Source organism: Cherax quadricarinatus, unplaced genomic scaffold, assembly GCF_038502225.1.
Source record: "Cherax quadricarinatus isolate ZL_2023a unplaced genomic scaffold, ASM3850222v1 Contig2059, whole genome shotgun sequence".
Taxonomy (NCBI): Eukaryota; Metazoa; Arthropoda; class Malacostraca; order Decapoda; family Parastacidae; genus Cherax; species Cherax quadricarinatus.
The window spans coordinates 1-69,416 of NW_027197085.1; the positions used below are offsets into that span (position 1 = coordinate 1).

The 69,416-nt window shown below is 41.2% G+C and overlaps 1 protein-coding gene across 3 annotated transcripts; it reads left to right on the forward strand.

Moving 5' to 3' along the window:
• Positions 1–207: 207 nt before the first annotated feature.
• On the forward strand, positions 208–52,278 carry LOC128698552 (juvenile hormone epoxide hydrolase 1). Of its 3 annotated transcripts, none has more exons than XM_070081248.1 (10): positions 208–354; positions 1,565–1,744; positions 13,765–13,943; positions 15,439–15,674; positions 15,981–16,113; positions 17,582–17,790; positions 18,669–18,831; positions 20,362–20,439; positions 21,128–21,232; positions 21,574–21,926. In XM_070081248.1, the coding sequence occupies exons 2-10, from the start codon at positions 1,565–1,567 to the stop codon at positions 21,671–21,673; spliced, it is 1,383 nt and encodes a 460-aa protein (XP_069937349.1). In that variant the 5' UTR covers positions 208–354; the 3' UTR covers positions 21,674–21,926. The 3 variants fall into 3 exon arrangements, with proteins under 3 accessions (XP_069937349.1, XP_069937348.1, XP_069937350.1); XM_070081247.1 differs by lacking the exons at positions 20,362–20,439; positions 21,128–21,232; positions 21,574–21,926 and adding exons at positions 48,205–48,282; positions 48,430–48,534; positions 50,050–52,278 and having other exon boundaries at positions 209–354; XM_070081249.1 differs by lacking the exons at positions 13,765–13,943; positions 15,439–15,674; positions 15,981–16,113; ... (3 more) ...; positions 21,128–21,232; positions 21,574–21,926 and adding exons at positions 36,585–36,763; positions 39,332–39,567; positions 41,352–41,484; positions 43,929–44,364 and having other exon boundaries at positions 211–354.
• Positions 52,279–69,416: the final 17,138 nt, after the last annotated feature.

Below are 69,416 nucleotides of genomic sequence, written 5' to 3' on the forward strand. Positions count from 1 at the left end.
TTGAACAGTCTCGGGCCCCTGACACTTATTGTATTGTCTCTTAACGTGCTAGTGACAACCCTGCTTTTCATTGGGGGGATGTTGCATCGTCTGCCGAGTCTTTTGCTTTCATTATGAGTGATTTTCGTGTGCAAGTTCGGTACTAGTTCATACACCTTTAAAAGGTAAAGTTATATTGCACTATATAGCTCAATCACCCTTATGGCTCTAGGAGTGCCAGATGTTACTGGACACATCCAATGAGGCGGATAATATTTTATTTGGTGCTGGGACGCGGTGGACGCAGGTTCATTACACCGTTCTCTCCACTACCTGTCTGGCTTGCTTATCTAACTTTCAGTTCATTCATCAAAGGTATATGGAACTACAGTTATGTTGAACAACTTTGAGTAAGGTTATAGAGGAAGCATATTGTTGACTCCGTGACCTAGAATCTGGTAGGTAGTCACAAGTCAGTCGTCTTATCTATTTAGACATATTTCGGCCGCAGTGTGATCCGAGAAATAATAATCATTGTTTCTACCAGTACATGATACAACTTATACAGACCATAGCTGACATCAGTGACATACTATAAAGCCCCTGGTTATGCAGAGCATTTCGGGTATCCCCATACTGCATAACCCCAGTCTTCTATACCTTAAGGCACGTGATTGTAATAGAGCAGTGTTGCATAAATTTGTAAAGCAGACAAATATTGCCAATGCAGATTTGACAGAAATCGGAAGAGGAATTCACTAATTATATCGAAACTAATATCCATATTTTGTAAAAAAAAAGGCAAGTGGGGATATACACAGCCCAATTTTAATTCAAGCCTTCCACTGAGGAACACCAGTTTTGAAGCTAAACTGAAGAGGCATTCTCTTACCTTGAAGGGACCAAGAGCCTAAAATACACCGGCATTAGTCTGAGCGTCTGAAGGCGCTCACAAGTTGCCTGGTTGAAGGTAATCGGTTGCAACATTATTGCATGAATAGCTGTACTTCATTTTTTCCAACTCCTTAAAAAAAGCCAATCAGGACCTTCAGAGGCCAGAATAACTCAACCTTTTCTCTTAAGTACGAGTGACCAGCTTTTAAGCAAGGAGGTAAGCAAGTAAACAAATTAATTTGGTTTAGGCTTAGTGTTCTTAACAATTTTTTTTTAACTATGATCTTGAAGGCGCACACATTATAGACAGGTAAAAAGTACAATATATTGATTTAATTTAAAGTAACCTAGTAAAGCACCGTGACTGTTGTGATCAAAGATATTTTACAAAAACTTCTTTCATTAATAAAACTAACACAGTATATGTGGAAAACTATACATTTTTCATGCACGATGCATTCTCTTCCCCTCAAGGGAGGTTCCTAGACGCTGGTGAGGGGCTCTTGATCTAGGGAATTGGATTTGTCTTCCAGCGGCTTTCTATATGTCATTGATGTCAGCTATAGTCTGTATACCTTGTACATGTACTTGTAGTAAATAAAGATATTATTAGAGCCAAAGGTGTTACCACTGAGCCATGAACTATGCTTGACCCAAGGTAGCAGCATCCAAATCTTGGTTTCATTTGCAGATGTCATGGTCACGGTTCATGGCGGTGGGGTTGGTGGTGGTGGTAGTGTCATACAAGGTGAAGGAGATGATGGAGGAGCCTCCACTTCCCCACCTTGAACCTGACCCTTGGTGGGGGCCAGGGGAACCACAGGACGAAGATGTCTCCATCAATCGTTTCAGCATTAACATTTCTGACGAGGTACAGTAGTGTTCACCCCTCAAGGGTTGTTACTGTTAATACAATTATTTAACCAAAGTTACCAGAAAGTCAACCTACATTACCCCCTCCCCTGGCAACTAGCCTGAGTCTGGCTAGTAACAGGCTAGTGTATGCAACCTTCACTTATTTATATGCACACAACTTGCTACCTTAGTCTTACACTTAAGTAGAGCATCAACAGAGGTTTTTTTTATATATATATTTTATTTAAAACATCATAAATTACAAGGTAGTTTAAAATATTAAATACCACAATAATACAGGATCTGGAATAGGTTACGAAGAATTATATCACAAGTACAAGAGAAAAAAATTTGAAACATGCAAAATACATACACACCATTCACTGACACACATTATACAAAATGATAATATATCTGACACATACACACAAAACTGTTGGAGGGGGGAACCCCCCCATGAAAACTCATCTATAAATACACCCACATCATTCACACACGTATTGATCACAGCAGTGATCAAACATAAATTTTTGTAACTTTATATATACATACAACTGTTTATGAGATTTTACTTAAGAACAAAGTCTGGTAATTATCCGTCATTACTCTATAACAAAAATAAGCATTACACAAAATTACATAAGCATATAAAGCATCAACAACTACAAGATTTTTACAGCATACGTTACATCAGCAACGAAACTTAATAACATTACAAAAGTGGTGGAAAACAAATTATGTAAAAACAAATATAAAAGCCATCTAAGAGGAAATAAATTCCCTACAAAATTACAATAAATACTATGAAAATACATACCAGAAAAATTATCTTTGCAAAAACTGGTAGACTAACATGGACACTGACTTCTATAACTCTCTTTTAATCACAAGGACCTAATTTATACAAATCTTGGGTTTATCAAAACCTTTCACACAAAACTTACATGTCAACACAGCACCACGCAGTACATACCTTCCCGACCCTCACATTCCTTCGCCAGTCCTTTACCTCATACACTCTCCCTCCGAAAAACTAATGTCAACCCGCTTATAAAGGAAACCAGTCCTTTACGTATAATTAGCTCGCCAACTGAATGAGGCCATTGACCGTAAGTTTGCAGTAGGTCTCCGGAAAACGTGCCCTCCACTGCCCCCCGTAAATAAGTTTGTTTCTGCAAACCGTTCTATATATGCCCGCCGCAATTGCACTAATCCTAATTCTTCCCCCTCCCGTGTCCCTCATCCCCCAGGAAATATACAGAAAATCCACCACTACATACATAATCGCCCTTCTCTGGAGACCCCGTGTACTTCTAATGTTAAGGCTCACAGGGTCTCTACATTACCCCCACCCATCAACCTAAAAACCTTCGCTAACCACACCCTTTCCTCCCTCAACTCTTCACAGAAATAAACCAAATGAAAAGCTGTTTCCTGTTCTCCACAGTGATCGCAGGTCTGTTCCCTCACCAATCCCATTGAACACAAAACAGCTTTCGATGCTAATATCCCCATTATAAATCTATATACAAACTCCCGTACTCTCGGCATTAACTTAAGCTTTCGAAAGTCATTCCATATCATACCCCAATCATACAAGGGATAAACCGATACCCCCTGTATGATTTCCGGCCTTCTACTCATCGTCACCAAACGCCCCACCCTAAGTTTTTCCACCTCCCTAATCAATAATAATAACCTCAGCATATCCTCGCATTCAATTAATTCTTTTCTGCTCCACCATCTCCACACATCCTCCATCACTTTCCCCACTCTAACCCCTCTTTCCCCCCCCCCCTCCCTAACGAACCTCTGTTTCACATATAAGGCCTTTACCCTCGGCCCCAACACTAAAAGGCCTACTCCTCCACTGCGTACATTCGACATCACAGAGGTTATAGCGAGGAGAAAGGGAACTTACACTAAAGTTACAAACTTTAATATATACGTGGGTAAAAGGTCTAGGGTTTATATATTACATTCGAGATAAGGAATGGTACTATAGCAATAGGAATTTACACTGTATATACGAATATATTAATTTATGAATTTTTCTGTACAAAGAAGAGCATGTTAACTGTACCATCAGGCACGTTATTTTGCATGTATGTTATGTATTATTTCATAGATGTATTAATATGAGTGTAACGAGTAGGCACGAAGGAGGATAAAGACTAATACCCCAAGACATATTCCTTGCCAAGCTGCTGGTGAGGGTGGACGTTTGCTGCACCTCTCTGACCGGCGCAAGTGCTAGCCAGGCTGTCACAATGGTGGTTGGGGTGCACCGCAGAATTAACACTGTTGGCATAGAATTACTGAGAGGTACAATTAATCAAGATTCGGCGTTGACGTTGTTGCCTCTGATTATTCGAGAGACATATGGGATTGAGGATTGCGACCTTTACGGTGTAGCCTTAAATGGAAACTACAGGATGTTCGTAAAACTACTGTCTTCACAGGTGTATGAGGATCTACTCGATCATTATCAGGATGTTGCTATCAAGGTTAATGAGGACATCCTGGTAAAAATGAACGATGTTTCGCGTCAATTTACGTATGTTAAGTTACGAAATGTGCCTTTCGAGGCGAATGAAGCTGATCTACGTAGTGTGTTTGGAAGGTTTGGAACTATACACGTAGCTCAACAAGGCAAGTGGACGGCAGGGGCTTGTGAGGGTTATCCGGAAGGCAGTTTTAGCCTGAAGATGACTCTGAGGCAACCAATGCCTTCGTATGTGTTCTAAGACGAATTAGGACACAAATACTTGTAACTTACGCTGGACAACGTAGAACTTGTAGACTGTGTGATGGTTATGATCACACAGGAACGCAGGAGGGAGAGATATATCATAATCTACACTTGGAAAATCTTGGAGGGAATGGTCCCAAATCTGCACACAGAAATCACTCCCTACGAAAGTAAAAGACTGGGCAGGCGATGCAAAATGCCGCCAATAAAAAGTAGGGGCGCCATTGGTACACTAAGAGAAAACACCATAAGTGTCCGGGGCCCAAAACTGTTCAACAGCCTCCCATCAAGCATTAGGGGAATTGCCAATAAACCCCTGGCTGCCTTCAAGAGAGAGCTGGACAGATACCTAAAGTCAGTGCCGGATCAGCCGGGCTGTGGCTCGTACGTCGGACTGCGTGCGGCCAGCAGTAACAGCCTAGTTGATCAGGCCCTGATCCATCGGGAGGCCTGGTCGTGGACCGGGCCGCGGGGGCGTTGATCCCCGGAATAACCTCCAGGTAACCTCCAGGTAACATAGCGGCTGAATGTGTGAGGCGGAGGACAGACCAGGGAAAACCAAGGAGTGACATTTCGAGGCGAGGATCTATGGTAACTGATCAGAACCGCCAGGATGGACGTAGGCGTGGTCGGTTGTGGAGTGAGGAAGTGGAGGAAAGGCAATGTGAGGTGGAGCCTGAGGGTGCTGTAGAGAAGTTGAGTGCGTCTGCAAAGGGTGTGACGCACGAGGCGGACAAGGACATAACAGTTAGTTAGTTTAATATGTTTATTATGCACCCCATACCCATCCTGTGGGCGGTAGTCAAAAGATTACAGAGGTACATAATTGGTCCAGGGACTGGACTCCAAAGTTTTGATAGCTGAGCAAGTTACAGAGGTAATGAATTCACAATTTACAAAGGTAATGAACTCACAATTTACAAAGGTAATGAACTCCAGGTAGGTCTAGTCACAATCATGACAAGTTACAAAGGTATTTACAGATTGCAGAGGTACGTAATGGGTCCAGGGACTGGGCCCCAAAGTTTTGATGGCTGAACTAGGTACAAAGGTAATGAACTTACAAGTTACAAAGGTAATGAATACTGTAAGAATGGTTACTTACATTTATACACGGTTACAATCATGAACAAATTATAGAGTAATGAGCAATTCACACTTCCACACCCGGTCACAACTGTAGTGAGTTATTGGTGCAAATATTGATTGTTGAGACACACACACACACACACACACACATACAAATTCATACACACACACACACACACACACACACATACACACACACACACATAAACACACATAAACACACACACACATAAACACACACACACACACACACACACACAAACACACACACACACACACACACACATAAACACACACACACACACACACACACACACACACACACACACACACACACACACACACACACACACACATACACAAACTCATACACACACACGCGCACACACTCATACACACACACACACTCATACACACACACACTCATACACATAAAATGATGTGGAAATTGACGTAGTGTTTGAGACAGTTTTGCAGATGTTCCCTAACTCGGAGGAAACCTTAATAGAGGAAAAGATGGGAGAACAGGTCCCGGGACAAAGGGAAGATGATTGCGGGCCTGGAGGAAGGAATGAAATGTCGGTTTTGACAAGTAGTGAGAAGGGGAATGAGGTGATAGAGGTGCACAATGAGGAAGGTCAGGAGACAAGCATGGTGGAAGAGGAAGTGTCGAGGAAGCGGGCAGCAGTCACATCTGACTCGGATGACGTCCTCACTCCAGCACAAAGACCAGGGAAAAAGGCAGGGATTGAAGGTGTGTGTAGAGGCAAAGAGAAAAAGAAATGCCAGCAAGGGGTTAGGAGTGGAGGGGATGGGGTGAGTGCCAAGGACGGTGTGTATGGGGCTACAGGACAGTGGAAAAATGAGGTGGGGAAACGTGGGTGGAAAATGTAAGCAGGCCTAAGGTGTATGACAATTAATGTTAATGGTTTATGTACTAGTGGTAAGTGTGTATGGTTGAGAGGACTGCTGTATCGTTACAAGGTAAACGTTGCTTTTATACAAGAGCATAACATGAAAGCGGGAAAATTGCTAGAGGTGAATGGATATTGGGCTTTTGTAATGCCAATGACACGTTTAAAAGGCAGAGTAGGTGTTTTAATTCGTGAGGCAAGTTCGTTTGTTTTGCAGCGGTTTGAAGGGGGGGGGGTGAGGGAAGACTAATGAGAGTGGACGGGTTGTGGATGCGTGAACGCGTGTCTTTTGTTGGAGTGTATGCTCCGGCGGAGAACGATGTGAGGGTAAAATCGGCATTTGTAAGGGATGATCTGGTGTATTTCTTGAGAGCGCTACCCAGGGTTGCATTGATTGGGGAGAGATTGGAATTATATAATAAGATTTAATGTGAAGCCAGAGGGGGCGGGATATTTCTCAAGCGTGTTGAGAGATTTGTGTAGAGATATTGGGGTACGAGATGCATTTTGGGGTGGAATAGGTGAAGTGCAACATACGTATGTAAGGAGGGATTACGCAGCTAGATTGGATAGGATTTATATAACGCAAGGGGTTTCAGTAGTCTTTTAACACCATAGAAGCAATTTATTCCGATCACAGGGCAGTAGTGGTGGGGGGTGGCATGGGATTCGTTAGTGAAATGGTTTGAAAGCTACTGGAAATTAAACACTCGACTCCTTGAGGATGAGGAAGTGGAGGTGGGGTTTGCTTCGTTGTGGAGGAAGCTAAGTGAGGAGGCAAAAAGGGTTGATAATGTTGTACGTTGGTGGGACAGTGTGGCCAAGGAGAGGATTCGTAGGTTTTACGTGGGTGAGGGGAAGCATATAAATCAACTGAAGTATGGATTAACAAATTATTTGGAAAGTAGATTAGGATACTATCATGAGCAAGGAGTGGTGGGAGGGGTATTCCAAACAGAGGCAATGGATGATCTGAAGAGAAGGTTAAGAGAGGTGCAGGAGGAGAGATTTCATGCGGTGAGGGTGCAGGCGGGAGTGGAGGAAGTGCTTTCGGGGGATAAACCATCAGCATGTGTGTTGCGGAGACAACAGCAGAGGCGGACAGCGACCACGATAGCGGATTTGGAAGTGCACTCTGAGGTGAAAGGTTTTAGGGAGGGGCAGGTGTTAAAAACAACGGAGGAGATGAGTATGTTCGCGGATGAGTGGTATGGGCAATATTGGAAAAGTAAAGGGGTAAATAGGGAGGATCTTGATGGGGTGTGGTGTAGTGCCCGTAGCTCTGGGGAGAAAGGACAGGGAAGCTTTGGGTGGTGATATTAAAGAGGGGGAGATATAGAGAGGGCTTGTAGACATGCGCAGGGGCAAAGCACCAGGTATTGATGGACTACCAAGTGAATTTTACTTAAAAAATTGGGATCTGTTAAGGGTTTTTTTAGTAACACTGTTCAGTAGAATGAAAGAGGGGGAGAATTGGGCGAGATGCAAAGTACAGGGGTTGTTGTGCTTGTGCCTAAGGGTAAGGTGCAGAGTACACTTAAGGATTACAGGGCGATTACTCTCATGTGTGCGGACTATAAATTGTTTGCAAAGGTTTTGGGGAATAGGTTAAAATGTGTAGTGGGAAGAGTAGTTTCAGAAGGTCAACTAGGGTTGCCGGGACGGTCGATGGTGATGGGGCACAGAATACTTAAGGGGTTTGTTGAGAGTTTTGAGGGAACGCAGGAATAGAAAGGGGGGGGTATGGTGGCGATTGATTGGCAGGGTGCTTATGATCAGGTGAAAAGGGAGGGTTTACGACAGATCCTTAGCAAACAAGGTTTTGGGGATGCGATTGTGGGGTGGTTTGAAATGTTGCATAAAGGGGCAAAAGCAAGAATTCAGATCAATGGATGTGTGGGGGGTGTGGTGAACATGGATCGGGGCTTGAGGCAGGGATGCTCACTATAGAAGTAATTATTTGCATGTGTGCAAGATCCATTCTATAGGTTGGTAGAGACCAGAGTGTGTGGGGGGAGGGACCGAGGGAGGGCTCGATTAGGCATCATGTGGTAGGTTATGTGGATGACACCACACTCCTAGTCCAGAAGGAAACAAGGTTGAGAGAGCTGGGATGGGTGGTTTGCATGTTCAGAGAGGCGACAGGAATGACGGTAAACATTGAGAAAACTAAGATCATGGGGCTGGGGGCATGGAGAGACAGAGTTGATTGGGACTGTGACGTGGTGAGAAGGCAGGAAGGGCAGTTATTAATATGTGGCATTTTGTATGGGGAGACCATACGGGAGGCTAGGGAGGAGAATTTGTTGAGAGTGGTGGGACGCGTGGAACGTGGGTTGGGGATGTTACGGCCTTATCACTTGACATTATTGCAACGGGCGATTGTTATTAATGTATTGCTGTACAGTAAGGTATGGTATGTAGCAGCAGTTTTTTCCGTTGCTGAGAGCTGATATTACTCACATCCTTAGAAGTGTTTTTAGGTTCTTATGGGGCTCAGGATGTGAATGGATGAAGAGGGAGGTGGTGACTTTGCCGGTGAGGAAGGGAGGTTTAGGTTTGTTGGACCTGGGGAGGAGGGTGAAATGCATTTTTATCAGGTGAGAGTGAAAAAGACTTGGGGGGACAGAGGGGGCCAAACATGCAACGGTTGCATGACATTTTGAAGGGAATGTATGGAGGTGGGGAATAGAGGGAGTGTGAGAATTTGTTGAGGGCACTTTTGTGGGGGTGTGAGCCAGAGAAATTACAGGTGAGGGATTTATATCGAATATTGAGGGTAGAGGAGATGGCCCCAGTTGAGGGGCTGTTCCCAATGTATGCATGGGGTGCTGTATGGAGTCTGTTCGGTAAACTAAAGCTAGGGCCCAGAGTGTGAGAGATCATGTTTAAATTTTTACACGGGATTCTGCCTACTGGATCAGTCCTCAGAAATAGACATAGAGGAGGGTTGGTGTGGGTTATGTGGGGAGCTGGAGACGGCTTACCACGTGGTATACTTTTGCGAGTATTTGGGGAGTGTGAGGGAATGGCTGGGGAAAGTGGTCAGGAGGATAGGAGGACCTGGGGTGTCGGTGTTGAGAGCACTAAGCCTTGATATAGGGGGGTAGGGGAGAATGTAGCACGGGGAGTCGCTTATATAATGGTAGATTTCGTGTACATATCGTGGGGAATGAGAGGGATGGGTAATGGGGAGGTGAGAAAACGAGTTTTAGCGAGGACTTTTTGTAGGACAAGGAATAGGAATCGGGAAATTTATGGGAGAAGATGGGAGGGAGATTTCACAGAGGGTTACAGGTCCATCACTGTGGGGGAGTTGTTAGTGTTGTGAAGGGGGGGGAAGTGGGTTCAGATTGTCGTGTAAAGAGTTCGATAAAAGGGGGGGGGGTAACAAACGGGCTTGCCAAACGAAAGATGTTGGTGGAAGAAGGTTTGGCGTGCATGTGTGTGGGTGAGGGAGAGGTGCAAGTGAGAATGATTGTGTGTAATTGGGATGTGCATGGGAGTGCTAACCAAGTTCAGGCGTTCTTTGTGTTAATTAATATTTGTCAATTAATGCCTTCTGAAGAAGGGCCTTTGTAGTAACATATAATATTAGAAGCCTGGGAACGCTGCATGGGACAGCAAACAAAATAGGATTTGCCTCCCGTTGTACAATAACTCAGGTATGATATCAATGGTTCTTACGGTTCTGTTAATATTATGGAACGTACAACACATCTTGTGGTCCTAGCATATGCAACAATGTGGGGATGTCCAGAGGGGTAGTATAGATGGGAGGGGGGTGGGAGGGGGATGGGAGGGGGGTGGGAGGGGGGTGGGAGGGAGCAACATGATTGAGACCATGTTGAGAGGGATAAAATTAATTAATATGTATGGTGAGGGCTTAAAAAAAAATTTTCTTCCTGTGAGGTTAGGCACTCGGTAAAATGATGGCAGTTTGTTATGATGTGGACGGATCTTGTTACTGTAATTTGACTACAGGAAATTCTTTATAACCAATGTTAGAAATCAAACTGTTACATGTTTACATAATGTACTTATTGCATTTGCAGTTTGTTTTGTAAGCCGTGAGGCAGTTATAACCTTTACCATTTTAAGGGTTAGGAACAAATGTACCATTGTAGTGTATGCTTCATATTCTTACGTGTTGTAAAATTCATACTTTTGGATAGCATTATAGAGGTCTTAGGGTTACCTTAATTTATTGTGCACTCTTGTGGTTCTAATTTTATGTTGTACTTCTCAGATAGGGGGAGGTTCTGTCTGGGGTAGGGGGGTCGGTCTAGGGTAGGGGGGGTCGGTCTAGGGTAGGGGGGGTTTAGTTTGCAGGGTTACCGTATGAAACATACTGTGCTCTTTTGAGTTAGTACCTTATGACGTTAAGTCATAGTAAAGAATATCTTGTTTTACCTTTGATGTAGTTTGTACGGAAGTATGTATCAATACTCTCCTTAATTTGGTTATTGTTTGTGTTTTCATTAGATACTTTTTGTTACATGATGTATAATTTTTATGTATTTGTATGTGGTCATATCTGACATAGACAAGGATGTCAGCCACAGCACCGTGTCTTCCTTTGCAGATGACACCCGAATCTGCATGACAGTGTCTTCCATTGCAGACACTGCAAGGCTCCAGGCGGACATCAACCAAATCTTTCAGTGGGCTGCAGAAAACAATATGAAGTTCAACGATGAGAAATTTCAATTACTCAGATATGGTAAACACGAGGAAATTAAATCTTCATCAGAGTACAAAACAAATTCTGGCCACAAAATAGAGCGAAACACCAACGTCAAAGACCTGGGAGTGATCATGTCGGAGGATCTCACCTTCAAGGACCATAACATTGTATCAATCGCATCTGCTAGAAAAATGACAGGATGGATAATGAGAACCTTCAAAACTAGGGAGGCCAAGCCCATGATGACACTCTTCAGGTCACTTGTTCTATCTAGGCTGGAATATTGCTGCACACTAACAGCACCTTTCAAGGCAGGTGAAATTGCTGACCTAGAAAATGTACAGAGAACCTTCACGGCGCGCATAACGGAGATAAAACACCTCAATTACTGGGAGCGCTTGAGGTTCCTGAACCTGTATTCCCTGGAACGCAGGCGGGAGAGATACATGATTATATACACCTGGAAAATCCTAGAGGGACTAGTACCGAACTTGCACACGAAAATCACTCACTACGAAAGCAAAAGACTTGGCAGACGATGCAACATCCCCCCAATGAAAAGCAGGGGTGTCACTAGCACGTTAAGAGACCATACAATAAGTGTCAGGGGCCCGAGACTGTTCAACTGCCTCCCAGCATACATAAGGGGGATTACCAACAGACCCCTGGCAGTCTTCAAGCTGGCACTGGACAAGCACCTAAAGTCGGTTCCTGACCAGCCGGGCTGTGGCTCGTACGTTGGTTTGCGTGCAGCCAGCAGTAACAGCCTGGTTGATCAGGCTCTGATCCACCAGGAGGCCTGGTCACAGACCGGGCCGCGGGGGCGTTGACCCCCGGAACTCTCTCCAGGTAAACTCCAGGTAGGATCAGGATCTGATCAACCAGGCTGTTACTGCTGGCCGCACGAAAACTGACGTACGAACCACAGCCTGGTTCAGGTCAGGTACTGACTTGAGGTGCTTGTCCAGTGCCTTCAAGACAGCCAGGGGTCTATTGGTAATCCCTCTTATATACGCTGGGAGGCAGTTGCTACCAACGACAGTGACAAATCTCCCACCATGGATCAACATAGTTGAGCGAGTGTAACAAATTCTAGAACGGAAAAAACAATTACAGCAGTTTTTCCTTGCATGGAAACTGTGGAGGAACCGAATACATCCTACCTACCACAGCTCGGTTGGTAGTGCACTCATCTCACACACTGAGGTTCATGGTTCGATCTCCAGTACGGGTGGAAATGTTTAGGAGTGTTTTGTTAAGACACCTGCTGTACCTGTTTACTTAGCAGTAAATAGGTACCTGGGTGTTAGTTGACTGGTGTGGGTGGCATCCTGGGGACAAAACCTAATTTGTCCAAAATTCTCAGCATAACAAGAGGCTTTATATACAGTAGTGCATCATTGATGTCAACTATGGTCTGTATAAGTTATATCATGTACTTGTAAAAATAAAGATTATTATTATTATTATTATTCGAGTATCTAAATATAAAATAATACTATAATACATAATATTTTCGTTTTAGCTATTAAATAAATAACTTGCATTACAATATTTAATTATACATATAATAATGTACAAAATACCTGATGCCTATTAAATTTAGCTGTAGAGGCATCCCAAGAGCAGTATATTCATGCTGCCAAGGGGCTCTTGATCCAAGGATCAATAGCCAGATTAACTCTTGTTACCCTGGCATTGTACGACTCCTGTGAATTCGTCATATCCTAGTGGATAAATAATTGATTTTTTTTTTGTGAAGGGGAGAGATTTGGGGCGATTTTATAAAATGACTGCCAATATTCTTAGAGTTATTGCTAGTGTGTAATATAAATGTTAGCTGACAGGGTTGATATGCTGTGGTTGCTTATGTCTGATTCTGGTAACTCGTATCGGATGTTGGTAGCTCATCACAGATGTTAGAAGCTCATCACATGTTGATAGTTCATCACAGATGCTGATAGACCATCATGATGCTGGTAGTTCATGCCAGAAGCTGGTAGCTCATCACAGATGTTGGTAGCTCATCACATGTTAGTAGCATATCACAGACGTTGGTAGCTCATCACAGATGTTGGTAGCTCATCACAGATGTTAGTAGCACATCACAGACGTTGGTAGCTCATCACAGATGTTGGTAGCTCATCACAGATGTTGGTAGCTCATCACAGATGTTGGTAGCTCATCACAGATGTTGGTAGCTCATCACAGATGTGGATAGTTCATCACAGATGCTGATAGCCCATCATAATGCTCGTAGCTCATGCCAGATGCTGGTAGCTCATGTCAGATAGCAGTAGCTCACTGAAGATAACAGCAACTCTCAGCAGCTGCCAGTAGGTCACTGCAGTGTAGCAGGTCACTGCAAATTACAGTAGATCACTGCAGTGTCAGCAAGTCACTGCTGGCTAAGTTATACTTAACACTCACAAACCCCAGACTACACACAGTTTAATTAAGTTACAAATTTGGATGAGGTTTGACTAGGTTATATTTTATCAGGTAAGATAAAGCTCGTATCATTCTTGTCTTGTGATGTGTCAAATAGTCTGAAGTGTTTCTACTTGAAATAAATGTAGTACTTTCCACCACAGGACTTGCGAGATTTTAAGGCTCGCCTGGCACTGCCTCTGAGACTGACTCCAGCTCTGGAAGGTGCCAATTTCACATATGGTATGAACTCTGACACCTTGCAAAAAATTGTGAAGTATTGGAGGGAGAAATACGACTGGAGGGAGAGAGAGGCAAGACTCAACTCTTACCCCCATTACAAGTATGGATAGACCTTACCTTTGATATACCTTTGAGTTCCGAGGTTTTTTTTTTTTTTTACTCCTGGAGCCCGGCCATGAGCCAGGCTCCTCTGGTACATGCCTGGTCAGCCAGGATGTTGCTGTTGGTGGCCCGCAGCCCCACATATCCATCACAACCTGGTTGACCTGGCACCTGGTCAAGATACTTGGCAGTATAACTATTGTTAAATTATTGTATATTGTACAGAACTATCACTTAATATGCATTAGTACTTAAAATCACGTATTAGCACTTGCATAATTATAGCATATACACAAGTACTTGACAGGGAAAACCAGATCTTGCTATATCTGGGGCCACTCGGCAATCTTTATTATGAAACGTTTCGCCTACACAGTAGGCTTCTTCAGTCAAGTACAGAAAAGTTGATAGAAGCAGAAGATACTTGAAGACGATGTAATCATATTGTTTCATACTATGGAACAATGCTCTTCTCCAGACTGAGGGACTGACCACCTCAAAACTTTAAGGGTGATGGACTGATTACATCGTCTTCAAGTATCTTCTGCTTCTATCAACTTTTCTGTACTTGACTGAAGAAGCCTACTGTGTAGGCGAAACGTTTCATAATAAAGATACCTAACCGTTGCATATGTGTCTTACCTAACAATCTGTCGGTATTTTATACCATTATAATGTGCAGTACGTGTTTATCTGTTACATCTCTAACACTTGTGTTATTGTGAAAAAAAAAATTACCATATCACTCGCGTGTTTTTGTACGAAAATGATTGTAAAAGGTGGATGCTGTATATGAGATGACGCATTATTCCATTCAGTGCTGTACTGTAACTACATATCATACACAATATAGGCAGTGGTTGTGGGTAATAGAGAAAACTGCATATAAACCGCATTGGCTAGGCTAGCCCTTGCGGGTAGCAATATATGGCTTCCACGTCACTTAGGCTTACACTATACATTGGTCACTTGACTGTTCAGAGTACTGTATAGGGCAGACACTCATCAATAGTAAAGAAAAATGAATTTTATGGAATAACACCCATATTGGGACAATCTTGAGCTCTTGACCTAGCTAAAGTGGCATGAAAATTAAAAGTACAAGCAGAGAGGATTTCGTATTAGACTAACAAAAGTGAAACACATGACAGTAAAGCCCCTCATGGAAGGTTCATTCATGTTGGTGAGGGGCTCTTGATTTAAGGAATTGGATCTGTGCTCCAGTTCCCCGAATTAAGCCTGAATGCCTTCCACATCCCCCCTCCCCTGGGCGCTGTATAATCCTCCGGGTTTAGCGCTTCCCCTTGATTATAATAATAATAATAATAATAATAATAATAATAATAATAATAATAATAATAATGACAGTAAAGCGCTGAATATTTATTTCAGTATTTATTAACTTGAAGCACAGTGTGTTTCAAAATAGTGATTATGTTCAGGATTGCTCGACCATTTTATCACTGATTGCACAACATTTTCTTAAATTTCAGGACCCGTATAGAAGGGTTAGACATCCACTTCATGCGTGCAGATTCTAAGATTGGCAGTGCCAAAAATGTCAAGGCAGTGCCACTACTGCTGATCCATGGGTGGCCAGACTCCATCGTCGGCTTCCTCGACATACTGCCTCTTCTTACTCACCCACAGGAAGGAAGTAATGTTGTATTTGACGTCATCTGCCCTTCCATCCCGGGCTTTGGCTTCTCTCAGAGCTCCTCCAAACAAGGTGCTGCATCTGAATGTAATCTGCAAATATTACATAAAAATTTCTGTAGGATTGTCAGTAATGTTGCACACTAGCAGCTATGTGCACCCCATAGAAGATTAGTACGAAGTCAGCATTGGTTCATTAATGTATATTTACAGTATGTGTACATCTAATAGTATGTACATATAATACTGTGCTTGGATATTTTGTGCCTATTTATATATGCTCTACTAAGGATCATAATTCTGAGTTGTATCGCTTTGCAGACATTTTTCTAATGATGACAAAACTCAAATTTGTTTTGAAATAAATTATTAAATACAGGTTTTAGCCACATTGAGACGAGTCAAGTGTTGGTGAAGTTGATGCAACGTCTGGGTTATGAGCAGTTCTACGTGCAGGGAGGTGACTGGGGCGCTCGTATTGCTACCAACATGGCCATTATGTACCCTCAACGGTGAGTGCCCCAACATTACAATACTGATTTTTTCATATATAACTCAATAGGTTGACAGTGTGGTATACACCTTGGTAACTGATACACAGATTGGTTTCAAAAGATACGTGAGAAAATACTAGGACATTTATCAGAAACAAAAAACTTTAAATGTTTTATACTAGGATAATTACTTCTCCTTTTTGTCTCATAAACACGTAAGATGATTTATAAATATTGCAAGTAATACTAACATCGGGTATACACTGCATGTGTATAAAATTCATACTTTTAATTCTGTGGGGAAGTAGGACAGAATCCTTCCCCAGTAAGCAATGCATGACTTAGCAGTTAAAGTGCTGGAAGCAAGGAACTAGTATACCTGGAGAGGGTTTCGGGGATCAGCGCCCCCGCGGCCCGGTCTGTGACCAGGCCTCACGGTAGATCAACCAGGCTGTTACTGCTGGGCCCCTTCTGTATCTTTACTTAGACAAAGAATGTACTTTGGTGCAGTACGCCTGGAGCATGTAATTCGAACCTGCTAGTTGTAAATAGATGATGGTGATGTTTGTTTTTTGGGTCACATGACCTTGGTGGGTGGCGACTGATGTACAATATACATAAATAATGTATACAACTATATTAGCGGGACTTAAGAGTCCTGAAGTACTCAGCAGGAGGGGTGGGGAAGGGAGGATGTTGCAGTCAGAGGTTAATCTTAACTGTGATGTCAGCACACCTCTGGCAAGGCAGTGATTCAGTAAATAAGGAGTTACCTTCTTCGGGTCACCCGACCTTGCCGGAAGACAGCCGTTAACATTATATTATATATTATATATATGTTTAATACGTCGGCCGTTTCCCACCGAGACAGGGTGACCCAAAAAGAAAAAAAAAAACTTTCATCATTCAACACTTTCACCATCACGCATACATAATCACTGTCTTTGTAGAGGCGCTCAGATACGACAGTTTAGATGTCCCCCCAAACTGTCAGTATGCCAAACCCCCTCCTTTAAAATGCAGGCATTGTACTTCCCACTTCCAGGACTCGAGTCAAGTTAACCGGTTTCTCTGAATCCCTTCACAAAATATTACCCTGCTCACACTCCAACAGCTCGTTAGGTCCTAAACACCATTCGTCTCCTTTCACTTATATCTAACTTGCTCACGCACGCTTAGACATTTTTAAGGTTTTCCTAGGCCTAGGGAATTTACACACATGTTAACTATGTATGATAATTTATGTAACTATTTGTGTACCTATACTTAAATAAACTTAAATGTGGCTGCTGGCCACACACTACATCGGTTTGCATGCGGCCAACAGTAGCAGCCTGGTTGATCAGGCCCTGATCCACCGCGAAGCCTGGTCACACCGGGTCTCGGGGGCATTGACCCCCGAAACCCTCTCCAGGTATGTTCCAGGTTAAATTCACTCTTTAAACATTTTTAATTATTTTTTTAATCTGATTTATTTTTCCCCCAGTATTTTAGGGGTACATGTGAACACGTTTTATGTCAGTACTCCTGGTCTGACATTCAGAATCAAAATGTTGCTGGGAGCCTTCCTGCCTGCAGGAGTAGTGGTCGCCAAGGAAGACCAGAACAAATTGTACCCGCTGTCAAATCTTTTCTCCATGGTGCTCATGGAAACTGGCTACATGCACTTGCAGGCCACCAAACCTGACACTATTGGTTAGTACTGTCACCTTTATTGTTTTACGAAAGTTCTGTTATCCATCGCATCTGTATTGTTTGTCTTCAACTGAAGATCTGCATGAAATGTTGATCTTCAGTTGATTATCACAAGAAACTGAAATATTCGTATTACCTTCAGTGAAGATAAAATGAAGTGGATGTAGCAGTAGTGAATAAGGGAGCTGGAGTGTACTATGTTCTATATCTGTGTATTTTTTGACTTTCACTCTTTTATCTGAATTAGATATAGATGATCTTTGCCTCGTTAAAAACAAATGTATATGCAGTAATATAATCTTTTGCACTACAGCAGTTGTTTCCAACCAAGGTATGACCCAGAGAAGGAAACACATTTACCATCATTAATGTAGTAGCTGTCTTGCCAGGAGTATATGGACATCAGAATTCAAATGATTCACTGAGCCACAGGGCCGTGCAGTTCTCTTGGTGTCTGGGTCATGATGGAGTTCCAGGTAATGACCATACAGATGCGGAGGTAAATACTGCTATATCTATCATTCTGTGTAGCAGACTTGCTTCACAAGGGCCCTTGGATCCAGCTGTGTTCTAGGGAAATATTGGGTCCTGCAGACAACAGCAGGTTATATAGCGGCTCAGCAAGGTGTGGGAGTTTGGTTCTCCTCTTTCTACAATAATAGTTACTATGAGATGATTCTCTGTAGATAAGTATAGGTCACAGTGACCTTACATAGTCACCTGCTGGTGGGTGATCTTGCCCCTTCGACACTTTACAACCACCACCACTTACCTAATACAGTATCACTACCACTATTTAACTAATCCCTTCACTTGGTGAATTCATTTAGATTCCTGTAAGCCACCACCACAACTTTATTTTGTCTTCATATACACAGGTGCAGCACTGAACCAGAATCCAGTGAGTCTTGCAGCATATATCTTAGAAAAGTTCAGCATCTGGACTCATAGAGACAATCGTCACAAGCCTGATGGTGGACTCCTTCACGGTGACTTTCCAATATCTCTAGATAATTTGTTGGATAATATCTGCATTTATTGGTATGTGTAATTACTCGATCAATGTTGACTCATTATAAATTCTTAATCAGTCCTGTTTCCCATGTCCATTGGACGAGAGGTGGAAGTAAATTATAGTGTAAAGAGGGTTAAAAAGGTTAAATAATCTCCCATTTTTGTATAATTCTTCTATCAAAAGCTGGTTAAAAATTGTAATATATGCTTTATCTATATGCAAAGTACTCTGCAAGAAAAAAAAATGACTGTAAATTAGAACTGAAAAATTATGGAAATTATGTTAATCATATAGAAAAATAGCTTAACTCTTCAGCAACACTCTGGTACAAGAATCAATGCTCTACGACGTTTCTACAAGGAATTAATCATTTATATCGGGTATGTTGACGGCGACGTCCGTAGCACGTCTGCTCTCAACCCATATATTTTTTGGATTTTTTTACTTGTTTTTTATCGTTTTTTCTTGCATTATTCTTTCTAATATAATAATTGACTATTTGGCATTATATAAAAGTAGGCGGAGCTTATACGTAGACTTCTAGCCAATCAGGAGCCATCTGGGAACACTGGCAGTATTCCCGCTCCAGAGAGAGCCAGGAGAAACCACTTCATTATTACGCTTATATCAACTCTACGGCTTATTTATCTATCAGAATTTATCTAATATGATATAATTAACACTATAAATAACATACAAACATGTTATATACTCTAGACTGAATAAAATAGGCCATAATATGGCGAGAGTCTACCAGCAATATTTGATATAAAATAGTTACTCTTCGTCTTGTGATAGAAAACGGTGTGTTGAAGAGGATAACTGCACTAGAACACCAGTTTACTAAGAAAACCACCCAAACAAACGAGATTTTCGCTATTTTTTTTTTTTTTTCGAGACGGCAGGCCAGCCGGCATTCCAGGCCAATATCTCGGAAGTAACTTATTCACTTATTTCACTGTACTATGCCTTTATTACTTAATTAAGTGGGATAATATTCACAGAAATTGTAAAATAATGATTGTTCGTATTTTTAATGATGCATTTATGGAAATATTCCAAATATTTTGGGATTTATGTGGGAGTAAAGGGCAGATTTTTTGCAAAAGTCTAAGAACTAACAAGCTTTATTTTTTTGTGGAATAAAGATAAGATATTTAGAGGAAAGTGCATCATTAAAAAATCGTATTAGCATTGTTCTCTCGGTAACAAGTGCCCAAACAACCTTACGTCGTGCCATACAGGACTACCTTCCTGCCAAAGGACATTTTCAGTAAATCGTTCTCTGAATCCTTTCATTAAGGTTTTAAGGTTTAGATAAGATATTACAAGGACCCCAGTGGAAATAAGTCACTTCGACTTTTTTAGGGTTATCCTATGTAATTCACACTATGATAATTGTACTTATGTGTACCTGTACCTAAATAAACTTACATATTACTAGGCTCATATTCCAAGACACCCAGATGTTGCACATGTGTCTTACACACCAACTTTTGTTATTATATACCACTGATCTCATCATTGACTCATAACCAACAAATATTGCATTACAGGTTTACAAGTTCTATCACAACTAGCGCACGTTTATACTCTGAGGCATTTAACAAAAAAACTTATGGAATGCTAGATAAGTAAGTGGTATTTTTTTTGTGTTTTTATTCTGTGACAGAAAAGTATAATTATTTTTCTCTTGGTTACAGATCTTGCAAGAAATCATGTTTTGATAGAAATATGAACTAGCGACATGCAGATTTAAAAAATATTAATTTTCTGTGTATTCTTAATACAAAAATTATTAAAAATGCAGCGGTCATCTGATTCTCATTGTATTAATGTTGGTAGAATTATCGACAATGTTAGGTAAAAGGCCGCAAGTGCAACTAATATGACCTTGTGAAAGTTAAGACACATGTGCAACATCTGGATATCTTTATTGTAGACGTTTCGCCATCCAGTGGCTTTATCAACCACGATGCTGTGAACACTAACTCCAAGGCCGAGGGACTGATTACCTCATCTTTTGTATATAGTTCTACTGTCTTCCTATTATGTCCTAGAATCTGTATTGATAAAGCCACTGGATGGCGAAACGTCTACAATAAAGATATCCAGATGTTGCACATGTGTCTTAACTTTCATATTGTCGGTATTTTATACCTTTCTTGCACATAATATGACCTTATTGTGGCAACGTTTCGCTCTCCAAGATCTTATCAACGGCTTGATAAAGCTCCTGGAGAGCGAAACGTTGCCACAATAAAATGTCACATTAGTTGCATGTGTCCTTTTACCTAACATCTGAGTCTCGTGTTCTTCCAGCATCCCATGTCGAGTACCTGCTGGACTGGCAATCTTTCCCCAGGAGAATCTGAAGCTGCCCAAGAACTTTCTTGCCCACAAATACCACAATATTGTCACATACAAGTAAGAAAGATTTTTTTATATTTACCTCTAATTTCTTGGTAGTGAGTGTTAAGGCTTCATTTATCTCTTAAATTTGCAAGTTTTAAACAGCTGTTAATGCACTGACCACTAAATTTTCATTATGTTAAATGTAAAATCTGCTATTTGTAAAGTTTTACTAAATTTGGTAAAGCTTGTCAGGAAACAGTATAAGTGTTTCCTGGCGCTGGTCTTATATGACGACCTGCAGCTGGAGCTTTTGGTCATCTGACAGGCCTTCTGCTGGCTTACTAACTGTTATAACTTTTTAACTAATTATGTATTATTTAAGGTTATTTTAAAATAATAACTTACCTTGACAGTGAGCAACCAGCTGGAGGACACTTCTCGGCCATGGAACAGCCAACTCTCGTTGCCGTAGATCTTCACAAGTTTGTCTCCACCTTAGAGAACACCACCTGAGTCCTACATTGCCACCACCTGAGTCTTCCACCGCATCTCTAACTATTTTAGCCAAACTAATTAACAACAGATATGTACATGTTTATTACCTACATCATCTATTTTTTTGTTTCACATAAGGACATTTATCCATCTTCTGAAGTGTGATTTATGACACGCCAAAAAAAATTGCTATACTAAGAAAAAAAATTATTTCAAAGACTGGCCCTAGTTACACCACTTCTCTGGATGCAAATAAAACATAGACTATTGATTTACTAGATTTACTCCCCCTCTAGGGAAGTTCCTTGATGCTAGTGAGGGGCTCTTGATCTAGGGAATTGGATCTGTACTAAAAGCTCGTTTTCTTTTTCAAATTTCTGCACTGAAATATTTTTAGTTTATTTGGTATCATTTAGCAAGTTTATATAGTACATTATAGCATACAGATATTAAAACATTATAAACATTTGTAATATGTATATACATCAGTGATGAAAATCTGGTAGTTCACACAGACTAAATGGTTATAACTATATGACCATAATTATTAAAGGGGTGGAGGGGTAAGCCAGCAGAAGGCCTCGGTCACATGACCAAAAGCTCCAGTTAAGACCCGCGTCAGGAAACACCTAACCTAACCTAACCCTGGTGTTTCATAATGTATCTTGTAAATATCCCTTTCCCTCCAGGGAGGTTCCTTCATGCTGGTGAAGGGCTCTTGATCTAGTGAATTGGATCTGTGCTCCAGTTCAGTGAGTTAAGCTTGAATGCCTTCCGCCCTTTCTGTGGAGAAAAGTCTCCAGTTGTGAAGGGGCGATATCCCCCCTCTTGAACGGGGGGGGGTAATGACCCTCTCAGAAGGGGTTGTGAACCGTCTTTCTGTTTTCCCCACCACAACATAATTATCAAAGACATATGTGGGGCGAGGCGTCACAAGGCATGCCTTTCTTTACCAGATTTCCTGGCCACTTGCAGGAAAAAATCTTGAAAACCTACGCCCCCACTTGATCAACAAGCTAGGAATATTATGGCCCCATAAACCCGCCTAGAATCCCAAGAAACAGAGATTCTAGGATGAAGTGTTACAAAAGATAGCAATGAATGTCTATGAAGCTGAAGTCAGCATTTCCTTTGTGGGACGGGAGTTCGAGATGCCCAAGAGGGCATGTTGTGACAAACGAACGGGAACGTGTCTAAAGAGGGCATGGCTGCCTTCCCGTTAAAGAACCAAGGAACAGTGGCCACGCGCTCAAGACTTGATTTGACAATCTCCAAAGACACTATTTGGGAGAACATTCTCGTTACCGTGGATAGTGGTGGTAGTGAAAGTGACGGTACATATATCCGGCGTTGAGTGAAAGGACACTAGAACTATGACCCGAGTGATGTAGGCGCCATTCTTCAAGGAAGCCATCACTCCCAGTATCAGTTGGGTCCGATACAAATACCCAAGCTCCCTTCAAACTCGTATTAATCAGTTTAGCTGCAGCTAATAGGTAGATATGGGATTTGACTGGGGTGTAATGGTCTTCACCCTTAAACGCTAGTAAGTTGACAATGTAAAATTCTAAGCAACTAAACTTGACGTGCTGGTGTACTTTAGGATATTTGACTCCGAGATAAGAGAATTCCTTTTCAGTTTAGCTTCAAAGCTGTTTCTCTATAGGTCTGAATTTGTTTAGGACTGGGTATGTCCTAATTTGCCATTTATATTGAAAACCTCGAGGGTATTAGTGTCACTATAACGTGTAGGTTGGTAGGCAGGTATAATGTTTGTCAGGAAACAGAACAAGTGTTTCCTGTATGTTACCGGGTCTTAGTTATGTGATAACTCACATGGAGCTTTTGGTCATCTGACAGAGGCCTTCCGCTGGCTTACCCCTCCACCTCTTTAAAAACCATAGTTACGATTATAACCATTAGGAGGTACTCCTATAACTATGATAATGTGTGAATATCAAATCTCTTTTGTCTCGAGTTTTCAACACTAATACTAACTACACTGGAAACTTATGCTGCATAAATAAGGTTATGCAATACAAGAATAACTTCCTTGGATCAAGCAGCGACCTAAATACATAAGCAGCAATTATGTTGATAATAGCATTAATAAATGTGCTTATTTATGATAGAATCGGGAATAATGAGTTATGTTCAACTATTTTTGAAGAAAATTTTTAAAATTAATTTCAGTTATGTATATAAATTGAAATCTGTTACTGCAAGACTAACTTGAAATAGAGAAGAATTTAATATTTTGACGAAAGTATAACATTGTGACACAGTTCAAGGACACTTGTCAGGCTTCTTCAGTGTTATCATGCCTATCCTTGCTCCCAGCAGATTACAATATTTAGTTCTCATCGTGACATGCAAAGTAATATTAATATATCAGATCTTTGGCATCAAACGGAATTATATGTTCATAGGAAAGCGCTAATTCCGTACGAGTCATAAGGTTCCACAAGGATCGGTACTGGGACCGCTGCTGTTTATCTTCGTACATTATGAGAAAGTAAGTGATTAGAAACAGAAGATAAGGAAAGAAGTCTTCAAACTGACTTAAACTGCAAGATTGGTCTAACAAGTAACTTTTGGACGTCAACACCAGCAATGATTATTATAAAAAAAGAAGCGCTAAACCCACTAGAATCATGCAGGGCAGGGGGTGATGCAGGATCATAGTAAGGGTGGAGAAGGTTAACATAGGTAGTTACCCATCAGTGATAAGACCAGACACGGAGTACAGATTCGGGAAGCCCATCTTGGAATATGCAGCACCAGCTTGGAACCCACACCTGATCAAGTATGTCAAGAAACTGGAAAAATTCTCAGAGGGACCACTCCAAGAACTAACCCCTCAGGGAAGGTTCCTTGATGTTGGTGAGGGGCTCTTGATTTAGGGAATTGGATCTGTGCTCCAGTTCCTCGAATTAAGCCTGAATGCCTTCCACATCCCCCCCAGGCGCTGTATAATCCTACGGGTTTAGCGCTCCCCTCTTGATTATAATAATAATCCAAGAACTAAGGGGTATAAACTATGAGGGAGAAATTATAGGAGGTAAACTTGATACAGGATGGAAGGACTATGGAAGACATAAGAATGTACAAAGACTGAGATGAATTAGGAGTGGATAGTGACAGGCTGATAAATTAGACACATGTTCAACGCTTACCTGGAGTATACCTGGAGAGGGTTTCGGGGGTCAACGCCCCCGAAGCCCAGGCTGAGACCAGGCTTTGTGGAGGATCAGGGTCTGATCAACCAGGCTGTTACGGTTGGCCGCACGCAAACTGACGTACGAACCACAGCCCGGCTGGTCAGGCACTTACTAGGTGCCTGTCCTGCACCTTCTTGAAGACAGCCAGGGGTCTATTGGTAATCCCCCTTATGTATGCTTGGGTATCTTTATTGAAGAAACGTTTCGCCACAGTGGCTTCATCAGCACAATACAAAGAATGAAGATCAGAAGGAGTTTGAGGTAATCAGTCCCTCAGCCTGGAGTTGATGTCCCCGTTCACCTAGCAGCAAGTAGGTACCTGGATGTTAGTCGACTTGTGTGAGTGGCATCCTGGGGGTGGTAGTATACCCTAGATAAGGCTGGTACTTAAAAATGAGCTGAGGCTGCACAACAGTTCTTAGCCTGCAACTCCTCAAGGGAGGTTCCTTAATGCTGGTGAGGGGCTCTTGATCTAGGGAACTGGATTTGTGCTCCAATTCCCTGAATTAAGTCTGAAATCAAATCAAGTTTATTCTCTATAAGGATTACAATGCTGAGTTTACAGAATTTGGTTATTGTGTGGTTTACATGTAGTAAAATAATAATTACAGAGTGTACCACAAGAACACCTAGCATGGCTAGGCATTACAGTGTACCATTAGAACACCTAGCATGGCTAGGCATTACAGAGTGTACCACTAGAACACCTAGCATGGCTAGGCATTACAGAGTGTACCACTAGAACACCTAGCATGGCTAGGCATTACAGAGTGTACCACTAGAACACCTAGCATGGCTAGGCATTACAGAGTACCACTAGAACACCTAGCATGGCTAGGCATTACAGAGTGTACCACTAGAACACCTAGCATGGCTAGGCATTACAGAGTGTACCACTAGAACACCTAGCATGGCTAGGCATTACAGAGTGTACCACTAGAACACCTAGCATGGCTAGGTATTACAGTGTACCACTAGAACACCTAGCATAGCTAGGTATTACAGTGTACCACTAGAACACCTAGCATGGCTAGGCATTACAGTGTACCACTAGAACACCTAGCATGGCTAGGCATTACAGAGTGTACCACTAGAACACCTAGCATGGCTAGGCATTTCGGGCAGACTTAGATTAATTCTTAACTTTAAAATATTACAAATTATGAGGTAAGTTGGTATTATGGCTAAGTGACTAAATACTAGTGTTTTTTTTGCAGCAAGCAGCAACAAGGCTGCTCCTATATCTTGCCGTCCCCTGGGCCTATCCGAACTCCAGTGATGGCCAAATTGCAAGTACTGCTGCAACAACATGCAAGGAACCTATAGTGACATAAAAACTGACGGTGACGACAACGAAATGGACTAAATATGACAAAAGAGGGACCGGCATTCAAGTACCAGACCTGCTGCCAGACGTGAACCAGACATGAGACGTTTTCCACTACAATGAAATAACTGACCTCCATATCAACTGCACCAGTGTTTAACGGGAAGACAACATGGCAGAAAACCTGATCAACTAAATCTCCAAGGAAATGACAGGTCTGTAGGACTTTTTTCTTCAGTGCCAAACGAGGGAAAGAATTGAGCATTTAAACATGGCTGACCGGCATCCAAACAGCAGCTACTGCCAGACGTACAACTAGCGAAGTGAAATTCTCATCTTTACTGACGTTCATCTGTTGACAGTAGCATCATATCTGTACCACCATCATATCACCTGTACCAGTGCTAACGAGAGGGAAACACAGGAGACATCGTCAAATCAACAGTACAAAACTCCAAGGTTATAGGTCGGATATCCCTCAGTGCCAGTCGTGGGAAAGAAGTGAATAGTTAAACAGTCAAGGTTAATGTTTTAGTAGCTGACCTATATTCAGCTGACCAGTGTACAGTGAGAGAATCATAGCAGAAAACGCCAAATATATCTATAAACTCAAGGAAAGTCAGGTTGTAGGTGGCGTTACTCCCCTCAGTGTTTTAAAAATGGCTGAGTCAGCAGACCAGGTCAGGCAGTCAACAACACGACACAACCCCCGATAAATGGAATTGAGGGGGATTTGGAAGGATAAAACCATTGATTAAACCTTTCTGGTCTACCAGAATGGAAAGGAGTTAGAAGTTAATTGGTGAAGCCAGACTGTGAAGTGAGGTGGGTAGGGGAGTGTGTAATAAGGGGTTAACTGTAAGGGTTTTGTGAAGTTAAGGGAAAAGTGAGCAGTGAAGAGGGTTTTGAAGAGGTTAACTGTAAATTTTACTAGTAATGAGCAGTGGTGATTGCTAAAGCAGATACTAAGTGTACTAGGGACTGGAAAAGAGAAATAAATATTATTGTATATGAGTAAAAGAGCGAAGAGTGAAAATGGCAGGCATTAGGGGGGTACAGGCTGCCATAATTATATTTATATTTCTTCTTCAATTCCATGAAGAAAGAAATCAGTCATGGGGGCTGGAAAAGGTGAATGGAGTAACAGCGCCCTGGACAGTAAAAGCCCAACAGTTGCCATCCTACCAGAAAAGTAAACCTCACTATCGCCGCAAGGTATGGCAACACCGCATACCCAAACAAAAACAGTGGCACACAGCTCTTATTGTAGCGCTCTTAAGTGGTGATATCCAAATTAATCCAGGACCTCAAACTATTGTGCAGAGGCAAAACAGACAGATAAATGACGGCGATAATGACGGTCTAGTAGCTAGGGATGATAACCTTAACTCCATATGTAATGCATACATAGGTCAATGTGAGACAATACAGCCATTATTATCTCAAACACTACCAAACAGGTGCATACACTGTACTAAAGTACGCATGAAAAACAGAAAAGGCACCTTATGTAAAATGTGTAAGGGGTGGGTGCATGATGGATGTATGTACAATTATAGCAACGGTGCCAGAATTCATTTTGTGTGTAACAAATGCACTTTGGCACAGTTACCCTTTAGCAGTGATGACATTGATTTACCTAATTTTAATACAAATGACCCATTGCCATATATTGATGATTATGATTGTTTTATGAAAACAGGCCTTCACTTTATTCATGTCAATGCAAGATCACTTCTTCCTAAATTGGCAGAGATTAGGATTCTAGCTAACAAAATTAGGGCGGCAGTTATAACCATCTCTGAATCTTGGTTGGATGATACGGTGACTGACGACGAGGTCAAAATAGAAGGTTACAATATAAAACGCTTAGATAGGAACAGAAAGGGTGGTGGAGTATGTGCCTACATTAGAAATGACTTAGCTTACAACCCAAGACCTGATTTAAATAACAATAAACTGGAGATTCTATGGTTTGAAGTGCTGCTTCCCAAGACCAAACCCATCTTAGTAGGAACTAGTTACCGCCCTCCTACCCAGGACCAGTTCTTAGAAGACTTTTCCAGAGTCTTGTCCGGAGTTGAAAACAATTGCGAGACAATAATACTGGGCGACTTCAATATCTGTTTTCAGCAGCAAAATAACGGGCTATGCAAAAGGTATAAGCAAATTCTAGGATTAAATAGCTACACCCAACTAATTAATACACCAACCCGGATCACACAGTTCTCAGCCACCCTAATTGACCACATACTTTGTAACCGCGCTGAGAACATTAGTCAGTCAGGCGTCATTACCACAGGTCTTAGTGATCATTTCATCATTTACTGCACCAGGAAAATCACTAGGGATAGGATAGGCCTACACAGGACAATAAAAATGAGGTCAACTAGAAACTACAGTAAAGAAACACTGGTAAATAGGCTACACAATTGTGACTGGACAGAGATAACAAGTTGCACGGACGTAAACGATGCCTGGGAAAAATTCAAAACAATGTTCACTACCATTCTTAATAATATTGCACCAGTTAAAGAGGTTAGGATTAAACGAAGAACTGAACCCTGGATGACTACTGAGATATTAGATAATATGAAATTCAGAGACCAGCTGCTAAAAAGATTTAAAGCAAACAGACAGGATATTGCAGCACTAAATGAATTCCAAAGGGTGAGGAACAGAGTACAGAGGCTTATAAAAGGAGCAAAGGCAAAGCACTACTGCTCAAAAATTGAAGAGTATAAGCATAACCCCAGAAAGCTCTGGCAACAACTAAAACAGTTGGGGTATAGCCATAAGCCAGTAGATAGGTCTAACATAGTACTCACTATCGATAATGAGGTATGCCACGAAACATCTAAGGTGGCAAATTGCTTTAATTCCTACTACACATCTGTTGCATCAACACTAGTAAGTAAACTACCAGCTGCATCAAATACCTTTAACACAGACTCTGATAAGTTTCAAACATACTATACCAATAAAGGGGTAACCCCAAACAGTTGTCAACTAGTAAGTGTATCTCATGACTTCATTCAAAAAGAACTAAGCAGGTTAAACCCAACTAAGAGCACAGGCCCTGATAACATCCCGTCTAAGTTCCTAAAAGATGGTGCTTCTGAACTGTCAATCCCTATTGCTCACATAATAAATCTATCAATCACCACTAATACCGTACCGGAGGGGTTCAAGGAGGCCAGAGTTACTCCTATCTTCAAGAAAAATAATAGGTCTGATGTAAGCAACTATAGACCTGTTAGTATACTCAGTATAATATCTAAAATTCTGGAGAGGGCGGTGTATTCTCAAGTAGTTAAGTACCTTAATGACAACAGCATTCTCCATAGCTATCAATCGGGCTTTAGAAGATCCTACTCAACCGATACCTCCCTTATTAATCTGATGGATTACCTGAGAACTGAAATGTCAAAAGGGAACCTCATAGGTATGGTAACCTTAGACCTGCAAAAGGCCTTCGATACTGTCAACCACAATATATTATGTAAGAAACTTCAAGCTATCGGTATAGGTTCTGTAGACTGGTTTAAGTCCTACCTTAGCAACAGGAGACAAATAGTCAAAATCAACAAAACAGAATCAGAACCCCTGCCGATAACATGTGGAGTTCCCCAAGGTAGTATTCTGGGTCCCTTATTATTCTTATGTTATGTCAATGATATGCCTATCAGTGTCAAGTGCAAACTCCTACTGTATGCAGATGACAGTGCTCTGTTAGTGACAGGTAAAGACCCACAAGATATTGCTAATGTTTTAACACTGGAACTGGAGTCCTGCAGCAAATGGTTAGTAGACAACAAACTATCATTACACCTAGGGAAAACTGAAGCCATTCTCTTTGGAACGAAACATAAACTGAGAAGGGTAAATAATTTTAATGTTCAGTGTAATGGGGAGTCCATCACTTTGGTTTCATCAGTAAAATATCTGGGAATCCCCTTTGACCCATGCATGTCAGGAGAATTGATAGGGAACAGTGTAGTAAAGAAAGCGAATGCCAGACTGAAGTTCCTGTATAGACAAGCACAGTGTCTACCTACTGAGGCTCGCAGGACCCTATGTCTAGCCCTTATACAATGCCATATGGATTACGCTTGCTCTTCATGGTACTCTGCCTTGACAAAAAAACTGAAAGATAGACTGCAAATCACCCAGAACAAAATCGTAAGATTCATCCTGGGGCTGGGACCAAGAGAACATGTAGGCCAGGATGAATTACAGCAGTTGGATATGCTGAATGTTGAAGACAGAGTAAAACAACTGAAGCTAAATCATGTTTATAAAATTGCTCACGAACAGTGTCCAGAATATCTTGCTGTCAATTTTGTCAAGGTTGGGAACCAAAGCAATCATAGTACTAGGGGGAGAGAGCACAACTTTGTAGTACCCACAGTCAGTGGCCAGGCTTCAAACACCTTTTATTGTACAGCAATAAAGGAATGGAACAGACTACCTGCACATGTCAAAGCCAGTCATAGCATGAACCAGTTCAAGAAGACTGCCAAAAAGTGTCTGATGAATGAAGCTACAGAAAGGGAGGGGAATGATTTTCTATTTTTTAGCTAAAATACGTGTAAATTTTACCTTATTCCTAGTAATGACCCTCGTATTGTAGATAGTCTTAATGACCCTCGTGTAGTAGATAGTCTTTTTAGTATGATAATAAGATGTTATCTTCATTGTAGAATAATAAGAAAATATTATAACCTTTATATTATAATAATAAGGTAAAAGGACCCCGATGGAAATAAGTCACTCTGTCTGACTTTTTTGGGTTATCCTAGGTTCTCTACACATATGCTGCTATGTATGATAATTCTATGTAACTGTATTTGTGTATACCTGAATAAATTTACTTACTTACTTATACCTACATGTTGCACATGTGTTTAATTCATCTTTTTTTGTATTGTATACCATACATGTACATCTATGTATGATAATTTGTGTAACTGTATTTATATATACCTGTACCAAAATTAACTTACTTAAGGGTGAAGACTAACTGCAAGGTCGTCCAGACTACAGTGAGTTCAAGGGAAGCCCCTTAATGCTGCTCAGCTCATCATCCAAGAACTTACACCATCTCCCTTTTCTGGGATCAAATCTAATACCTTCCATTCACCTTGATGATGTATAAACACTACGAGTTTAGCGCTTCCCCATGAATTTAATAACAATTAAGTTTTTATTTAAACTGTCTATATATCTATTTTTAAAATAGTCTTCCAGGCAGATGGGTAATATCATTTATATATATAGTGTAGTACATTATAGGATGACCCAATTATAATAATCTTTATTTCTACAAGTACACAATAAAATGTATACAAACCATAGCTGACAGCAATGACATACTATATAGAAAGCTCCTGGTTATGCAAAGCATTTTGGGCAAATTCATTTAATTTTACCATGGACCAGGCCATGGGTATTGACCCCTGAAACACCTTCCTGGTGTACTCCAGGATGCAACACACACCAGTTGCTTATTGCTACAGGTTGAGTGATTCTCTGTGAATATACTAAAATAATAGTTCATACAAGTTTTTGTTTAGACTAGCCATATACAAAGGTATTAGTGTTCAGAACGTAATCTTTATTACAGTGGCACTTCATGCCTATAGTTCACAACTAAGTAAGTTTATTTAGGTACCAGTACACATGAATGTAGTTACATAAATTATCATACATAGCAACATATTTGTAGATTACCTAGGATAACCCCCAAAAAAGTCAGTGACTTATTTCCATTGGGATCCTTTGATTACGAGCAAAAGGTGTTATCACTGAACCATGAACTATGCTTGACCCAAGGTAGCGGCATCAAAATCTTAGTTTCATTTGCAGATGTCATGGTCACGGTTAGAACATAAGAACATAAGAACATAAGAACGAAGGAACACTGCAGAAGGCCTACTGGCCCATGCGAGGCAGGTCCAAGTCTCCTACCGGCTTAAGCCAATGCACCCAACCTAGTCAGGTCAGGTCACATTGACTTAAGGGAGGAACACGGCAACCGACCTGTTAGCACAAGCTATCAGGTCTAACTCACACCCACCCACATCTACTCATGTATTTATCCAACCTATTTTTAAAGCTACACAACGTTCTGGCCTCTATAACGGTACTTGGGAGTTTGTTCCACTCATCCACAACTCTATTACCAAACCAGTACTTTCCTATATCCTTCCTGAATCTGAATTTTTCCAACTTAAAACCATTGCTGCGAGTCCTGTCTAGGCTAGATATTTTCAGCACACTATTTACATCCCCTTTATTTATTCCTGTCTTCCATTTATACACCTCAATCATATCCCCCCTAATTCTACGTCTTTCTAGAGAGTGCAGTTTCAGGGCCCTTAGTCTATCCTCATAGGGAAGGTTTCTGATACATGGGATCATCTTTGTCATCCTCCTTTGTACATTTTCCAGAGAATTTATATCCATTCTGTAATACGGTGACCAAAACTGTGCAGCATAATCTAAATGAGGCCTAACCAAGGATGTATAGAGTTGAAGAACAACCTGAGGACTCCTATTATTTATGCTTCTTGATATGAAGCCAAGGATTCTATTAGCTTTATTGCGAACACTTATGCACTGTTGTCTTGGTTTCAGATTACTGCTAACCAGAACTCCTAAATCTTTTTCGCAATCCGTAATATTAAGATCTACATTATTTAGTTTATATGTGGCATGGTTATTGTCCTGTCCAACATTTAGAACTTTGCATTTGTCTATATTAAACTGCATCTGCCACTTCTCCGACCACTGCATCAGTCTATTCAAATCTTCCTGGAGTGCTCGAATGTCCTCGTCAGAATGAATTCGACGGCCTATTTTGGTGTCATCGGCAAACTTGCCGATGTCGCTCTTTATGCCCTCATCTATGTCGTTTATGTAGATTGTGAACAGCAGGGGGCCCAACACTGACCCCTGTGGAACACCGCTCGTGACGCTTCCCCACTCTGATTTCTCCCCATTTATGCAAACTCTCTGCTGCCTATTTGTCAACCATGCCTCTATCCAGGAAAAAATTTCTCCTCCTATTCCATGTGCTTTAATTTTCCTCAATAGTCTCTGATGTGGGACCCTGTCAAAAGCCTTACTGAAGTCCATATACACAATATCATATTCATTACCATGATCTACCTCCTCAAATACCTTAGTGAAAAAAGTTAATAAATTCGTAAGGCAGGAACGCCCCTTTGTAAAACCATGCTGAGATTCGTTGATTAATTTATGCTTTTCAAGGTGGCTACGAACTGCCTCGGCAATTATTGATTCCATAAATTTTCCCACTATGGAGGTTAGGCTTATTGGTCTATAGTTCGAAGCTAAGGACCTGTCACCTGTTTTGAAAATAGGTATCACATTTGCCATTTTCCACTTATCTGGCACCATGCCAGTTTGTAGTGATATGTTGAAAAGATTAGCCAAAGGTGTGCTAAGCTCCTCTTTACATTCCTTTAGAACCCTTGCATACAGTTCATCAGGGCCTGGGGATTTGTTAGGTTTTAATTTATCTATTTGCCTAAGGACCATGTCACTTGTGACCCTAATAGTGCACAGTTTATTATCGTCCTGTTCTACATAATTTATCATTACTGGAATATCGCTGGTATCCTCCTGTGTAAAAACTGAGAGGAAGTATGTGTTAAAAATTCTACACATTTCCTTATCACTGTCAGTGAGCTGACCCGAGGAACTTTTGAGTGGGCCTATCTTGTCCCTGATCTTACTTCTGTATACCTGAAAGAATCCTTTTGGGTTAGTCTTCGATTCTCTTGCAACTTTAACCTCATAATCTCTTTTTGCTTTTCTAATTCCCTTTTTTATTTCTCTCTTTAACTGAATATATCGATTTCTTAATTGCCCCTCTCCTCTTTTGATTTGCCTATATATGCCTCTCTTTTGACCAATCAGATATTTTAATCTATTGTTCATCCATTTAGGATCATTTTTGTTTGATCTGATTTCCCTATTTGGAACATAATTTGACTGAGCAGCTAGAACTATGCCCTGGAAAGCATCATATCGGCAACCATCACCACCTACCTGACCCTTAGTCAGGTCATTCCAGTTCAGCCCACCTAAGTAATTTTTCAGTCCTATGAAATCAGCCAAGCGAAAGTCAGGGACGGAGACTTGATTGCCATTATTAGGGGAATTCCATGATATATTAAAACTGAGTGATTTGTGATCACTCTCCCCAAGCTCATCATTAACCTCAAGATTATTAATTAGTGTTTCCCTACTGGCAAGAACCAAGTCAAGGAGGTTATTTCCCCTAGTTGGCTCTGTCACAAACTGTTTTAAAAAACAATCCTGGATCGTATCAAGAAAGTCACCCGACTCTAAATTTCCTGTCAAATTGCTCCAGTCAATCTGTCTATAGTTGAAATCTCCCATTAGCACAACATTTTCGTATGTAGATGCCTTACGAATTTCGTCCCATAGAAGTTTACTGCACTCCCTATCAAGATTTGGGGCCCTGTAAATCACACCCAAAATTAGTTTTTCTCGGCCCTCGAGAAGCTGTAACCAAACAGATTCAGTGGCTGACGCTTCTAATTTAATATCTTGTCTTACACAACAATTTAAATTGTCTCTGACATACATCGCTACTCCACCACCTTTCCTGTTGACCCTGTCAGTGTGGAATAATTTATAGCCTTGTATGTGACATTCAGAGGGCATCTCTCTATCTTTCAGATTGAGCCAGGTCTCTGTTATAGCAATAATATCTATGTTTCCTGCACTTGCAATTAATCTTAGCTCATCTATCTTATTTCTAACACTCCTGCTATTAGTATAGTAAACCTTAAGGGAGCTAGTCCCTTGCTGCCCTCTGCTGCCCCCCTTTGTTAGCTGACCTGTTCTATTGTCTTTATTTATAACTTCATGCTGAATGCCTTTTATACATTTACTGTTTCCAACCCTAGTGTTGCAACCTGCTTGTTTCCCACACACACCCATACCTCTATCTTCCATCAGTTTAAAATCATAGGCATTTCACCAATGGCCTTCTCAATCGAGTCTGCAAGTGCTACCACCCCTGCCCCAGAGAGATGTACCCCATCCCTTGCATACATATCATGTTTGCCATAAAAGTTGTTCCAGTTGTCAATGAATGGGATTGCAAGTTCCTTGCAGTATCTGTCTAGCCAGCAATTTACACCAATTGCCCTAGACAACCATTCATTTCCTACTCCCCTTCTAGGCAAGATGCTACATATGATTGGGATCCCTCCCTTAGACTTAATGAAATCTATAGCTGACCTGTACTTATCTAGCAGCTCTTCTCTCCTACCCTTCCCAATATCATTTCCACCAGCACTGAGACAGATAATGGGCTTGTTCCCATTACCTGACATGATATTATCCAGCCTGTTGACAATGTCCCCAACACCAGCTCCAGGGAAGCACACTCTATCTCTCATCTTCTTATTCCTATTACAAAAAGCACGGTCAATATATCTTACCTGAGAGTCACCAACCACAAGAATGCGCTTACCTTCATTAGCAGGGGCAGTAGTACCCTTACCTTCACTGGCCACTGAAGTACATTCATCCTGGAGAACAGAGAAGCGATTTCCTACCTTCAGATCTTCACTCTTAACTTTCCTTACTCTGATGCGCCTCCCATTACTGTGAACAACTCGCCACTTGCAGCAGGTGCTGGGCTGCACCTCACTGCTGGTAGCTGTTGCTACCTCCCCAACTACAGCCTCCTCACAGCGAGAGACAGACTGCACCTCACTGCTAGAAGTCTCATTCCCCACAACTCCAGCCACCTCACACTCTCTCCCAGACCCATTGAGGTGGACCTTCAGCCTCCTAATCTCCTCCTGGAGAAGCAAGACCTCCTCCTTCAACTCTCCAACCTCAGTTTTTAAAACACTGCAGAAGCAAGCCATGCTTTGTAACCGTCCACGCTAATCCCCAAAGCAGCTCAGGAGACATCTAGGTTATGGAGTAATGACACTTAAATATGGTGGATACCTTTATTAACAAAAACATTTTAATTACACAGTTGGCAGAAAGGTTGTTAATAAACATATGCCCTGTGTGAGCAAAATGTTGTCATTAATAACGGGATCTACTGCATCTAAGTGTCATTTGCAGCACTTTGTTGGTATTTACAAACCTTTCAGATCTAAGGTTTATTCCCTGGGAAAATGTAAAACATTATAAATTGACTGGCTAGGGTTACACTTAGCATTCACAAACCCAGATTACACACAGTTTAAGAAAAGTTAGGTTATATTGTATCAAGTTAAAGTTTATATTCTAGTCTTGTGATGTGTCAAATTGTCTGAAGTGTTTCAACTTTAAGTAAATATAACTTCCACCACAGGACTTGCGAGATTTTAAGGCTCGCCTGGCACTGCCCCTGAGACTGACTCCAGCTCTGGAAGATGCCAATTTCACATATGGTATGAACTCTGACACCTTGCAAGAAATTGTGGAGCATTGGAGGGAGAAATACGACTGGAGGAAGAGAGAGGCAAGACTCAACTCCTACCCCCATTTCAAGTAGGACAGTATTATATACACAATAATTATATATTGTATAGAATTATCTTTTAGTATGCATTGACATTTAAAATATACATGAGAATTTGTATAATTACAGCATATGCAGTACATACATAAGTATGCTAACTTGGATAGGAAGTGTTCCTGAAATTGTGCCCTATCTTGTATTATGCCTTTTTTTGTTATTTATGTAGGGGGTCATGTTTTAAAACAACCTTGGTGTAAGCACTTGTTTCAGTGAATGGTGAGCTTGCATTATGTTTCCATGCCAAGTGGGGAGGCTCAGCCAGTAATGTACAGTATGTGTTGACTGTTACTCTTATCTTAGTACTCATTGTGGAAAACTGTCCATATCACTCATATTTTGCTTAGGAAATAATTATAGATGGAGGGCGCTGTATATATTGAGGTAATGCGTTATTCCACTTCACTGTACTGCAACTATAGTTTATGGAAACATAATAGTACTCGAGCAATTATGTAAGTGTATTTATGTAATTGCTTTTGTAAGTGTATTTTTGGGGGTCTGAAATGGATTAATATAATTTACATTATTCCTTATGGGAACAAATTCGTTCAGTATCGGCACTCGAACAGCCTTCTGGAACGAATTAAGTTTGTATCCCGAGGTACCTCTGTATAATATTACAAGGACTTCAGTGGAGGGGTGCGGGTAATCGAGTAAATTATATACAAATTATACATATTTTTTTCTAAGCTGTTGTATCTGAGCACGTCTGCAAAGACAGTGATAATGTATGATGGTGAAAGTGTTGAATGATGAAAGTTTTTTTTCTTTTGGGTCACCCTGCCTTGGTGAGAAATAGCCAACATGTTAAAAAAAAAAAAAAAAAACTTAATTTTCCAGCATCGCTTGCAGCTGGAAATAACTGGTGATAATTTATACATAACTAAGGTTTTCACTATACAGTGGGCACTTAACTATCCAAATTACTGTATAGGGCAGAGCCTTGTCCATAAAGTATAGAGGTTTGTCTTCTTAGACATCTTGTAGTTTTATCTAGTTTCCTAAACATGTCACTGAGTTTATTCAAATCCTATATAGTATTTTTTAAGACTGGCCAAGGGTAATTAAGAGAAGATAAAAATAAATTGGACTCTCTCAACAAGCTTAATATAAAAATTTGTATTTCTTGGCAAAATTACACTAAACAAAGTAATACTTACCATACCTACACCAAATGACCATGTTGAATACCAAGGATAAATTAATTTTATGATGGCCTGGTGGCCTGGTGGCTAAAGCTCCCGCTTCACACACGGAGGGCCCGGGTTCGATTCCCGGCGGGTGGAAACATTTCGACACGTTTCCTTACACCTGTTGTCCTGTTCACCTAGCAGCAAATAGGTACCTGGGTGTTAGTCGACTGGTGTGGGTCGCATCCTGGGGGACAAGATTAAGGACCCCAATGGAAATAAGTTAGACAGTCCTCGATGACGCACTGACTTTCTTGGGTTATCCTGGGTGGCTAACCCTCCGGGGTTAAAAATCCGAACGAAATCTTATCTTATCTTATCTTATTGGGACAACCTTGAGTTTTTGACCTAGCTAAACTGGCATGGAAATTGCAATAAAATCAGTGTGGATTTCATATTAGACTAACAATAAAAGTGAGACATGTTTTCAGATATTACAATAAAATGATGAATATTTAATTCAGTATTTATTAACTTGAAGCACAGTATGTTAAGATATGTCAGTGGAACGCCTTCCATCTGAACAAAAGAAACTAATGGAAAAATAAATAAAGAAACGACTAGGAAAAATAAGAATAATGATTAAGGATTTTACTTAAAATTTAAATATAATAAAAAAAATGGCCTTCGGTTCTTGTAGTTGGGCAGGAGTAGGTATGGCCCTGGATAGATCTTCTGATATTATTGATGTAGGTTATCCTGGGCGGATGGTGATAGTCCGATGTTTTGGAATCTCCTACCACTTGGATGGAGCACCACAAGTAGAACAGGTAAGGGCCAGTAGTAGTCCAATAATGTTAATAAGTCTCATTAACACATGTCTTGCTCCTTTATCTGGCGTCTATCCTGGATGACCACGCCAGGAACAGAACTGGTAATATGAAGAAATAAACTGGTTACCAATGGTCATGATAATATAACATTTAAGAATGGAAGAGAATGATAAATGCCAAAATCATTACTGGTAACCAGCAAACAAAAGAAAGGAACAAACAGTAATACTCCTGGTAGATCACCCTACCTGATTAGGAGAAGAGTGGAGGTGAAGTGACTCTCCAAACTTCAACCCACACCAGGTATGGTCAATATTACCAGGAGTAGAAATTTGAACAAATCAGACACCAAGAACTAGTTTTGCCCCAGCCCGCCAGAGGGGGGGGGGTGCGCGACGTAACTCGCTAATGGTTCCTGGTTGCCTGAACAACCTTAACCCCACTTACGCCTACTTTTCCCTCACAGATAATTGATATGTTCAGTATTATTGAAGCAGAGTATGTGAAAAAATGAATATGTTCAATATTACTCGACATTTTATCACTGATTGCACAACATTTTCTTAAATTTCAGGACCCGCATAGAAGGGTTAGACATCCACTTCATGCGTGCAAATTCCAAGATTGGCAGTGCCAAAAATGTCAAGGCAGTGCCACTGCTGCTGATCCATGGGTGGCCAGGCTCCTTTGTTGAGTTCTACGACATACTGCCTCTCCTTAACCACCCACAGGAAGGCAGTAATGTTGTATTTGATGTCATCTGCGCTTCCATCCCTGGCTATGGCTTCTCTCAGAGCTCCTCCAAACAAGGTGCTGCATCTAAATGTAATCTTTAAATCTTATATAAAATTTCTATAATTGTATAAGTCAGCAATATTTATTAGTAACAAACTGAGAAATGTGATGGTATCGTCCTTGATAAGCAGTATTGCTGTATTGTACTTGGTTTTATGCTTTCACAGTGTCTTGTAAAGTTTTAGATACAATATATTTATTTATTTTTTTTAACTCGGTAGCCATCTCCCACTGAGCGAGGGTGATCCAAAACAAGAAGAAATGTAAAGTTTCGTTTTACTTTAGTAATTTATACCAGAGAAGGGGTTGCTAACCTCTACCTTCCAGCATTTTGGTCGTCTCTTAAATCATGCATGGCTTACAGAAGAAGGATTTTTCCCCACTTCCCCATGGAGTCCTGGAGGTGGTAAGTACAATGCCTGCACTTTAAAGGAGGAGTTCGGGTTATTTGCTGTTTAGAGTGACATCTAAACTGTTTTACCTACAAAGACAGTGATACTTTGAATGATAGTGAAAGGTGTTTTTTTTTTTTTTTTTTTTTTTTTTTTTTTTTTTTGTGACCCTGCCTCAGTGGGAGATGGCTAGCATGTTAACCCTTTGGGGGTTTCAGACGTACTAGTACGTCTTACGACCCAGGGTTTTTGACGTACTAGTACACCTAAATTCTAGCACCCTCAAATCTAGTGAGAGAGAAAGCTGGTAGGCCTACATATGAAAGAATGGGTCTATGTGGTCAGTGTGCACAGTATAAAAAAAATCCTGCAGCACACACTGTGTAATGAGAAAAAAAAACTTTGACCGTGTTTTTGGATTAAAACAGTGACTTTGCACTGTATTTTCATGTGGTATTTATTGTTGTATTCTAGTTTTCTTGGTCTCATTTTATAGAATGGAAGACATATTACAGAAATTGAGATGATTTTGACTGGTTTTACAATGAAAAGTACCTTGAAATTGAGCTCAAAGAAGCAGAAATGTTCGATTTTTACCGAAGTTCAAAAGTAAACAAATCATGCTAAGCGTTCAATACACATCAACTGGTGAGTCTAATATTCTTTCACAAATGTGCTGATATTATTTATACTATTTCTACACTAATGCAGTAGTCTGCATAAGAGTAAATCTCATTTTTTTGTAAGAAAAATTCAAAGTCGAAAGCCAAAGAAATATAAGAGGGGCCTGGGGATGTGACTAACGAACAGAGAACTTGTTATTTTAGTGCCAGGAATGTCTTTTTTGTTTATTCTGGACCCTATTCGCAAACTGGCATCTTTTGAAATTTGTGAAATTGGCAAAATTGCTAAATTCTGACCACTTTATTGGATAGTTGAAATCGGTAAATGGGTGGTTTCTTGTACTCATTCGATAGAAAGAATGGAGTTCTAGCGAAATGGTTATGATTTTTGTCGACTAGTACACTGGAATTGGCCGAAAATAGGGCTCAAAGTGGGCAAAATCGCCGATGCATAAACATCGTTGAGACCGCTAACTTCGCGAGAGCATAATTCCGTAAGTTTTCCATCAAATTTCATACTTTTGGTGCCATTATGATCGGGAAAATATTCTCTATCTTTTCATAAGAAAAAATATTTTTTTTTTTTAAATTTGGCCTACCCTGAGAACAAGTCTCTGAGAGGACCTGTCGACCCCCAAAGGATTAAAAAAATGTTCTTTGATATTTTGTGCATTTTCATATATGTTCTGCTAAGGATCATTAAATTAGAGTTGTACTGTATTGCTAAGCAAAAAATTTTCTAAAACTGACAAAATCAAATTTGACAATTTTTTTTTTAATGCAGGTTTTGGCAACATTGAGACGGCCCAGGTGTTCTTGAAGCTGATGAAACGTCTGGGCTATGAGAAGTTCTACTTGCAGGGAGGAGACTGGGGCTCCCTAATTGCTACCAACATGGCCATTATGTACCCTGACCAGTGAGTGCTCCAGCATTACCATGCTGGAATATTTCTTTCTGTATAACTTTTGAAGTAGGTTGGCAGACAGCAACTACACAAGGAGGTACACTGCTATCCTTCTGTCCTAAAGTTTAAAAAAGAAAGTTGTTAAATGTTTTATACTGGCAGGATTGCTGGTTGTTTTGCAAAGGAGAATAGTTACCTGTGGAGATATACTCAAGACACCAATAAGCACAGAAGGTGATGAAAGAATCAGCAAGTGAACTGAGATAAAAGACAAAACAATCTTGAAAGAGAAAGTTCACTGTTGACTCTTTTTAATATTACACAAATAACCTGCACATAGGAGTGTGACTGTGGAAATGGTTCAAGTCGGACCAAAACATTGTCGTGAGATTCTATGTGTGAGTTATTTGTGTATTGTTCCAGTCACTACTGTGTCTCTTTGTTCTTTATTGGTAAATATTGAACTGATATACTAGACTGACATCCATTATACACTACAAGTGCTTGAATTTACTGTGTATGTAGTACATTCTTTCAGTTCCACTAGGAAGTAGGTTAGACTGCTTCCTCTATAATCTACACACATTTTAGAAGGTGTCTAAAATGCTGGATGCAAGGGGCTAGTAACTTCTATCTTAACTAAAAAGACAAAGACGGGAAATTTTAAAGTTGGATTATTTAAATGTGCATGGATGTAGTACACCTAAGGGGATGTAAGGTTGAACTCCACTATGAGGTGGAACATATGGAACATACTGCCCCATTACCTGCTAGTAAATAGATGGAAATAAATGGTATAAAATAGTGACATGATGGAAAAATAGTCTCAAATGCAGTATAATGTGATCCTTTATTGACAACGTTTCCCTTACACAGTGAGCTTTATCAAGTCACAAACAGATCTGTTTGTTGCTTGATAAATTTAGCCCGTTGTGTATGCAAAATGTAGTCGGTAAATGATTGCATTGTACTGCATCTGTGTCTATTTTTCCAGTAAATAGATAATGGTGAATGTTTACTTTTTGGGGGCATCCAACATTGGTGGGAGGTGATTGATGTTAAAAAAAATATATACTCCTGTATTAGCCTGACTTGAGTCCTGAATGTGGGAGGGGTAATGCTTACACTCTGACAGAAGGGTGTGGATGTTGTAGTCTTAGTCACCTGAATTGTTATGTCAGTACACTTCTGGCAAAACATTGATTGAACTAATGATGGCAAATATGTTGCCCTTCTCTGGGTCATCTTGCCTTGGTGGAAGACAGGGCTTGGACAGGTATGAGTATGTTAGATAAGAGTGAGTGGAAGCAAATGGTTTTGGGAGTTAACAAGCTGTCGAATTGTGAGCAAGGTAACATTTTGTGAAGGGATTCAGGGAAATTGGTTAGCTGGACTCGAGTCCTGGGGGTGAAAAGTGCAATACCTGCACTCTGAAGGAGGGATGGAGATATCTGCAGTTTGGGAGGGCATCAGAACTGTAGTATCTGCATGCTTCTGGCAAGACAGTGATACAGTGGATGATGGTAAAAGTGTTTCTTCCTTTTCGGGTCGCCCTACGTTGCTGGGTGACGGCTGGCATGTTTAAAAAAATTTTTTATAAAAGCAGTGATTCTTGATAATTAAATATTTAGCAATATCTCATTTGTGTCTTTTGCTCCAGTTTTAGAAGAATAACCAAGAATGCGAGCTAAATGGGATGAGGAAGGGAAAGGTAGAGAGAGGGAGAAAGAAGGGAGAGGGGGGGGAAGAGGTTGACATGCACACATGCTCACTTGCTTGCTTGCTCACTCTTCCTCTCACTCACTCCATCAGAATTGTATGTATGACAAAGTAGTGGAAAGTGTCATATGTCACTGAAGGAAATTTACAAATGCTAATGAGAGTAGTTAAAGTGAATTTATATAAAACATTCTAACAGTATGATGTAAATTATACAACATAGCAAGACCTAAAAAAACAGTACATGTAGTTTTCAGAACAATATTATCTTCTCAGATGCCTATCTTCCTACCACACCTATGCCATATCCAATGTCCTACTATTTTCCTCCATAATTAGCATATCAACTGAGGCCAGACCTTTCTCTTAACTTCCCATTTATGTTGACAGTGGTATAAAATACTGACAAGTTGATGAATAAGACATGTGACAGTTGGGTATCTTTATTCTTGAAATGTTTCTCCTGTATAGTAGGCTTCTTCAGTCAAATGCAGAGGCAGCAGGTGTAATAGCAAAGTAAAGATGATGTAATTAGTCCATCAACCTTGGAGCAATAGTATTTGAGGTGGTCAGTCCCTCAGCTTAGAGATTTCAACTCCATGGAGCTTACTCATCAACCTCCCACTTACTGCTGCATCTCTCTCTCCTTTTTTTTTTTGGACCATTACAGTTTTAAACTACCATGCTAAAAGTTCACTCTTAATTTAATTTATTTTTAATTAATTGATTTATTCCAGCATTTTAGGGGTACATGTGAATATGGTTTTTGTCAATTCTCCTGCCGTGACACTCAAAATGATTTTGGGAGCCTACCTGCCAGCAGGAGTGCTGGTCGCTAAGGAAGACCAGAACAAATTGTACCCACTGTCAAATCTTTTCTCCATGATGGTTATAGAATCTGGCTACATGCACATACAGTCCACCAAACCTGACACTATTGGTAAGTGTTTTCACATTTATTGTTTTATGAAAGCTGTATTATCCACTGCTCTTATATTTACTTGTTTCAGTCTTCAACTGAAGGGGATACATAAAAATCTTCAATTGATCACTGCAGTGATCAGAAAGAAACTGGACTATGTATTTATACATTCCCTTTCGGTGAAGAAGAGAAAGCAAGTGGATGTTGTAACTGGAGTGTACTATACTGTACATTGATTTATTTTGCTTTCATCTGAATTGGATGTAAATGTTCCCTGCTTTGTTAAAAAAATGTTTATACAGTAATATAATCTTTTGCACTACATCAGCTGTTTAACAAGTCTGACCCAAGAGGCAAGGCTCATTTGAAAAACTTGAAACTCACCAATGTATGACCCAAAGAAAGAAACTCATTTGCCAACATTTATTCAATAGCTGTCTTACTTGCCAGAAGTACAGTGGAACCTCGGTATGTGACCTTAATTCATTCCGGAATGCTGTTCGAGTGCCGCTCCGTTTGAGTATCGAACAAGTTCTTCCCAACCAATTTTCTGTTTGGTTTGCTGTTATTTTTTTTTTTTTTCAACAAGTCGGCCGTCTCCCACCGAGGCAGGGTGACCCAAAAAAGAAAGAAAATCCCCAAAAAGAAAATACTTTCATCATCATTCAACACTTTCACCACACTCACACATTATCACTGTTTTTGCAGAGGTGCTCAGAATACAACAGTTTAGAAGCATATACGTATAAAGATACACAACATATCCCTCCAAACTGCCAATATCCCAAACCCCTCCTTTAAAGTGCAGGCATTGTACTTCCCATTTCCAGGACTCAAGTCCGACTATATGAAAATAACCGGTTTCCCTGAATCCCTTCACTAAATATTACCCTGCTCACACTCCAACAGATCGTCAGGTCCCAAGTATCATTCGTCTCCATTCACTCCTATCTAACACGCTCATGCACGCTTGCTGGAAGTCCAAGCCCCTCGCCCACAAAACCTCCTTTACCCCCTCTTTCCAACCCTTTCGAGGACGACCCCTACCCCTCCTTCCTTCCCCTATAGATTTATATGCTTTCCATGTCATTCTACTTTGATCCATTCTCTCTAAATGACCAAACCACCTCAACAACCCCTCTTCTGCCCTCTGACTAATGCTTTTATTAACTCCACACCTTCTCCTAATTTCCACACTCCGAATTTTCTGCATAATATTTACACCACACATTGCCCTTAGACAGGACATCTCCACTGCCTCCAACCGTCTCCTCGCTGCTGCATTTACCACCCAAGCTTCACATCCATATAAGAGTGTTGGTACTACTATACTTTCATACATTCCCTTCTTTGCCTCCATAGATAACGTTTTTTGACTCCACATATACCTCAACGCACCACTCACCTTTTTTCCCTCATCAATTCTATGATTAACCTCATCCTTCATAAATCCATCCGCCGACACGTCAACTCCCAAGTATCTGAAAACATTCACTTCTTCCATACTCCTCCTCCCCAATTTGATATCCAATTTTTCTTTATCTAAATCATTTGATACCCTCATCACCTTACTCTTTTCTATGTTCACTTTCAACTTTCTACCTTTACACACATTCTCAAACTCATCCACTAACCTTTGCAATTTTTCTTTAGAATCTCCCATAAGCACAGTATCATCAGCAAAAAGTAACTGTGTCAATTCCCATTTTGAATTTGATTCCCCATAATTTAATCCCACCCCTCTCCCGAACACCCTAGCATTTACTTCTTTTACAACCCCATCTATAAATATATTAAACAACCATGGTGACATTACACATCCCTGTCTAAGACCTACTTTTACCGGGAAGTATTCTCCCTCTCTTCTACACACCCTAACCTGAGCCTCACTATCCTCATAAAAGCTCTTTACAGCATTTAGTAACTTACCACCTATTCCATATACTTGCAACATCTGCCACATTGCTCCTCTATCCACTCTATCATATGCCTTTTCTAAATCCATAAATGCAATAAAAACTTCCCTACCTTTATCTAAATACTGTTCACATATATGCTTCAATGTAAACACTTGATCTACACATCCCCTACCCACTCTGAAGCCTCCCTGCTCATCCGCAATCCTACATTCTGTCTTACCTCTAATTCTTTCAATTATAACCCTACCGTATACTTTTCCTGGTATACTCAGTAAACTTATTCCTCTATAATTTTTACAATCTCTTTTGTCCCCTTTCCCTTTATATAAAGGGACTATACATGCTCTCCGCCAATCCCTAGGTACCTTCCCCTCTTTCATACATTTATTAAACAAAAGTACCAACCACTCCAACACTATATCCCCCCCTGCTTTTAACATTTCTGTCATGATCCCATCAGTTCCAGCTGCTTTACCCCCTTTCATTCTACGTAATGCCTCACGTACCTCCACCACACTTACATTCTGCTCTTCTTCACTCCTAAAAGATGGTATACCTCCCTGGCCAGTGCATGAAATTACCGCCTCCCTTTCTTCCTCAACATTTAAAAGTTCCTCAAAATATTCTCGCCATCTACCTAATACCTCCCTCTCCCCATCTACTAACTCCCCTACTCTGTTTTTAACTGACAAATCCATACTTTCCCTAGGCTTTCTTAACTTGTTTAACTCACTCCAAAATTTTTTCTTATTTTCATTAAAATTTCTTGACAGTGCCTCTCCCACTCTTTCATCTGCTCTCCTTTTGCACTCTCTCACCACTCTCTTCACCTTTCTTTTACTCTCCATATACTCTGCTCTTCTTATAACACTTCTGCTTTGTAAAAACCTCTCATAAGCTACCTTTTTCTCTTTTATCACACCCTTTACTTCATCATTCCACCAATCACTCCTCTTTCCTCCTGCCCCCACCCTCCTATAACCACAAACTTCTGCCCCACATTCTAATACTGCATTTTTAAAACTATTCCAACCCTCTTCAACCCCCCCACTACTCATCTTTGCACTAGCCCACCTTTCTGCCAATAGTCGCTTATATCTCGCCCGAATATCCTCTTTTTCATAAAATATGTATTACTTATTACCAAATTTCGAAAAAATTCTGCTATTATCCAATGTTTTTAACATCTTCACTATCAGGATCCCCAGAAATAAATAGGCTGACAGTGTTGGGAATTTTCGAAAAGAATAATTTCACCTGAAACCAACTAAAATCATGTCTGTTCCAACAGTATGTCTTCCATTCTATCAAATAATACTAAGAAACTTCCAATTAAACCATAAAACTATGCTAGAGCACACCTCAAGGTTGCTATTTCAAATCAAACACAGGTTCAGAGGTTTACTTTTCCCATCATGCACCATGAAGAGCAGGATTCTTTTATACCCTGCACACTCGCTGCACAGACTGATTTTCTCCTGTCTAGACCAAAATTTAATGTTCACAGTTTATCTAAGGGAGCTGAATTTAAAATGCAGATCCACATGAGCAATGCTGCCATCATTATCGTAGATCTGTGGAAGTGACAAAGAAAGGCTTTAAAATTCAAGTGATTTAAAAATTAGCAAATAATAATATAATAATTTCTTTTTCGGGCCACCCTGCCTTGGTGGGAATCGGCCAGTGTGTTAATAAAAAAAAAAAAATAATTATATACAGGAGGGTCCTGCTTATACAGGCAGGTTAGGTTCCAGGCTACTGCATAGAAAGCCTGATAACATGTTTATACTATCATATTAAGTGAGCAATAGAGCTAGGCCTAAAAGATGCATATACCTTAAAATATTTTCATCCTTAGCTTATAGTGTGTGGTGAATATATTTATTGTAAGAAGTCTGAATAAATGAAGAATGGCTATAATTGAAAAAAAACACTGCATTAGCGAAATGCTGTAAGGAAAAGGCGCTGTAAAGCAGATCCTCCTGTATCTGTTTGAGAGAGATTTCACCTCCACAGCAGGTTAAACATGTCACCACCACAGGTGAGGTGTGCAGGTGAACCATCTCTCAAGACACCCAGATGTTGCACATGTGTCCTATTTATCAACTTGTTGGTATTATGTGCCATTGATCTCATCATTGACTTATGACTTACAAACATATTGCATTGCAGGTTCACAAATTCTATCACAACTAGCGTACGCTTTTACTCTGAGGGATTTAACAAAAAAACTTATGGAAAGTTAGATACGTAAGTGGTATTTTTAGTTTTGTGTTCTGTGGCAAAAATTAAGATATAATAATAAAAATAAGGAAATTTTGAAATTATTCATTGTTTGTTTAATCTTCTTACAAAGATGATTAATAATGCAGTGGTCATCTGATTCTCATTTTCTAGCATCCCAGTTCGAGTACCTGCTGGACTGGCATCCTTTCCCCAGGAGATTTTAAACTTGCCCAAGAACTTTATTGCCCACAAGTTCTACAATATTGTCACTTACAAGTAAGAATGATTTCTTTTTCATTCATCTCCAATTTCTTTAGTAATTACGGTGTTTAATAAGGCCTCATCTGTCTCTAAGCTCCCAAGTAATGACAGCTATTAGTTAATGCATTTACCAGCAGATTCTGACTTTTTCATGTAAAAATTCGTTATTTGTAAAGTTTTACAAACTGCTGTAGTTTTTTAACTATTTGTTCATTTAAGATCATTTTTAAATTGTTTGTAAAGTAATATTTAATAATTGCATCACACATTTGATGAAAAATAATTTTCATTGTATTGTTTTAGAATGCTAAATATATAGCCATGCGAATTAGGAGTATAAATGATACATTTTTTAATCAGCCAAATGCATGTGCTAGAGTGCTAAATATAAGTGAAATCTTAAATGAAGAAACAAATCTTATCAATTTCACCAAAAAAAGTTATTTAAAAAAAAAATGCTGACTTTAAATCAAAATTTCCTCTCCACCTGAACTCTCATATTTAGATTAGGGAATTATTTTCTGAAGAATAGTTTGAATTGTTGTAGTCGTCCTGTTTTGTTGTATAATTATGAAACAGAGTACAAAAATCTATTAGTATTTGCTGTGGACATTCCTAAATGTCTTGCCAATTTCAGAAACTTAATATACCACTTAGAGGTCAAGACCATTTCCTAAGTGAGGTCAATTTTTAATATAAAAAACTCAATATTTTTTAATATCTGATAAGACACTGCATTTCCAGTTAAATATTATTGTTTCTGGATATTGAGAATTGGTTATCAATATTTTTCACTAAATTATTCTATTATTTTCCTGTATTATGTATAAAATATATTCTAAGTTATCAAAGAATTCAGCTGGTAGGGAAGGGGATGAAAGAGGAGATTAATGGGGAGGGGGAAGTGGATGATGGGGGGAGGGGGAAGTGGATGATGGGGGGAGGGGGAAGTGGATGATGGGGGGAGGGGGAAGTGGATGATGGGGAAGACAGTGGCAAACAGTTAAGAAGATGAGGAGGATGTGTGGAAAAGTGATGATGAGAGGAAGAGAAGACTATTTGGGGATGGGGGGGGGGTGGCTACTGTTACAACTTAAGGTGTTATACTTCAAGGGAAAGTGTCTTGGTGCTGGTAAAGGGCTCTTGATCCCTGGAATTGGTACTATCCTTTTCATTGGATCATATTTGATTACTCCTACACATCCCATTCCCCAGATACTGTATGACCCGTATGGGTCAAGCACTTCCCTATGAATGTAATCATTTTCTTTAACTCAGCAGCCATCTCCAACCACAGTAGGTTGGCCCAAAGAAGGCAACATATTCACCATTATTCACGTAGTCGCCATATTTTTAGAATGTGTTTACATCACAGTTCAGGTGACCCTCTGACTACATCATCCCCACCCCCTCCTTCAGAGTCAGGCACTGCCTTTCCCACCTCCATGACTCGAGGTTGGCTAATAATCATCATCATCATATTGTCATCATCATCATTATCATAACTGATAACTACACTTACACTGACAGTGAGCAGCCAGCTGGGGGACACTTTGCAGCCATGGAGCGGCCAGCACTCCTTGCTGTAGATCTTCACAAGTTTGTCACCACCTTAGAGAAGACAACCTGAGTCTTCCAATGCATCTCTAACTTTATTTTAGCCAAACTAATTAATACCACTTATGTACATGTTTGTTCCCTACATCTTCTATATTTTGTTTCACTTAGAGCACATTCATCCATCTTCTGAAGTGTTAGTCACATAGATAAATATGTTGGCATTTGATTATGCATTTAGAAATTACGGAAGAGGATCGGCAATATTTTATATTACTGATAGTTATTATTAACTTGAAAGTGATTGTTAAGAATCCATAATGTATAAATATACTTAATGTATGAAAGCATGTTAAGTTGAAAGTGATATATGATGTGCCAAAAAATCTCTGCAATATTTTTTTTTAAGTCATGCCTTGCAGTAATTTGTGATGATGACACAAGTAACTCTTCTGAGGGAGTGGTGATGACACGAGTAACTCTTCTGAGGGAGTAGTGATGACACAAGTAACTTTTCTGAGGGAGTGGTGATGACACAAATAACTATTCTGAGGGAGTGGTGATGACACAAGTAACTATTCTGAGGGAGTGGTGATGACACAAATAACTATTCTGAGGGAGTGGTGATGACACAAATAACTATTCTGAGGGAGTGGTGATGACACAAATAACTATTCTGAGGGAGTGGTGATGACACAAGTAACTCTTCTGAGGGAGTGGTGATGACACGAGTAACTCTTCTGAGGGAGTAGTGATGACACGAGTAACTCTTCTGAGGGAGTGGTGATGACACGAGTAACTCTTCTGAGGGAGTAGTGATGACACAAGTAACTCTTCTGAGGGAGTAGTGATGGCAGACAAGTATTGACAACTCTATCTCGACATACTCTCCCAGGCTGTTTTATTTGTCTTATATCCCCACTCAGTGGAGGGAGGATATAAAGGACTCTTGATGCAAGGAACTGAGTCAGACATCATATTCTATGGATCAAACCTGATTGCCTTCCATTCCTCAAGGTGCTGTACAATCACTACAGGTTTATTACTCCCCTCCATGAATTAGCAATACTAATAATTTACCTGATGCTTACAAGGCCTACTTTATTTCCTTCTACTATCCTTGTGGACTCAGCACTTGGTCATGATTATAATAATAATACTTCCTTATACTTTCCACAATAATTTTCTTCCATTCACTTTTTTTTTTTTTTTTTTTAACTTTGCTGTCTAGAACATGCAGGTTATTCATGTGTCTTAACCATCAAGTATGTTTTGCCAGCACCATTTCTCCACACTTACATCTTTTTCTTCTTTCAATGCACCAGCTGTATCCCACTGAGGCGGGGCGGCCCAAAAAAGAAAACCCAAGTTTCTCCTTTTGCATTAAGTAATACGCATATACAAGAGAAGGGGTTACTAGCCCCTCGGTCCTGGCATTTACATCTTTTTATACAACTTTATTTTTCATTCACATCAGTATTACTGTACTTCACATCTGCATACTAATGGCTTTCATTTATGCCTCATAACATTTTATTACATGTAAACTGCATTATCTTTGTACAGCACATAGATAAATAAAAATTTGAATTTGAGGTGCCTAGATACTGGGGAAGGGCTCTTGATCCAGTAAATAGTAGTTATCTGGTTTTGAAAGACACGTAAGCCAAGTAGTTATCCTCCCTATACTTGGATCAAACTAGGTTACCTCCCACTGACCCATACAGGCTCAATGCTACCCCATGAATGTACTGTAATAATAATGTTGCAATTTTGAGGGAAATTTGAGTTATGGAGTTTGTTCATTTCTGGCAGAACAGCTGTTGAATGGATGATGGTGAATGTGTTTTCTTTATCTTATTTTTGGGGTCATCCTATCTGGTGTTAGATAGCCAGTGTGTTAAAATAATTCCTTTTATCAGTACTGTAGCACTTGTCAGCAACATGGCGGGCTAAATTTCTCTGGATACAGTATATATGTATTTTTTAATCAGAGTAGAAAGTACTTTTCTGTTCTGTTTGAAGTCCTATTGAAATTATTGACTCTTATGGGTTTAGCACTTAGTTATGATTATAATAATAATATTGAAATTGTTAACCAGAATTTTCATTGAGAATTCCAAATATTTGCTACCATAAAAATCTAAATTACATCACTAACAATTAATGCATAATAAAATTATTTTCTTGTGCTAACAGTTAGTCAGTGTTTTTTTCATACCTTTTTTGTTTTGAAAACCCTGAAATTATGGTAGTTTTGTATTTCAGTGTTATGTAGTGATTTGGGTTGGGTTTTTAATTAAGTTTTTCTTAATCACTTGCATGTAAAATTAATATTTTTTAGTTAATTCTTATTTATAATTGAAATTCATGAGCACAGTGCCAAAAAGAGAAAATCTAGGATGAATGGGATTGCAAAATGTTGCAAGAATATTCCAGCAAGTTGCTACTGGAGTTCAAAACTGAAGTGAGAGGAAGACGAAAAGATGTGATGAGAGGAAAAAGAAAAGATGTGATGAGAGGAAGAGGAAAAGAGAAGAGGTACAAAGTGTACTAGTATTAAAAAACATGTTTAATGTCTGCCTGTAAGTATAGTAATAGGGTGAGAAACGGAAAAAGACTTTGAACTGACATCGAATGTGCAAAGTAATGTATGCAGTACCAGAGAGGAACGTAGACCAGCACAAAAAATCTAAAGATGTCCACAGCCCCTTGTGGGTTTAGTGCTTAGTTTTGATTGTAATAATGATAGAGTTTCAGAGGTTTGCCATGAAGGATCAGAGGGTACATGATCACATTCATGTATACATAGTTGGATGAAGGTATTTTCCATTCTTCTGGTGATGTATGATCCTTGTGGGTTTAGCATTCCATAATATAATATATTTCCCATAATATGAACAGTATCTAACACACATGCTGTCAGATAAGGTGAAAACTACTGAATGACCCCTGCGAGGTTAGTGTCTTGAGCACAGTAATAATAAGATAAATAGTGAGATCTAGACATGAAAAAAGCAGGTGAAAGCTAAACCCCCAAAATAAAGCACTTCAGTGTACATTTTTTGTGAATAAAATTTCTTTAAGTGAGGTTATGATTGTTCAGGTGAGGAGCCTTGATGTTGGTGAAAGAAACTTCATGCAAAGAACTGAAGCTATCCTCAGTTTCCTTGAATAGAATCTGATTGCCTTCCATTTCTCCCACCAATTTAGAGCTCTCTGTCAGTGTAATGTAAATCAAATGATCATAATGCAGTAATAATAAAATATATACTCTGAGAGGTTTAAAAAATATACAGTGGACCCCCGCATAACGATTACCTCCGAATGCGACCAATTATGTAAGTGTATTTATGTAAGTGCGTTTGTACGTGTATGTTTGGGGTCTGAAATGGACTAATCTACTTCACAATATTTCTTATGGGAACAAATTAGGTCATTACTGGCACCTGAACATACTTCTGGAGTGAAAAAATATCGTTAACCGGGGGTCCACTGTACAAGAAATATAGTAAATTCACTGGGAGGAGAACAAGTGGTATATTCTAAGGCAATTAATAGTGATGAACTTGGTACGAACTAAATTGTGTGTGTGTATATATATATATATATAAAAGAAGTAAATGCTAGGGTGTTTGGGAGAGGGGTGGGATTAAATTATGGGGAATCAAATTCAAAATGGGAATTAACAGTTACTTTTTGCTGATGATACTGTGCTTATGGGAGATTCTAAAGAAAAATTGCAAAGGTTAGTGGATGAGTTTGGGAATGTGTGTAAAGGTAGAAAATTGAAAGTGAACATAGAAAAGAGCAAGGTGATGAGGGTATCAAATGATTTAGATAAAGAAAAATTGGGGAGGAGTATGGAAGAAGTGAATGTTTTCAGATACTTGGGAGTTGACGTGTCGGCGGATGGATTTATGAAGGATGAGGTTAATCATAGAATTGATGAGGGAAAAAAGGTGAGTGGTGCATTGAGGTATATGTGGAGTCAAAAAACGTTATCTATGGAGGCAAAGAAGGGAATGTATGAAAGTATAGTAGTACCAACACTCTTATATGGGTGTGAAGCTTGGGTGGTAAATGCAGCAGCGAGGAGAAGGCTGGAGGCAGTGGAGATGTCCTGTCTAAGGGCAATGTGTGGTGTAAATATTATGCAGAAAATTCGGAGTGTGGAAATTAGGAAAAGGTGTGGAGTTAATAAAAGTATTAGTCAGAGGGCAGAAGAGGGGTTGTTGAGGTGGTTTGGTCATTTAGAGAGAATGGATCAAAGTAGAATGACATGGAAAGCATATAAATCTATAGGGGAAGGAAGGCGAGGTAGGGGTCGTCCTCGAAAGGGTTGGAGAGAGGGGGTAAAGGAGGTTTTGTGGGCAAGGGGCTTGGACTTCCAGCAAGCGTGCGTGAGCGTGTTAGATAGGAGTGAATGGAGACGAATGGTACTTGGGACCTGACGATCTGTTGGAGTGTGAGCAGGGTAATATTTAGTGAAGGGATTCAGGGAAACCGGTTATTTTCATATAGTCGGACTTGAGTCCTGGAAATGGGAAGTACAATGCCTGCACTTTAAAGGAGGGGTTTGGGATATTGGCAGTTTGGAGGGATATGTTGTGTATCTTTATACGTATATGCTTCTAAACTGTTGTATTCTGAGCACCTCTGCAAAAGCAGTGATAATGTGTGAGTGTAGTGAAAGTGTTGAATGATGATGAAAGTATTTTCTTTTTGGGGATTTTCTTTCTTTTTTGGGTCACCCTGCCTCGGTGGGAGACGACCAACTTGTTGAAAAAAAAAAAAAAAAAAATATATATATATTTTTATTATCACACTGGCCGATTCCCACCAAGGCAGGGTGGCCCGAAAAAGAAAAACTTTCACCATCATTCACTCCATCACTGTCTTGCCAGAAGGGTGCTTTACACTACAGTTTTTAAACTGCAACATTAACACCCCTCCTTCAGAGTGCAGGCACTGTACTTCCCATCTCCAGGACTCAAGTCCGGCCTGCCGGTTTCCCTGAACCCCTTCATAAATGTTACTTTGCTCACACTCCAACAGCACGTCAAGTATTAAAAACCATTTGTCTCCATTCACTCCTATCAAACACGCTCACGCATGCCTGCTGGAAGTCCAAGCCCCTCGCACACAAAACCTCCTTTACCCCCTCCCTCCAACCTTTCCTAGGCCGACCCCTACCCCGCCTTCCTTCCACTACAGACTGATACACTCTTGAAGTTATTCTGTTTCGCTCCATTCTCTCCACATGTCCGAACCACCTCAACAACCCTTCCTCAGCCCTCTGGACAACAGTTTTGGTAATCCCGCACCTCCTCCTAACTTCCAAACTACGAATTCTCTGCATTATATTCACACCACACATTGCTCTCAGACATGACATCTCCACTGCCTCCAGCCTTCTCCTCGCTGCAACATTCATCACCCATGCTTCACACCCATATAAGAGCGTTGGTAAAACTATACTCTCATACATTCCCCTCTTTGCCTCCAAGGACAAAGTTCTTTGTCTCCACAGACTCCTAAGTGCACCACTCACCCTTTTCCCCTCATCAATTCTATGATTCACCTCATCTTTCATAGACCCATCCGCTGACACGTCCACTCCCAAATATCTGAATACATTCACCTCCTCCATACTCTCTCCCTCCAATCTGATATCCAATCTTTCATCACCTAATCTTTTTGTTATCCTCATAACCTTACTCTTTCCTGTATTCACTTTCAATTTTCTTCTTTTGCACACCCTACCAAATTCATCCACCAATCTCTGCAACTTCTCTTCAGAATCTCCCAAGAGCACAGTGTCATCAGCAAAGAGCAACTGTGACAACTCCCACTTTATGTGTGATTCTTTATCTTTTAACTCCACGCCTCTTGCCAAGACCCTCGCATTTACTTCTCTTACAACCCCATCTATAAATATATTAAACAACCACGGTGACATCACACATCCTTGTCTAAGGCCTACTTTTACTGGGAAATAATTTCCCTCTTTCCTACATACTCTAACTTGAGCCTCACTATCCTCGTAAAAACTCTTCACTGCTTTCAGTAACCTACCTCCTACACCATACACCTGCAACATCTGCCACATTGCCCCCCTATCCACCCTGTCATACGCCTTTTCCAAATCCATAAATGCCACAAAGACCTCTTTAGCCTTATCTAAATACTGTTCACTTATATGTTTCACTGTAAACACCTGGTCCACACACCCCCTACCTTTCCTAAAGCCTCCTTGTTCATCTGCTATCCTATTCTCCGTCTTACTCTTAATTCTTTCAATAATAACTCTACCATACACTTTGCCAGGTATACTCAACAGACTTATCCCCCTATAATTTTTGCACTCTCTTTTATCCCCTTTGCCTTTATACAAAGGAACTATGCATGCTCTCTGCCAATCCCTAGGTACCTTACCCTCTTCCATACATTTATTAAATAATTGCACCAACCACTCCAAAACTATATCCCCACCTGCTTTTAACATTTCTATCTTTATCCCATCAATCCCGGCTGCCTTACCCCCTTTCATTTTACCTACTGCCTCACGAACTTCCCCCACACTCACAACTGGCTCTTCCTCACTCCTACAAGATGTTGTTCCTCCTTGCCCTATACACGAAATCACAGCTTCCCTATCTTCATCAACATTTAACAATTCCTCAAAATATTCCCTCCATCTTCCCAATACCTCTAACTCTCCATTTAATAACTCTCCTCTCCTATTTTTAACTGACAAATCCATTTGTTCTCTAGGCTTTCTTAACTTGTTAATCTCACTCCAAAACTTTTTCTTATTTTCAACAAAATTTGTTGATAACATCTCACCCACTCTCTCATTTGCTCTCTTTTTACATTGCTTCACCACTCTCTTAACCTCTCTCTTTTTCTCCATATACTCTTCCCTCCTTGCATCACTTCTACTTTGTAAAAACTTCTCATATGCTAACTTTTTCTCCCTTACTACTCTCTTCACATCATCATTCCACCAATCGCTCCTCTTCCCTCCCGCACCCACTTTCCTGTAACCACAAACTTCTGCTGAACACTCTAACACTACATTTTTAAACCTACCCCATACCTCTTCGACCCCATTGCCTATGCTCTCATTAGCCCATCTATCCTCCAATAGCTGTTTATATCTTACCCTAACTGCCTCCTCTTTTAGTTTATAAACCTTCACCTCTCTCTTCCCTGATGCTTCTATTCTCCTTGTATCCCATCTACCTTTTACTCTCAGTGTAGCTACAACTAGAAAGTGATCTGATATATCTGTGGCCCCTCTATAAACATGTACATCCTGAAGTCTACTCAACAGTCTTTTATCTACCAATACATAATCCAACAAACTACTGTCATTTCGCCCTACATCATATCTTGTATACTTATTTATCCTCTTTTTCTTAAAATATGTATTACCTATAACTAAACCCCTTTCTATACAAAGTTCAATCAAAGGGCTCCCATTATCATTTACACCTGGCACCCCAAACTTACCTACCACACCCTCTCTAAAAGTTTCTCCTACTTTAGCATTCAGGTCCCCTACCACAATTACTCTCTCACTTGGTTCAAAGGCTCCTATACATTCACTTAACATCTCCCAAAATCTCTCTCTCTCCTCTGCATTCCTCTCTTCTCCAGGTGCATACACGCTTATTATGACCCACTTCTCGCATCCAACCTTTACTTTAATCCACATAATTCTTGAATTTACACATTCATATTCTCTTTTCTCCTTCCATAACTGATCATTCAACATTACTGCTACCCCTTCCTTTGCTCTAACTCTCTCAGATACTCCAGATTTAATCCCATTTATTTCCCCCCACCGAAACTCCCCTACCCCCTTCAGCTTTGTTTCGCTTAGGGCCAGGACATCCAACTTCTTTTCATTCATAACATCAGCAATCATCTGTTTCTTGTCATCCGCACTACATCCACGCACATTTAAGCATCCCAGTTTTATAAAGTTTTTCTTCTTTCCTCTTCAAGGGGGGCTCCTTGGCGTGGTGAAGAGGCTCTTGGTCTGAGGAATTAGACCTGTCGGTCTTCTTCCTCAGACCGAACCTAATTACCCCCCAATCTCCCCTCCCCTATCCCACCTCCCCTTTTTCCTTTCCTCCTCCTCCTCCCCACCCCTCCCTTTTGCCCTTCCTCTTTTTGGCCTTTGGGATTTCTCCCACAGGCGCGCTAGTTCCTAGGTAGGGGAAAGGATACCGGGGTCCATCCCATTCCGTTGAGGTTCTTGGCGGTGGCGTAGTTTGCCGTGGAATCTGGATCGCCTGGGGATGTCCCGATCCCTCTCCGGTATCCCGGAGTAGCTTTGGGTGTCTTTCGGGCGACGGGTGTATCTCTGGAAGCCACCTTTCGGATTCCGGGGGTGGTGGCCGAAGGAGGTATGCTTTGTGGCGGATATCCGGCCGCCCTCTCTTTTGTCCACCGAGGTAGCTCGGCAGATGTGAGGTTGCTATCCCGGATTGTTAGTTTACTAGCATGATGGGTAGGGTATGGCACGGGTTCCATGCTGCATCTGCGCTACTTGCGGTGCTGAGGTCCTCTTGGGCGCGGAGGGAGATTTCTGGCCCTTTCATTCCTCCTAGGAACTATCCCTCCCCGGTCCCCCTTTTTTTTTTTTATTCTTTTTTTTATTTTTATTTTCTTTTCTTCTTTCTTTTTTTTTCTTAAAAACAAAAAGAAAGAAGTAACCTAACCATGGCAGCCCTAGTCCATGAACCTACTACCCCCGGGCCCCTTCTTGATACCGCACCCCGTTCTGACCCCGCCTCGTCTTTGGACCACTCTTCAGACACTCCTCATGCCTCTGTACCTATTGCCGGTGCTGTTTCCTCACCCGCTTCAGGTACTGAGGCCTCGACTGACTCCTTCGATTTATCGGACCTTCGCTCTCCTCTGACTATGCTTCCGGCCTCTCCCTCTACGGTGCGGCAATTTTCAAATCGCCGACCCGTTCCACGTCGGACCAACTCTGGTCCCACGCCTAAACGCCAACGACAATTACCTGCTGATGATACTTCTCCACCTTCTCGTTCTTCTCAGAAACGATCGACACGTCCTTCACTACCTTTCCACGCTCAGTTTCAGACTGAACAATGGACTAAATTCTTCACTTTACGACCGACTTCCTCTACTGCCTATCTTTCTGACCACAGTATTGGCAAGGCACTCCTACGCCATGTTGGTAAAGATATTTCTTTTCATGCTCTTAAGAGCGGTACGTGCATCATTACCGTACAGAATGCTACCCAGGCTCATGAGCTCTCTCGTCTTTCCCATATCGATACTGTTCCTGTCACTCTTGAAAAACATCATTCCCTCAATTCTTGTAGTGGTACCGTCATTCTGCCCCATACCATAGTTCAACAAAATTTCCAGACATGTGGCACTGACATTCTTGAACAGCTGGAACTCCAAGATCTCCCAATCCTCAAGGTAGACACTTACGTTCTTCCTGCCCGCGGGCGGAGACGATACCCTAGCAATGTGGCTCGTTTAACTTTTGACAGCCGAGAACTCCCATCCTCAGTTTATATAGCAGGACATCGGTTACAAGTTCGAAAGGTGATCCCTACACCACAACAGTGTAGAAATTGCTGGCGATTTGGCCATCCAGCGAAATATTGCAGATCTATCGCCGAATGCCCAGTCTGTGGTGCCGATGACCATTCTAATACGTCTTGCAATCGATCTCCCTCTTGCCTTAACTGTCATGAGGCTCACCCTTCGTACTCTCGCCGTTGTCAAGTCTATTTAAACGAGCGGGAAATCCGTTACCTCAAAGAGACAGAAGGTCTCCCTTATGCCATGGCAGTTTCTCATCTCCGCCTCCAAGGGAGACTCCCACGTGTTTCTTATTCCCGTGTTTCAAAACGTCCCCCCACTTCTGGTATCCCATCTTCTACACCCACCTCTGTGGTTACCTCTCCCATAGTCACTCCTGTATCTAATCCTTTTGCTGTCCTCGGCTCAGACGTCCCTACTTCAACGCCTCAGTCTGATCTCGCTTCTTCGTGTTCTCTCTCACAAGCCTCAGTATCGACGAGACCTCGTACGACACCTCCTCCCAATCGTCCCTCTACTTCTCAAAAGTCAAAAAAAGGTCCGTTAACACCTCCTACCCATCTTCCACCTCCTCATTTTACCCTCCCTGTCTCTGTCCCTGGTTCTTCCCCTCTCACTGGCTCAGTTACAAGTGTAGAGGTTCACCCTCCTCCTCGTACTGTACCTTCCTCCCCTGTTCCCTCCCAAGTTTCTTCCTCTTCTGCCACCTCCCAGGTTCCTGCCTCTTCTGTCCCCTGCCACGCTTCTCCAGTTCCCTCCACCCGTTCCCCCCCCCCTACCTTGGTACAGTCCAATGCAGTTCCAATCTCTACTCATCCTCCCCCTACCATTTCCAATATTGTCTCCCATACGACGTCTCTGAATTCCGAAACACTTGAAGCAATCTCTGAATATATTGCAGAGACCAAACCATCAATGGACACTGATCCACCTTCCGCTCTTTCTCTCTCCTCTGCTCCATCTGCGCAACTCCTTTCTTCACAGCGCACCGTTCCTTCGCTGCTTGAACGTTTTCCACTGCCTCCGCATGTGGACTTTTCTAACCCTCTAGTCCGTAGGAACCCTTACCTGCGGATTTCAAGTATCTTTATCATTGCCAATCATGGCCTATTTACAGTGGAATATACGCGGCCTCAGGGGTAATCGGGGTGAGCTTCAGATGTTACTCTCCCAGTTTGCCCCTGTTGGTGTTTGCTTACAGGAACCAAAATTACACTCTGCTGTTATTTCTCCCATCTCAGGCTATAATTTATTGTATTCTTCAGATCCTTTTCCTGATGGGACCTTTAATGAAAGTGCCCTTCTTCTACGCACTGATATTCCGTACCATCAGCTATTTGTTCATACTTCGCTGCATTACACAGCAGCCCGTATCCACTTACATAGGTGGTATACGCTCTGTTCTTTATATCTCTCTCCTTCTCGGGCATTATCTATTCCGGATATTGCCTTTCTTGTTTCGTCATTACCGCCACCGATTCTGTTACTTGGTGATTTTAATGCCCACCATTTCCTCTGGGGGGGGTCTCACTGTGATTCCCGTGGAATTCAGTTAGAGGCTTTTCTTGCCACCCACCCCCTCCATGTTTTAAATACAGGTACTCACACCCATTTTGATCCTCGGACTCATACTCTCTCTTGCATCGATCTCTCAGTCTGCTCTTCCTCCGCCGCATTAGACTTCACTTGGTCTGTTCTCCCGGACTTACATGACAGTGATCATTTCCCAATCATTCTTACTTCCCCTTCATATTCGCCACCTCTTCGCACCCCACGCTGGCAATTTAATCGGGCAAATTGGAACCTTTACTCACACCTAACTGTTTTTAAAGAGGTTCCTTCTTCGTCCTCCATCGATGAGCTTTTACACCTCTTCTCGTCCTCCGTTTTCACCGCAGCTTCTCATTCTATACCCCAAACTTCGGGCAGGCATTCTCAGAAATGCGTGCCTTGGTGGTCTCCTGCTTGTGCTCGTGCAGTACGTTTGAAACGCGCTGCATGGGGCAGGTACCGGTACAATAGAACCACAGAGAGACTCCTTGATTTTAAACAGAAGCGTGCGATCGCTCGCCGTGTCATCCGTGATGCTAAACGCACTTGCTGGCGAGATTATGTCTCCACCATCACCTCTGCTTCCTCTATGAGTGCAGTCTGGAAAAAAGTACGAAAACTGAGTGGTAAATATTCTCCTGACCCGGCTCCTGTTCTGCGGGTTGCCGGTGTTGATATAGCAAACCCACTAGATGTTGCCAATGAAATTGGCAATCATCTGGTCCGTATTTCTCAGGGACTCCATCTATGCCCCTCATTTCTTTCCTCAAAGTCTGCCAGAGAGTTAGCACCCTTGGACTTTTCTTCTCTCAGAGAAGAACAGTATAATGTGCCTTTTACACTTCAAGAACTGGAGGCAACACTCTCAGCTTGTCGATCATCGGCAGCTGGGCCCGACGACATTCATATTCGTATGCTACAACATTTACATCAGTCAGCCCTTGCAGTCCTATTACGCCTTTACAATCTTATTTGGTCACAAGGAGTTCTTCCACAGCTGTGGAAATCCGCCATTGTTCTCCCTTTCCGCAAACCAGGCACTACGGGACATGAAACCTCCCACTATCGTCCCATTGCTCTTACCAGTGCAGTTTGCAAAGTAATGGAACGCCTAGTAAATAGACGTTTAGTGTGGTATTTAGAGACACACAACAGTCTCTCCACTCGTCAATATGGCTTTCGTAAGGGACGTTCTACCATAGACCCCTTACTACGCTTGGATACGTATGTTCGTAATGCCTTTGCGAATAACCACTCAGTTATTGCCATATTTTTTGACCTTGAGAAGGCATATGACACAACTTGGAGGTATAATATTTTAGCCCAAGCCCACTCCTTAGGCCTTCGAGGCAATCTACCATCCTTCCTTAAGAACTTTTTAACTGACAGGCATTTCCGTGTTCGGGTTAATAATGTGCTCTCCCCGGACTTTATCCAAGCTGAAGGTGTCCCCCAGGGATGTGTTCTGAGCACAACACTTTTTCTCCTTGCTATTAATGATTTGGCCTCTAGTCTTCCATCAAATATTTGGTCATCACTCTATGTTGATGACTTCGCTATTGCCTGTGCAGGCGCTGACTGTCACCTCATTACAGTTTCTCTCCAACATGCAGTCGACCGTGTTTCCAATTGGGCCACCACACGTGGGTTTAAATTTTCCAGCACTAAAACCCACCAAATTACTTTCACTAGACGCTCTGTCATCTCCGATCATCCTTTGTACCTCTATGGCTCCCGTATCCCTGAACGTGATACAGTCAAGTTTCTGGGCCTCCTCTTTGATCGTAGGTTATCCTGGAAACCTCACATTACCTCTCTGAAGGCAACTTGTCACAGCCGGCTGAACCTTCTTAAAACCCTTGCTCATCTTTCATGGGGAGCTGATCGTCGAACCCTCCTTCGCCTACATTCCACCCTTATTTTATCGAAACTTGATTATGGTGACCAGATCTATTCAGCGGCATCTCCTGCTACTCTCTCTAGCCTTAACCCCATTCATCACCAAGGTACGTTTATGCCTTGGTGCTTTTCGCTCTTCCCCTGTCGAGAGCCTCTATGCAGAAGCGAACGTTCCATCCTTATCCGATCGCCGTGATGCCCATTGCCTCCGCTACTCCCCTGTCGAGAGCCTCTATGCAGATTACCTGGAGTTTACCTGGAGAGAGTTTCGGGGGTCAACGCCCCCGCGGCCCGGTCTGTGACCAGGCCTCCTGGTGGATCAGCGCCTGATCAACCAGGCTGTTGCTGCTGGCTGCACGCAAACCAACGTACGAGCCACAGCCCGGCTGATCAGGAACTGACTTTAGGTGCTTGTCCAGTGCCAGCTTGAAGACTGCCAGGGGTCTGTTGGTAATCCCCCTTATGTGTGCTGGGAGGCAGTTGAACAGTCTCGGGCCCCTGACACTTATTGTATGGTCTCTTAACGTGCTAGTGACACCCCTGCTTTTCATTGGGGGGATGGTGCATCGTCTGCCAAGTCTTTTGCTTTCGTAGTGAGTGATTTTCGTGTGCAAGTTCGGTACTAGTCCCTCTAGGATTTTCCAGGTGTATATAATCATGTATCTCTCCCTCCTGCGTTCCAGGGAATACAGGTTTAGAAACCTCAAGCGCTCCCAGTAATTGAGGTGTTTTATCTCCGTTATGCGCGCCGTGAAAGTTCTCTGTACATTTTCTAGGTCGGCAATTTCACCTGCCTTGAAAGGTGCTGTTAGAGTGCAGCAATATTCCAGCCTAGATAGAACAAGTGACCTGAAGAGTGTCATCATGGGCTTGGCCTCCCTAGTTTTGAAGGTTCTCATTATCCATCCTGTCATTTTTCTAGCAGATGCGATTGATACAATGTTATGGTCCTTGAAGGTGAGATCCTCCGACATAATCACTCCCAGGTCTTTGACGTTGGTGTTTCGCTCTATTTTGTGGCCAGAATTTGTTTTGTACTCTGATGAAGATTTAATTTCCTCATGTTTACCATATCTGAGTAATTGAAATTTCTCATCGTTGAACTTCATATTGTTTTCTGCAGCCCACTGAAAGATTTGGTTGATGTCCGCCTGGAGCCTTGCAGTGTCTGCAATGGAAGACACTGTCATGCAGATTCGGGTGTCATCTGCAAAGGAAGACACGGTGCTGTGGCTGACATCCTTGTCTATGTCGGATATGAGGATGAGGAACAAGATGGGAGCTAGTACTGTGCCTTGTGGAACAGAGCTTTTCACCGTAGCTGCCTCGGACTTTACTCTGTTGACGACTACTCTCTGTGTTCTGTTAGTGAGGAAATTATAGATCCATCGACCGACTTTTCCTGTTATTCCTTTAGCGCGCATTTTGTGCGCTATTACGCCATGGTCACACTTGTCGAAGGCTTTTGCAAAGTCTGTATATATTACATCTGCATTCTTTTTGTCTTCTAGTGCATTTAGGACCTTGTCGTAGTGATCCAGTAGTTGAGACAGACAGGAGCGACCTGTTCTAAACCCATGTTGCCCTGGGTTGTGTAACTGATGGGTTTCTAGATGGGTGGTGATCTTGCTTCTTAGGACCCTTTCAAAGATTTTTATGATATGGGATGTTAGTGCTATTGGTCTGTAGTTCTTTGCTGTTGCTTTACTGCCCCCTTTGTGGAGTGGGGCTATGTCTGTTGTTTTTAGTAACTGAGGGACGACCCCCGTGTCCATGCTCCCTCTCCATAGGATGGAAAAGGCTCGTGATAGGGGCTTCTTGCAGTTCTTGATGAACACAGAGTTCCATGAGTCTGGCCCTGGGGCAGAGTGCATGGGCATGTCATTTATCGCCTGTTCGAAGTCATTTGGCGTCAGGATAACATCGGATAGGCTTGTGTTAATCAAATTTTGTGGCTCTCTCATAAAAAATTCATTTTGATCTTCGACTCTCAGTCTGGTTAGCGGCTTGCTAAAAACTGAGTCATATTGGGACTTGAGTAGCTCACTCATTTCCTTGCTGTCATCTGTGTAGGACCCATCTTGTTTAAGTAGGGGCCCAATACTGGACGTTGTTCTCGATTTTGATTTGGCATAGGAGAAGAAATACTTTGGGTTTCTTTCGATTTCATTTATGGCTTTTAGTTCTTCCCGCGATTCCTGACTCCTAAAGGATTCTTTTAGCTTAAGTTCGATGCTTGCTATTTCTCTGACCAGTGTCTCCCTGCGCATTTCAGATATATTGACCTCTTTTAGCCGCTCTGTTATTCTTTTCCGTCGCCTGTAAAGGGAGCGCCTGTCTCTTTCTATTTTACATCTACTCCTCCTTTTTCTTAGAGGAATAAGCCTTGTGCATACATCGAGTGCCACCGAGTTAATCTGTTCTAGGCATAAGTTTGGGTCTGTGTTGCTTAGTATATCTTCCCAGCTTATATCGGTTAGGACTTGGTTTACTTGGTCCCACTTTATGTTTTTGTTATTGAAGTTGAATTTGGTGAATGCTCCCTCGTGACTAGTCTCATTTTGTCGGTCTGGGGCTCCACGCATACATGTCTGAACCTCAATTATGTTGTGATCTGAGTATATTGTTTTTGATATGGTGACATTTCTTATCAGATCATCATTGTTAGTGAAGATGAGGTCTAGTGTATTCTCCAGTCTAGTAGGCTCTATTATTTGCTGGTTTAAATTGAATTTTGTGCAGAGATTTAAAAGCTCGTGTGAGTGTGAGTTTTCATCAGAGCTGCCTCCTGGTGTTATTACTGCAACAATATTATTTGCTATATTCCTCCATTTTAGGTGCCTTAAGTTGAAATCCCCCAGGAGCAAGATGTTGGGTGCAGGAGCTGGAAGATTTTCCAGACAGTGGTCAATTTTTAACAGCTGTTCCTGGAATTGCTGGGATGTTGCATCCGGAGGCTTGTAGACTACCACAATGACTAGGTTTTGGTTCTCGACCTTTACTGCTAAAACTTCCACTACGTCATTTGAGGCATTAAGCAGTTCTGTGCAAACAAGTGACTCTGCAATGTACAGGCCAACCCCCCCCTTTTGCCTGTTCACTCTGTCACATCTGTATAGGTTGTAACCTGGGATCCATATTTCGTTGTCCAAGTGATCCTTTATGTGGGTCTCAGTGAAAGCCGCGAACATTGCCTTTGCCTCTGCAAGCAGTCCACGGATGAAAGGTATTTTGTTGTTTGTTGCTGGCTTTAGACCCTGTATATTTGCAAAGAAGAATGTTATCGGACTGGTGGTATTGTTGGTACTGGGGGGGGATTTTTTTTCCGGCATTAGTATCTGTATCTGTTGGTTTGGAGTGGAGGCCATCGACTGTGGTTCCACTCCTTATTTTATCGAAACTTGATTATGGTGACCAGATCTATTCAGCGGCATCTCCTGCTACTCTCTCTAGCCTTAACCCCATTCATCACCAAGGATTACGTTTATGCCTTGGTGCTTTTCGCTCTTCCCCTGTCGAGAGCCTCTATGCAGAAGCGAACGTTCCATCCTTATCCGATCGCCGTGATGCCCATTGCCTGCGCTACTATGTACGCTCTCATGATCTCCGCAATCCTTCCATTTATAGAATGGTCACCGATATTAGTAGACATTCTTTATTTGTTCGCCGCCCCTGTTTACTCCGTCCCTTCTCTCTTCGCCTTCATTCGCTCTTGTCTTCTCTTCAACTACCACCTTTCTATGTACATGTAGCATCTCACTTTTCCCTACCCCCCTGGGAAGTTCCAGCTGTTCGAGTCTGTTCTTTCTCCCTCCCTTGCTCGAAAGCCCAACTGTCTACGGTCGCTTCCCGCTCTCTTTTTCTTGACCACTTTCACTCTCATTCTCATGCCATTGCTGTGTACACAGATGGCTCTAAGTCTTCTGACGGCATAGGATTCGCAGCAGTGTTTCCGGACAGCGTCGTACAAGGGCATTTACTATCTTCGGCTAGTATTTTTACTGCTGAATTATATGCCATCCTTACAGCACTTATCCGTATTGCATCTATGCCTGTGTCATCATTTGTGGTTGTCTCAGACTCCCTTAGTGCTTTACAGGCTATACAAAAATTTGATACACCTCACCCCTTAGTCCTCCGTATCCAACTTTGGCTACGCCGCATCTTTACCAAGCATAAAGATATTGTTTTTTGTTGGGTCCCTGGTCATGTTGACGTACAGGGCAATGAACAGGCAGACACTGCTGCGCGGTCAGCAGTACATGACCTACCAGTTTCTTATAGAGGTATTCCATTTACGGACTATTTTGCTGCAATATCTTCCCACCTTCACACCCGTTGGCAACAACGTTGGTCTACTATGCTCGGCAACAAACTTCAGTCTATTAAACCGAGTATAGGTTACTGGCCGTCTTCTTATCACCAGTGTCGAGGTTGGGAGACTACTCTCTCCCGTCTTCGCATTGGCCATACTCGTCTTACTCATGGATATCTCATGGAGAGGCGTCTTGCTCCTCTCTGTGAGAATTGCCAAGCTCCATTATCAGTCAGCCACATTCTGTTGGACTGCCCACTTTATCAACGAGCACGCAGAATTTACCTCTGTCGTCGTCTTCGCTCCGCTGCTCTCTCTTTACCTTCCCTTCTCGCTGATGGACCCACCTTTCATCCGGACTCTCTCATTGACTTTTTGACAACGACTGACTGACTTCACAAATTCTGATACCTTCAGCCCTTTCTACTTCAATCTCTTGCTACCCTCTACCCCCGTACTATCCCCTGCCCCGCTGTTTTCTGTAACCTGCTGATCATCCCCCCTCCCTTCTGCCATCCAATTCCCTTGCTTCCTTCCCTACCCTGCAGCGCTGTATAGCCCTTGTGGCTTAGCGCTTCTTTTTGATTATAATAATGCCACCAGGCCACCCCTAATGACCATATGTATAATTACTGCATTGTTATTGCTTTATTAATCTTAAGTGTGGCCGAAATGCTCTGCATATAAAGGGGCTTTTGGCATGTTCACCAAATTATTACACTCCTTTGTACAAACATGTATCATGCAAAAATAAAATTTGTCATTGATGATTCAGTGGTTGGGTCACCATGATGCATTACCATCTTCTAGGCCACAATAAATCCTGTTGTTGTTGACTCGACTGGCTGTAAGTAAATGACTCCTCAAGGAAGGTTCCTTGATGTTGGTGAGGGGCTCTTGATTTAGGGAATTGAATCTGTGCTCCAGTTCCCCGAATTAAGCCTGAATGCCTTCCACATCCTCCCCAGGCGCTGTATAATCCACCGGGTTTAGCGCTTCTCCCTTGATTATAATAATAATAATAATGTAAGTAAATGAGCATATTTAGGTAGAGGCGCATACAAGGTCAGAGTGACTAATTAACCACTCAATAACTTATATCTAACTTTAAGTAGTTTGAAAGCATTAGCATTAGTCTGCCAGAAATACACACGCTTACTAGTAGCTTTCTTTGTGCTTAATAATATTATATATGTAAACTACAACTTGTATACTACAAAAAAAAATAGTTTATTTTTATTTACATTATTATATGTAAGTATATGGTTGGATGTCTGGCTCTGCCGGGACTCAGGCAAGATGATGTAACTGACCTAATTGGGAACTTATTCCAGTTTATTTTTCTGAAGGAAACTTTTATTTCCTTTAGAATTCGTTTCAGATTTGGACAATATATTTTTCGTTCTTCCTCCCGGAAAGCGGGTGTCTATGAGGCGATAATCCCTCCCAGATCTGGGTATATTTTTCCAGCCTCCTGGGAAACACTACTCTGGGAGGCTATAATTCCTCTAAAAGTTGGACAATATGTTTTTCCTCTTCCTCCCGGAAAACAGGGCTCTCTGAGGCGATAATTCCTCAGAGATTTTGGACAATAAATTTTTCTCTTCCTCTGGGGAAACATCTCTGTGAGGCTATAATTCCTCCCAGATTTTAACAATATGTTTTTCCTCTTCCTCCCGGGAAACAGGGTTCTATGAGTTGTGCAAGAAATGTATAAAATACCGACAATATGAAAGTTAAGACACATGTACAACATCTGGATATCTTTATTGTAGACGTTTCGCCATCCAGTGGCTTTATCAATACAGATTCTACGACATAATTAGAAGTCAGTAGAACTATATACAAAAGATGAGGCAATAAGTCCCTCAGCCTTCGAGTTATAGTTCACAGCATCGTGGTGGTGGAGAATCTGTATATAGTTGTATATAGTTCTACTGTCTTCTAATTATGTCCTAGAATCTGTATTGAT

What these genes read in the sequence shown, in the direction of transcription:
- LOC128698552 (XM_070081248.1), top strand. Translation starts at nt 1,565, where the DNA reads ATGTCATGGTCACGGTTCATGGCGGTGGGGTTGGTGGTGGTGGTAGTG. An exon ending in AACTCTTACCCCCATTACAA is followed by an intron (nt 13,944 to 15,438) that starts GTATGGATAGAC and finishes CTTAAATTTCAG; the next exon opens with GACCCGTATAGAAGGGTTAG. An exon ending in TCAGAGCTCCTCCAAACAAG is followed by an intron (nt 15,675 to 15,980) that starts GTGCTGCATCTG and finishes TATTAAATACAG; the next exon opens with GTTTTAGCCACATTGAGACG.